General features: G+C 44.8%; 1 protein-coding gene, 5 non-coding genes and 1 pseudogene across 6 annotated transcripts; 6 read left to right on the top strand and 1 right to left on the bottom strand.

Moving 5' to 3' along the window:
* Window positions 1–22703: 22703 nt before the first annotated feature.
* Window positions 22704–30262, top strand: LOC126166169 (cuticle protein 67-like). Its single transcript, XM_049920381.1, has 2 exons — window positions 22704–22726; window positions 29735–30262. The coding sequence occupies exons 1-2, from the start codon at window positions 22718–22720 to the stop codon at window positions 30215–30217; spliced, it is 492 nt and encodes a 163-aa protein (XP_049776338.1). The 5' UTR covers window positions 22704–22717; the 3' UTR covers window positions 30218–30262.
* Window positions 30263–33484: 3222 nt separating this feature from the next.
* Window positions 33485–33559, bottom strand: Trnat-ugu (transfer RNA threonine (anticodon UGU)). Its single transcript has one exon. It is a non-coding gene; the product is annotated as a tRNA-Thr (tRNA).
* Window positions 33560–33733: 174 nt separating this feature from the next.
* Trnat-ugu (transfer RNA threonine (anticodon UGU)) lies at window positions 33734–33808 on the top strand. The gene has a single exon. It is a non-coding gene; the product is annotated as a tRNA-Thr (tRNA).
* A 364-nt stretch (window positions 33809–34172) lies between these two features.
* Trnat-ugu (transfer RNA threonine (anticodon UGU)) lies at window positions 34173–34247 on the top strand. Its single transcript has one exon. It is a non-coding gene; the product is annotated as a tRNA-Thr (tRNA).
* A 364-nt stretch (window positions 34248–34611) lies between these two features.
* Trnat-ugu (transfer RNA threonine (anticodon UGU)) lies at window positions 34612–34686 on the top strand. The gene has a single exon. It is a non-coding gene; the product is annotated as a tRNA-Thr (tRNA).
* A 364-nt stretch (window positions 34687–35050) lies between these two features.
* Trnat-ugu (transfer RNA threonine (anticodon UGU)) lies at window positions 35051–35125 on the top strand. Its single transcript has one exon. It is a non-coding gene; the product is annotated as a tRNA-Thr (tRNA).
* A 5116-nt stretch (window positions 35126–40241) lies between these two features.
* On the top strand, window positions 40242–40359 carry LOC126105663 (5S ribosomal RNA; annotated as a pseudogene).
* The last annotated feature ends 31730 nt before the right edge of the window (window positions 40360–72089 follow it).

Consider the following 72089-nt stretch of genomic DNA (forward strand, 5'->3'; position numbering starts at 1 on the left):
CGGCTGTGGGTCCTCCAGGCAAGGTCCTTCATCTCCTGTTCCACAAAGGGAGCTAGCTCGCCGTTAAGCGCGGCAGTCTGCTCCAGCCTCGGGCACGCCGTTCATTATCTCATCGATTGCTGGTTGTGACACAACGCACTAGTCGTTGCGGACTGGAATGTCGACCGTTACTTAATAATATCACCCTTACCGAGAAAAGCGCTGCGAAGTGTGTTAAGCAACCAAAGGTCGCCCGTCGGCGCAGATTATTAGGCATTTTTAATTACGTTTTAACGTCGTCGTCGATCATTGGCCGTGTTGGGCGGGGTCTTAGTCTGAGAATATACGAATAGGGCTCTCGCAAATCATTCCTTTCTTCGTGTGGATATTTGAGTTCTGCATGCCGGAAACTGTTCACCGGGATCCTGAAAACATGGGGACGCTATTAGGATGTGGTACAACGTGTAAAAAAATCTCATTTATGAGCTCATCATCGGTGGAGTTCACCAAGTTTATTTTTAGTATTGTATCTTAATTATACTGTACTTTGAAACTTCCTGGCAGATTAAAACTGTGTGCCCGACCGAGACTCGAACTCGGGACCTTTGCCTTTCGCGGGCAAGTGCTCTACCAACTGAGCTACCGAAGCACGACGCACGCCCGGTACTCACAGCTTTACTTCTGCCAGTACCTCGTCTCCTACCTTCCAAACTTAACAGAAGCTCTCCTGCGAACCTTGCAGAACTAGCACTCCTGAAAGAAAGGATATTGCGGAGACATGGCTTAGCCACAGCCTGGGGGATGTTTCCAGACGAGGTACTGGCAGAAGTAAAGCTGTGAGTACCGGCCGTGAGTCGTGCTTCGGTAGCTCAGTTGGTAGAGCACTTGCCCGCGAAAGGCAAAGGTCCCGAGTTCGAGTCTCGGTCGGGCACACAGTTTTAATCCGCCAGGAAGTTTCATATCAGCGCACACTCCGCTGCAGAGTGAAAATCTCATTCTGTATACTGTACTTTCTCAACATCGTCCTTTTTTAAAACTGTGATACACCAACTTGTGCATTTTAAAAATCTATCCTTTTGTTGCTTATTTTTTAGTCATCAGTCTTCTAACCGGTTTGATGCTGCCCGCCACCTATTCCTCTCCTGTGGCAACGTCTTCATCTCAGAGAAGCTCTTGCAACCTAAGTCCCCAATTATTTGATAGATGTATTCCAATCTCTGTCTTCCTCTGCAGCTTTTACCTTCTACATCTCCAATACCATGGAAGTTATTCCCCGATATCTTAACAAATATCCTAATATCTTGTCCCTTCTTATTTTCAGTGTTCTCCATATATTCCTTTCCTCTCCGATTCCCTGCACAGAACCTCCTCATTCTTTGCCTTACCAGTCCATCTAATTTTCAACGTTCGTCTGTAGCACTACATCGTTATCCCACAGTCGATATTTCACTAGTATACGGTGCAGTGCTCCAAACGCAAATTCTCAGAAATTTCTTCCTTTTGCCCTCTAACGCTCCCTCTAGTACCAAGGAAGTCATTCCCTGATGTCTTAACATATGTCCTATCATCCCGTCCCTTCTCCTTATGTTTTCCACATACTCCTTTCCGATTCTGCGCAGAACCTCCTATTCCTTACCTTATCAGTCCACCTAATTTTCAACATTCGACTGTAACACCACATATGAAATTCTTCGACTCTCTACTGTTCCAGTTTACCCACATCCATGTATCGTTTGATGATGTGTTATTAAGTGCCTTTCTTCACGACCGCTGATCTCTACAACGACATTCTGTCTTCCGTTACCAATAACAGTCTTTTCACAGTTACAGCCATTACGTTAGTTTAAGCTTCAGCGATTTTCTTGTCTCACGATGACATAGTGTTTATTTAAGTGTACCGAGAAATTATTACACTAAATCAGTTTCATAGTTATTAAACAAAAAAAAAACTGAAACTCGCTGCAGACCAGTAAATATGCTAGCAGCTTTGTGGTGAGTGTCTATCACAATGCCGTAACGGTGAAAGTAGTGCGCATGTACCAATCTGCTGGACAGAATCGGGAGGGGGGGGGGGGGGACAAAACTGATAGACACGGAGAGATGACAGAGTGGAAACGCCTCTCGCGTTTGAATATGAACATGACCACACCATAAACGAAGTTGGCCGACTTCAGCAGTTGCCCTGTATTGGCCAGTTTTCACGATCATGGCAGTCTTCCTCATTCTTTGCACTACTGATAGTTCCATGTCCACTATCTCCGTAGTTGCTTCATTTCTTCTCCGCTCTGTTTTGGATATCCCGGCCGCCCTCCTCATCTGCACTGCCTTTATTCTGTTTCTCTGGCACTCCCTCAGGTGCGTCTTCGTGCACCGTATGTCGTAGTACACTTGCCACTACTGTTCGCAGTATCCTCTTCTTTGTTTCTTTTAATATTGCCAGGCTCTACAGAACTCCATTTAAAACTGTAAATACTTCTCTTGCCTGCTGGATCCTACGTTCTCCATCTGCTTTACAGCTTCCCTAGGAATGGACAATCGAATCTAAGTATTTAGATTGCTTTACACCTTTAATACTTCCCTGCGGCAGTGCTAATCATTTCCATCTCCTCCCACTACTAGATATTCTGTTTTGATCGTATCCTTTCTAAACCCACCTCGTTCAAATGCTTCCATTAACTTCTTTATCATAAATTTGATGTCCTCTCTACTTTGTGCTATCAGTAATTAATCATTCGCAAATGATAATGAGTGAATGAAGCCATGCTGGAAAGAAATTCCCATACCTCCACGTGACTGATTCCGCCGTTCCAATATATACTGCAAATATTTTTAATAGTGTCGGCGACGTACTGCAGCCATGTCTATGTCCTTTCGATGTTTGGAATGTCTCACTGAAGTTTATTCCTACTTTAGCTGCAGAGTACGACTGGTGATATATTCTCAGAATTAGGGATATTTGTTGTGCTTCTACATCTCTGTACTCTATCGCTTCCCATAGCGCGTTGATGCATACAGAATCATACGATCTTGTAAATCCAGAAATATTAGCTGTTCTTTCTAACGATTAGGATAAGCCTTCTCACTTATTTGTCTAAGGCTAAAAAGATGATCCCTCATTCAACCGTAATACCCGCCTATTCCTCTCGCATATTTCCCGAAGTACAGTGGTGGTAAAAAGATCCTCATCGACAGGGACTGGAGACGGGTTTCATGCCTTGTCGACGACACTTTCAGACTAGACAGTAATTGCTGTTATCAGTGAATGCAGGTTCAGTTCAAGCTTTTTTTGGTCATAACATTGGAAAAGAAACTCCAGCGGCACATATAGCTGTACATCTTCATTAGGCCAATAAACACAGAAACTATACGGTAACTGACTGGACTAGATCCGACGACTGACGGTTTTGCATCGTTTCAAATGACGAGAAGCTTGGAGTACCAGTCCGACGAAGGGGCATTGAAATCGCAGTGTATGGAGGGTGTAGTTCTGGCCAAAGGTGGCTCTGTCACGTCCCGCTGATATTTACTGTGCCATGATTTGGACGCTCTCATTCAGGTTACCGTGATCGTTGACCAAAATGTTGATTTCATTGCATCCAGAGACCAGATTGTGTCCTTTCATCTGTATGTTCATGATGAGCGTGCTGTGGACACACTCATTTTCCAAGATGACAACAGCCTTTTCACCAGGATGTATGCGTGCATTCATGGCTCGTCTCGATTAGTTCGCTAACTCACCCGATCTTAATCCCATAGAAACCGGCTGGGATTGTTTGGAACAGTCGGAGAAACGCAGCCAGAAACGTCCCCATAGTTTGTCAGCCCTGCGGGATCTGTAACTGAAGGTTACTAGAAAACTAGAGGAACCTTCAAGACAGGCTCGCTCTGCTACATTTTTACGCAGCCATCGGGCAAGAACTATTGGCTGTCAAAACTAAACCTAAACTGGTACAGTAAATAAACAAAAGTTTATATCAGTGTTGACTGGTAACCTTTACAGTCAAATTTAATGAGTTCACCGACGCTATGCACTAACAATCCGCGCGGGATAACCGCACGGTCTAGGGCGTCTTGTAACGGCCCGGGCGGCTCCCCCCGTCGGAGGTTCGAGTCCTACCTCGGGCATGGGTGTGTGTGTGTTGCCCTTAGATTTAGATTAAATTGTGCGTAAGCTTAGGGACCGATGACCTCAGCAGTTTGGTCTCATAAGACCTTACCACAAATTTCCAAATTTTCCACTAACAACATGGGAGGTATGAACCAATCTAACTGGACTAATCATCAACGAATGTCATTAGCTGGGTATAGCCTACCTGAAGAAACTTGAAAGTCTCTTCCTCCGCGAATTACATACATTATGAAGGGCGGAGGCGGTGTTATACGGTATTAGCGTGAAGTCGTCTGGGCATTGCTAATTTTTTTGTCTGGAGTGCTTGTACGAGGTGTCTTCAAAAAGGCACGCAACTTTTCTTATAACACTTATTGTATTTACTTTCACTTTAGCAGACGTTTCCACTAATCAGCAGCTGCCTGTTCTCAAAAGCCATGAACTTCTATACTGCCAATCTTCTTGCAATAGGACTCCCCTTTCGACGGCTTTGGCTGTAGTTCCCCTCCACGTAGCCCTCGGCCTCCTTCGGCTCCTTCTGCACGGGAGAGATCAGCAGAGCGGACGCTGCGGCCAGCGTTGTCCTTCCATCCGTAGGCCGAGTCCGTACCATCTGTGTTCCGGCATCACTCTTGTTTGTGCCTGGCACCACAGCATTCATCTCCATCCTTACATATTCATTCCTCTGTCGAACGAAACGGGTCGCTCTACCGTAACCCGTCCATTACGACAGCCGCAGTTTCCCCCCTTTGTGCCTCGTTCAATGTCCAACACTCTAACGTGTGTGTGTGTGTGTGTGTGTGTGTGTGTGTGTGTGTGTGTGTGTCTGTGTGTGTGTTGTCCGTAGCGTACGTTAAGTTGTGTAAGCTTAGGGACCGATGACCTCAGTAGTTTGGTCCCGTAAGATCTTACCACAAATTTCCAAATTCCAATGATCTAACAGCCACCCTGTGCTTATCCTGTGGGATATGTCCCCATAACACTGTCCAGTATTATCGATTAGTGAATCCTCGTGCTTGATAACTTCCACATTTCTTACCTGGCCAAACTCAGAATCTAAATCCTCACCTTGCTCACTTCCAACAACAAGATATTCTGTTTTATCAAAATTCACTGTTAGTCCCCATTGTTTATAAGTATCCTTTAAGTTTCTCATATGACACATGGCATCATCGTTATCCAGAGCCATAAGTCCTTGATCAGTTTCCTTTAACTTACATCTATTGTCACCAACTTTTAGTTAACAGATTACCGGTTTCGGTCTCTAATGACCATCATCAGATCTGTTGCATAAAAACAAAGTACTAATGTACTGCAGCCATAGTGGCATTGTCAAATGCTAAATGCGGAATCAGCACCAGCATCGTCAAATACATATAAATAACATCACATGCACGAGTCATGTTGTCAGTAACTACTGACTGTGACAACATGACTCGTGCATGTGATGTTATTTATATGTATTTGACGATGCTGGTGCTGATTCCGCATTTAACATTTGACGATGCCACTATACCTGCAGTACACTAGGACTTTGTTTTTATGCAACAGATCTGATGATGGTCATTAGAGACCGAAACCGGTAATCTGTTAACTAAAAGTTGGTGACCATAGACGTAAGTTAAAGGAAACTTATTACATATACGGGTCACTGTTTCTTCGCGATGATGTCGCAGCTTGTGAAAGTCCTTGATCGTCCGGAAACAGTAATGAATGTAAACTTTGATGTTGTACTGTCACACACAAACTTCTACACTGTCTATACTTCTACACACCAGTAACCAAGAATAATTTCTAAATACAACGTAAATATCCAGAATGAGATTTTCACTCTGCAGCGGAGTGTGCGCTGATATGAAACTTCCTGGCAGATTAAAACTGTGTGCCCGACCGAGACTCGAACTCGGGACCTTTGCCTTTCGCGGGCAAGTGCTCTACCAACTGAGCTACCGAAGCACGACTCACGTCCGGTACTCACAGCTTTACTTCTGCCAGTATTTACAACGTAAATATCATTGGTGATACAGAGCATCCTTGGCTTAATCCTTTACTTGTTTCAAGATTTTCCGGTATTTTACAACCAACCTCCACAACTGCATCGCATTGATGATACATCCTTTTCACCAACTCTGTTAATGCAACATCCACTCCCACCTTTTCCAATGCTGTACTAAGGAGGCTACTATTGCACATTGTACAGCATTTTAAGCACTGTCTCCCAAAAAAAAAAAATCTCCTCTACTGGCAATAAGCCGTTTCTTCCACTTTTCGAAATCCTCCTGGAACGCTCTTTCTGGGACTGCGCTTGGATCTCTTGTTGCATCGTTCAGCGTGGATATAAGTTTGGGAAACAGGAGAAAGTCTGCTGGGACAGGTTCGCAGAATACGATGAATGGGACACAACTGGAATTTGATGTTTTGCTAGATAGCTGCGGACAAGGAGTGAGGCGTGAATCGATGCATTGTCGTGATGCAACATCCAAGTCTCGTTTACCCACAATTCACGCCTAAGCTGATGCTCACTTGCGTCAGCAACTTCTCTAACAGTTGAACGACGATTTGCGCGAATCACATCCCGAACTCTCTCGATATGGTGATCACCTTTTGAAACGGAAGGTCGTCCGTCTTAGGATCTTCGCCGATCGACATCCTGCCGTGGTGGAAACGATGCGACTGATACAGCCCTCCCCGTATACTTGGCTAAGCAGTTGCAACGAATCTGTGACGTCTTTCCAAGTTAGTAGCAAAATTTCACATACGCAACGTTCTTTTTTAAGGTGTTTCATTGCCACTTCCAACGAGCGGCTTGTAGACTTCAGCGGCCATAGCTCGCTTATTTAAGGTCAGAGCGAAACGCGGCAAACGGTAGTTCGTTGTGCAGACCTCCAGCTGCGCGCGCTCAATAACACACTGCGCTGCTTGGAGCGCTATTTCAGAAGTTCGATTTCTTTCTGAACACACCTCTCGTTTCGCTCATAATATCTCGCACATCATGACTTTACGTTATATACAGGGTGATTCAAAAAGAATACCACAACTTTAGGAATTTAAAACTCTGCAACGACAAAAGGCAGAGCTAAGCACTATCTGTCGGCGAATTAAGGGAGCTATAAAGTTTCATTTAGTTGTACATTTGTTCGCTTGAGACGCATCCAGCAAGCATTTGTTCGCAGCCCAGGAAAATCGACTCGCAGAGCTAGCAGAGAGCTGCAAATTCCACAATCAACTGTATGGAGAGTCCTACGAAAAAGGTTAGTTATGAAACCTTATCGTCTGAAATTGGTTCAAGCACTGTCTGCAGCTGATAAGATTAAAAGAATCGATTTCTGTGTTTTTATCCTTGCTCAAATGGAAACAGATGAATCTTTCGTTTCAAAGATTGTGTTTAGTGATGAAGCAACTTTCCACACTAACGGGAAAGTCAACCGTCACAATGTCTGTATATGGGGCACTGAGAATCCGCGGGAAACAACTGAGTATGAACGTGACTCGCCTAAGGTGAACGTTTTCTGTGCCATTTCAGCCAATAAAGTTTTTGGTCCCTTTTTCTTCGAAGGTGCTACTGTAACTGGACTACAGTATCTGGAGATGTTAGAGAATTGGCTGTTCCCTCAGCTCGAACAAGAAGCACAACAATTCATATTTCAGCAGGATGGAGCGCCACCACATTGGCACTTATCTGTCCGTAACTACCCGAACGTCAACTACCCGAGGCGATGGATCGGTCGCCAGGCAGCCCGTGACAGAGCACTTCATCACTGGCCTCCAAGAACCCCTGATCTTAACCCCTGCGATTTTTTCTTATGGGGGTATGTTAAGGATATGGTGTTTCGGCCACCTCTCCCAGCCACCATTGATGATTTGAAACGAGAAATAACAGCAGCTATCCAAACTGTTACGCCTGATATGCTACAGAGAGTGTGGAACGAGTTGGAGTATCGGGTTGATATTGCTCGAGTGTCTGGAGGGGGCCACATTGAACATCTCTGAACTTGTTTTTGAGTGAAAAAAACCTTTTCAAGTACTCTTTGTAATGATGTATAACACAAGGTTATATTATGTTTCTTTCATTAAATACACATTTTTAAAGTTGTGGTATTCTTTTTGAATCACCCTGTAGAGTGTATCAGGAACATCTTTTGACTGGGACGGGAAGAGAACAGTTAAAAAGTCTACATAACGCTACAGTGAGTTTGTTTTAAGACGAAGCCTGCTAGCACAGGGTGCGCCAGTTAAGCGTCCACTGCGGTTTCCACCGAGCCTTCTCAGCTACCGCCAGGTATAGCGGCGCAGTAGTCAGGTGGTTGTCTGACCTGCAGCAAATATTGTATTGGACAGCGAATTAATCTGATAGGAGAATAAATAAAAAACAAAGTCTCTATACTAACAAGGTCTCTATACTAACAAGGTCGATAAAGTAGTCCCCGTTCGTAGCTACAAGGACTAAAATATTTGTATTAGTCACGTCCATCTAGAAAGTATTTACTGAGGTTAACGAAGGCGATGTTGGCCTGATGTACTTGACGATGCCCTTTAGCTTTACTGTCTAAAGGATCGTCCTTAGAAATACCAAATTAAGATCAGCCTGAAATGCCTAAATAAGGTGAAACGTGTAGTCGCTAAATAAAAAAACTGAAATTGAAGCAAGACTGTTTTCAACTAATACTGCTAAACACTCGTTTGCTGATTCATGTCACAGATGGATTAGAAGAATTTACTAAAATATTTCTAAAGCGTGTGAGCTGTCGAACAAGGTGTTTCGGCAAATGTGATCAGAACTACTTCACGAGACTGTCTGCCCATACCACCTGCACGGAATCCTTAGACGTCCCAGTCTATCTATATTCGCTAGGTTAAAATAACCTCAAGCTAATATTCCATGACCCGAGTAATTCCGCGCAACTGAGGCTAGACTTTATTTGGATGATTCTGCAACTATTACCACAAAATCGGGTGGCTGGTGAAAACATTCGATGATTAATTTCAGTTTACATAGACCAGTCACTCGGGCCCAGATAACTTCACAGTCAGACTAAATTCCGACCTCGATAGACGTGATATTTTTGTCGATTGCAAATAAACACTTACCCTCCTATGACGTCCGAACTATCTTTTCTACATAACTTCCATTCATTGTTAACTACACGTGAAACCAAAAAGAAAGAAAAAAGTACCCACCAATGAGGAATTATCCGAATGGCATGAAAATCGGTAGATCTGATGTGCACGTACAGACAAACAAATGGTCAGAATTTTATAAAAATTGGCTGAATTATTCAAGCTTCACAAACTGAGCAACTCAGTAACGCGTTGGTCCCCCTCCGGCCCCTATGCAAGCAATTGTTCGGCTTCACATGATTGACAGAGTTGTCCTCCCGAGGGGTCTAGTGCTAAATTCTGTTCATGTGGCATGTTATACCGTCAAAATCCAAGGCTGGTTGGAGGACCCTGCCCATAATGCTCCAACCCTTCTCTATTGGGGAGAGATCCGAAGATGTTGTTGGCCAAGATAGGGTTTGGCAAGTACGAAACAAGCAGTAGAAACTCTCATCGTGTGTGCGCGGCATTATCTTTCTGAACTGTAAGCCCAGGACGGTTTTCCACGAAGGGAAACAAAACGAGGCATAGAATATCGTTGACGTACCACTGCGCTGTAAGGATACCGTAGATGACAACCAAGGGGTCTTCGCTGATCATAGGGGCTCATTTCGAAGTGGGTCTCATCTCTGAAGGGAGTTCTACTCTAGGCAACGACATTTTAAACCCAATACGTGTGTCGAGACATCCTGGACAGCGGTAGGACACCACTCTGAATCCAGAATGAGATTTTCACTCTGCAGCGGAGTGTGCGCTGATATGAAACTTCCTGACAGATTAAAACTGTGTGCCCGACCGAGACTCGAACTCGGGACCTTTGCCTTTCGCGGGCAAGTGCTCTACCATCTGAGCTGCCGAAGCACGACTCACACCCGGTCCTCACAGCTTTACTTCTGCAAGTATCTCGTCTCCTACCTTCGAAACATTACAGAAGCTCTTCTGCGAACCTTGCAGAACTAGCACTCCTGAAAGAAAGGATACTGCGGAGACATGGCTTAGCCACAGCCTGGGGGATGTTTCCAGAATGAGATTTTCACTCTGCAGCGGAGTGTGCGCTGATATGAAACTTCCTGGCAGATTAAAACTGTGTGCCCGACCGAGACTCGAAAGGCAAGGCAAAGGTCCCGAGTTCGAGTCTCGGTCGGGCACACAGTTTTAATCTGCCAGGAAGTTTCACCACTCTGAATGTCGCCCGCCATACGGTCTGACAGCCAGGAGAGATGGTCTGGGGTGTTACTTCTTTTCATAGCATGATCCCTTTCGTTGTCATCTGCGGTATCCTTGTGGCACAGCAGTACGTTGACGATATTTTACGTGGTGTTGTCCTTAATTGGAAAGCTACCCTGGGCTTACGTTTCAGCATCATATTACCCTCATCCCCCTTCAGACAACACAAGACGTCCTTCTGCTTGTCTTCGTGCTTCTCAAACCAGATACTGACCAGCAGGGTCGTCGGATCTCTCCTCAACTGAGAACGTTTGGAGCTTTACGGACAATGCCCTCCATCCACCTCGAGATTTTGATAATCTAATGCGCAAACTGGACAGATTTTGGCACCATATCCGTCAGGAGGAGCCCGACAACTCTATCAATCAATGCCAAGTCGAGTAGTTGCTTGGATAAGGGCCGAAGGTGTTCCAACGAGTTTCTGAGTCGCTCGTTTGTGAAGCTCTTTCTCCTGAATGAATCATACAATATTTCTGATACCGTAATCATTTGCTTGCCGGTAGATGTTGAAACACGTATGTATGCAGGGTATACAGTACAGCGATGGCGAGCCATGAGAGAATCTCTGACCAGAGAGTTACTTATCGTTGCTGGTCTGCGCTTGACTGCGCGAGAGTTCAGTTGCGAGTTGGTTGTTGTGTGTGAGGAGTCGGCGGGCGTCGACATGGGACTCTGGTCAAAGATTCTCTCATGGCTCGCCATCGCTGTACTGTATACCCTGCATACATACGTGTTTCAATGTACATAATATCTAGCGATTTACGTCCCATTCGGATAACTTATACTTCAAAATGGTTCAAATGGCTCTGAGTACTATGGGACTTAACTTCGGAGGTCATCAGTCCCCTACAACTTAGACCTACTTAAACTTAAATAACCTAAGGATATCACACACATCCATGCCCGAGGCAGGATTCGAACTTGCGACCGTGGCGGTCGCGTGGTTCCAGACTGTAGCGCCTAGAACCGCTCGGCCACTTAGGCCGGCTAACTTCTACTTCGCGATTCATCCAGCTATCTGTGTATAATGACACCATTAGGTGAAGTACGAAGAGAAATGTAGACGTAAAAGTGACTAATGCAGCAAAGCATTACAATTAATTTCCTCAGCCATAATTAATAGCAGACAGTGTCAGGAAAATTTGTTCAAACGGTGTGGTATATGTATTAAACCACAAGGAGAACTTGTTCTGTAATTTATGAGGTGGGATTCAAAAACAATAGTATCTAACTCCGACGGCATCAACAGAACCTCGCCGAGCGGTTCTAGGGGCTTCAGTCCGGAACCGCGCTGCTGCAGGTTCGAATCCTGCCTCGGGCACGGATGTGCGTGATGTCCTTAGATTAGTTAGGTTTAAGTGGTTCTAAGTTCTAGGGGACTCATGACCTCAGATGTTAAGTCCCATAGTGCTCGGAGCCATTTTAACCATCAACGGAACCCTTTTACAGGCGGTGACGCTGTGATGCGCGGCGCGTTTTCCCTCGGGCACAGGCTTGTAACAGGTCTAGAGGAAGAGAGATGGCAAAAAGCTGCAGATTCCGCGGTCGGCACTAGCAGCTTCCAGTTTTCCTCGTAAGTTGAATGAAGAGTCAGCCAGAAAATCCACCATTCACAGCTTATCAATTTTAGTTTACTTTCACTGCGTTTCGAGGTAGAATGCCACAGCTGACGTTTATGTCCAACAATTTTGATTTATTTAGTTCGATAATCGAGTAACAATGTTTCTCCAGTGCGCTGATTGCATCCTCGACGTCGATGTCTATCTGTGCAGACACGTTTGAAATTGTCATTTGGGCAAGTTCGTGGCTGGCTCTGAGCACTATCGGACTTAACATCTGTGGTCATCAGTCCCCTAGAACTTAGAACTACTTAAACCTAACTAACCTAAGGACATCACAAACATCCATGCCCGAGGCAGGATTCGAACCTGCGACCGTAGCAGTCGCGCGGTTCCGGACTGCGCGCCTAGAACCGCCAGACCACCGCGGCCGGCGCAAGTTTGTGATTAGTCCGTTTGTCACGTTTGTACTGGTAGTACTGCATATACATCTGCTTCTACATGGATGCTCTGCAAATCACACTTAAGTACCTGGCGGAGGGTTCATGAGATCACCTTCACAATAATTCCCTATTATTCCACTCTCCAACAGCGCGCTGAAAAAACGAACGCCTATATCTTTCCGTGCGAGCTCTGTTTTCCCTAATTTTATTACAATAATCGTTTCTTCCTGTTTAGGACGGCGCCAACAAAATATTTCCCCATGTGGAGGGGAAAGTTGGTGATTCAAATTTCGTGGGAAGATTCCGCCTCAACGAGAAACGCCTTTGTCTTAATGATGACCACCCCAAATCCTGTATCATCCTTCGTGACACTCTCTCCCCTGTTTCTCGACAATACAAAACGTTCTGCTGTTCTTTGTTCTTTCTCGATGTACGCCGTTAATCCTATCTGGTAAGGATCCCACGCCGTGCAGCAGTACTCCAAAATAGAACGGACAAGCGTAGCGTAGGCGGTCTCTTTAGATGATATATCGCATCTTCTAAACGTTCTGCCAATGAAACGCAGTCTTACGTTCGCTTCCCCGACGACATTTTGTATCATTTTGTATGTGGTCTTTCCGATTTAAGTCGTTCGTAATTGTATTTCCTGGGTATGTAGATGAATTTACGGCCTTTAGATTTGACTGATTTGTCATGTAACCGAAGTTTAACGGATTCCTTTTAGTACTCACGTGGACGACCTCAATTTCCTATTTTCGCACCGTACAGGTATCTTTTCTAAATCGTTCTGCAATTTGTTATGATCTTTTGATGACTTTACTAGATGATAAACGACAGCATCATCTGCAAACAACCCAAGGCAGCTGCTCAGATTGTCTCCTAAATCACTCATATACACTCCTGGAAATGGAAAAAAGAACACATTGACACCGGTGTGTCAGACCCACAATACTTGCTCCGGACACTGCGAGAGGGCTATACAAGCAATGATCACAGGCACGGCACAGCAGACACACCAGGAACCGGGGTGTTGGCCGTCGAATGGCGCTAGCTGCGCAGCATTTGTGCACCGCCGCCGTCAGTGTCAGCCAGTTTGCCGTGGCATACGGAGCTCCATCGCAGTCTTTAACACTGGTAGCATGCCGCGACAGCGTGGACGTGAACCGTATGTGCAGTTGACGGACTTTGAGCGAGAGCGTACAGTGGGCATGCGGGAGGCCGGGTGGACGTACCGCCGAATTGCTCAACACGTGGGGCGTGAGGTCTCCACAGTACATCGATGTTGTCACCAGTGGTCGGCGGAAGGTGCACGTGCCCGTCGACCTGGGACCGGACCGCAGCGACGCACGGATGCACGCCAAGACCGTAGGATCCTACGCAGTGCCGTAGGGGACCGCACCGCCACTTCCCAGCAAATTAGGGACACTGTTGCTCCTGGGGTATCGGCGAGGACCATTCGCAACCGTCTCCATGAAGCTGGGCTACGGTCCCGCACACCGTTAGGCCGTCTTCCGCTCACGCCCCAACATCGTGCAGCCCGCCTCCAGTGGTGTCGCGACAGGCGTGAATGGAGGGACGAATGGAGACGTGTCGTCTTCAGCGATGAGGTCGCTTCTGCCTTGGTGCCAATGATGGTCGTATGCGTGTTTGGCGCCGTGCAGGTGAGCGCCACAATCAGGACTGCATACGACCGAGGCACACAGGGCCAACACCCGGCATCATGGTGTGGGGAGCGATCTCCTACACTGGCCGTACACCACTGGTGATCGTCGAGGGGACACTGAATAGTGCACGGTACATCCAAACCGTCATCGAACCCATCGTTCTACCATTCCTAGACCGGCAATGCACGTCCGCATGTATCCCGTGCCACCCAACATGCTCTAGAAGGTGTAAGTCAACTACCCTGGCCAGCAAGATCTCCGGATCTGTCCCCCATTGAGCATGTTTGGGACTGGATGAAGCGTCGTCTCACGCGGTCTGCACGTCCAGCACGAACGCTGGTCCAACTGAGGCGCCAGGTGGAAATGGCATGGCAAGCCGTTCCACAGGACTACATCCAGCACCTCTACGATCGTCTCCATGAGAGAATAGCAGCCTGCATTGCTGCGAAAGGTGGATATACACTGTACTAGTGCCGACATTGTGCATGCTCTGTTGCCTGTGTCTATGTGCCTGTGGTTCTGTCAGTGTGATCATGTGATGTATCTGACCCCAGGAATGTGTCAATAAAGTTTCCCCTTCCTGGGACAATGATTTCACGGTGTTCTTATTTCAATTTCCAGGAGTGTAGATAACGAACAGCAGAGGGCCAGTAACCACTTCTGTTTTACTCGATGGCTTTCCGTCAGTTACTACGGACTGTGAACTGACAGAAAGTCACAAATGCAGTGGCATAACTGAAACAATATTCCACAAGCACACAATTTGATTACGAGCCTCTTGTGAGGTCCAGTGACAAAAGTCTTCTGGAAATCTAGAAATACGGAATCAATTTGAAATCCCTTCGTGTAAGTAAAGTACTAGTTGTGTGTCACAAGAACGATGTTCTCTAAATCTTTATTCACTGTATGTCAATAGATCGTTGTCTTCGGGGTAGTTCATAATGTTCAAACATAATGCATGTTCCAAAATCGAGCTGCATATCGGCGTTAATGGTACTAGCCTGTGATTTAGTGGATTAGTACTACTGCCTTTCTCGATTATTGGTGTCACCTGTGCGAGTATCGGAGTCTTTGGGTATGGATCTTTCGTCGAGCGAGTGGTTGTATATGATTGTTAAGTGTGGAGCTATTGCATCAGCATACTCTGAAAGGAACTTAAGTTGCTTCACCACACCGAGGATATCTACTTCTACGTTACTGATGTTGGCAGCTGTTCTTGATTAGAATTCTGGAATCGTAGCATCTGGTGAAGAAATTTCGAAAGGCGGTGTTTAGTAACTCTGCTTTAGTAGCGCTTTCATCTTTAGTGTTTCCATATCATCGCGCAGTGAAGGCATTGTGTGTCTCACCGCTAGCATACCTTACATACGGCCATCTCTTTGGATTTTCTGACAGATTTCGAGACAAAGTTTCGTTGTGGAAACTATTACAAGCATCTTGCATTTCGAGCTTCTCTCCGCCTTACCAACCCAGAACTCGTAGACGGCCGAGCGACTGGCAATGAAAGTGCGGCTGTATCAATACTCGTTTCCATTCATAAGACGGCAAGGTCACCCACCCTTTGCTGCCACTTATCGTCATGTTGCTGATGTAACGTCAATAGTAACACAGACGGTGGACCGAGGAAGATGAAGACCAGTAAAAATGCATTTTCCTACTTGTTAAAGGGAATACGGGTTATCCGACAGAAGATGTGTGACATTTCGTAGCACGGCGCGCAGACAACATCACGAGCAGTTCACAGTAGTTTTAGTAGTAGTTGTAATACCACTACTATTACTACTGCTACTACTAGTAATAGTAGCAGTAGTGGATTGGACATGTCATGGCATTTCAACTTAACAACAACGAAAACAACGTAATTCGTATATACAGGAATTTACTCAGCTACAGGTCTAGTTTGTCAAAGAAGGGACAGGTAGAAGGCCGTGACCTTGTAGCAGAAACCCTCATGGCATTTGGCTGAAGTATTTTAGAAAAGACGCGGAAAACATAAATCAGGATGGCTGGATGAAAGTTGGGGCCTCCGTCTTGCCGAATACAAGGCCAGCCTATTTAAAATAGTGTTACGCCAGCCGATTTATCCCCAGTGTACTGTTCTGTTTTGTAATGATGTGCACCATGCTCTAGTGGTGGCATCTTCAGCTGGTTAATTCCGCACATTGTCAGTGTCGGATGATGACTCCTCACTTTTTACCGTACAATGCTCTCGTTTTGCTTATCGTATGTATTTTGCCTTCTTTCTTTTTACTAGACGACGATAATTTTTTGCGTTTTTGTGGTGATTCTGTTATGTAAGGCACATTTTCCATATACCATCTGTTATTGCATGTTTTCTCCTTATTCACATTTCATATCGTTATCTTCCTTGATGTTTTACGAAAACGACTTAGCAGACCACTAGTATTGCTTTCAGGCTACTTTAATACATTTCTCCACCTCTTTTATTTCTGTGTATAGATTCACCTAATTTTCACAAGCAGTGATTCTTTCATACAAATTTGTTTCACCTTTTTATACTTTCTCGTTCTAGGTCTTTTTATGCTGTTCTCTCTTTACTTGCATTCTTCCAGTAACTAGTGAGTTTGGTTGTCATTATTCGTCATAATAGTTATTAGGTCCATTCCTCATTTATACCATCTTTTAAGAATTTTCGGTTGTGTAGAACAGTCAGTGTGGTGTAGAGTGTGATTGTCATAATAGTTAGTGGATCCATTCATCTTTTAAGAGTATTCGTTAGTGTAGAGTACCGTTACCTGTAAGGACACTCCTCCCTTTTTATAATGTGCTGGTTCTGCTTTGTTTATGATGCTTCGTTTATGATGTCTTCATTCCATACACAACATGACGGCCTACTGTATTACAGTTTTTCTGCCTCCAAGCCGATCCAGCTGCTTAATACACATTGCCAAATCTTTCCTATATATCGTTATTTCGTATTTTCGTCCACACTGATTGACCTTCTTGGTTCATTGGCGCTCATCCGGTAACTAGTGAATATGGATATCTTGTTGATGCTTTCCGAGCCTGTAACTATTACTTTTAGATTAGTGCATCGCATTGTCTTTACGACTTTTCTTATCTGTAGGTTCACCTAGTGGTCACGGGATATCTACATGTTCAGTACCCTACCTGCCTCTCTTTCATCTGTAGTTGGGTCACAATTTCTTATACGTATTTGCACTGACGATATTCTGATGGTTCATATCGTTTAGTTCTGACACCTTCGCCTCACGACGTTCGCCTGGTAATTATCATAGTTTTTCCAATACGAATATTTATCATTTTACTTTTTTTGTATACTTTTATCATTTCTTAGAATTTTACTTTAGTTATGTGTTGCTATTCTTTGTTTTATTCCATTAAACAAAAGAAAAAGAAGAATAGGATCCTTGTCGCTTATAACCTTACATATTTTTGGACAATGAACGTATAGAATTAATGTTTTTTGCAGTAACAATAGTGTTCTTGTTTTTTAGGAATTATTTCTGATAGGTGACTGACCCACAGGTTAGTCGAGAGCGCTAATGCGCTGCTTCCTGGACTCAGGTAGGTACGCTGGCCCCCGATCGAATCCCCCCGGCGGATTAACGACGAGGGCTGGTGTGCCAGCCAGCCTGGATGTTGATTTTAGGCGGTTTTCCACATTCCACTAGTTGAATACCAGGCTGGTCCCTACGTTCCACCTCAGTTACACGACTCGCAGACATCTGAAAACGTTCAAACTATTATATGCCGTCAGCTAGGGTACACTAATTCCGTCCTGGGGGATATGGGGTGGCGGCAGAAAGGGCATCTGACCATCCCTTAACATTAACTTCGCCAAATGCGATTCTAGCCATGCCGACCCTGCGCAACTGTGGGATAAAGGCCTAAATGAGAGAAAGAAAGAAAGAATTTCTGATAGGTGACTGTGCGAACTATGTTATGTATTTATAATATATACTTGATTGTACCCTGAATGTATCTCCAGAGGTTGTTTTATTTTCAAAACTACTTATGTCACGTGTGGAAGGTTAAATCAGACTTAATCGGTTTTTGCACTATCTCACATTTCGAAACAGAAGTTTTTCTACAGTCGAAAAAGTGGTATCTGAAATAAATTGACTTTCTTTAACGCCTTAACAATTTTATCTGTAACGAAAATAGAAACTTGTGTTAGTTTTCAATAACTTGTATTTCAAAAGGTATTAATATTTAACTTGTAAATGGTTTTTGATAATACTTCTACTTAATTTGAGTCACTTACTAGCCACTGTCGTGTAGTAGAGTAATAATGTAACAGATGCGCCTTTATACAGGGTGTTACAAAAAGGTACGGCCAAACTTTCAGGAAACATTCCTCAAACACAAAGACAGAAAATATGTTATGAGGACATGTGTCCGGAAACGCTTACTTTCCATGTTAGAGCTCATTTTATTACTTCTCTTCAAGTCACATTAATCATGGAATGGAAACACACAGCAACAGAACGTACCAGCGTGACTTGTAACGCTTTGTTACAGGAAATGTTCATAATGTCCTCCGTTAGCGAGGATACATGCATCCACCCTCCGTCGCATGGAATCCCTGATGCGCTGATACAACCCTGGAGAATGGCGTATTGTATCACAGCCGTCCACAATACGAGCACGAAGATTCTCTACATTTGGTACCGGGGTTGCGTAGACAAGAGCTTTCAAATGCCCCCATAAATGAAAGTCAAGAGGGTTGAGGTCAGGAGAGCGTGGAGTCCATGGAATTGGTCCTCCTCTACCAATCCACCGGTCACCGAATCTGTTGTTGAGAAGCGTACGAACACTTCGACTGAAATGTGCAGGCGCTCCATCGTGCATGAACCACATGTTGTGTCATACTTGTGAAGGCACATGTTCTAGCAGCACAGGTAGAGTATCCCGTATGAAATCATGATAACGTGCTCCATTGAGCGTAGGTGGACGACGAAACTAAAATGAGCTCTAACATGGAAATTAAGCGTTTCCGGACACATGTCCTCATAACATCTTTTCTTTATTTGTGTGTGAGGAACGTTTCCTGAAAGTTTGGCCGTACCTTTTTGTAACACCCTGTATATGTTGTATCTGCCCACTCATCTAATATAGAGTGGCTAGGAAGCATTTTTCTGGGGTTGCTAGACAACCATTCAAGCAAATCGTATTAATGGAGTTTATTACAGTAAAGTGAATTGACAACACTTCACATTGCGTATTCACAAAGGTCTGCCGCAAGCAAATGGCGACATGGAAATAATCAATGTCCTTCAGTTTATACAAATTCATTACAAGCAAAACAATGCAGATCATATGTCACTGCCGAAGTGTTTGTATGACGTCTTGTCTTCCGCTGCCGCCGTGGCTACGCGTGCGGCGCTTATATTGTCTTCGAGTAGAGGCCTCTCCCTTCTTGGTGCCGCCCCAATCGGCGTACTATTGGCCGACGTCGTCTCACAGCGCTCTCTGTTCCGTTCTGCATCGCCGTGCCGGGGATTGTTGTCCCGCCGTAACAAAATATAGTACTGAATCTTCCTGGCAGGTTAAAACTGTGTGCCCGCCTGAGACTCGAGACTGGGACCTTGGTCTATTGAGGTCAAATGTTCCGTCAACTGAGCTACCCAACCACAACTCACAACCCGTCCTCACGGCATTATTTTCGCCAGTACCTAATATCCTAGCGTCCAAAACTAACAGAAGCTCTCCTGCGAAACTTGCAAGGCAGGCAGTCCTGAAAAAAAAGCAAAGGTCTCGATTTCGAGTCTCGGCCAGGGAGTGTAATATCAGCGCACATTCAGCTACAGAGCGAAAATTTCATTCCGAAACACAATACTGACAAGATTTTCTCAATTGTAAGATTCATGAAGTTCAATAGAATACCTGTTGCTAGATGGTTCACCATGTAGTACCTTGGGACATATTTTATATTTGGAAAACCCTATTTTTTGGACAAATTTCCGTAATTACAGAAAAAGGGTGCAACACACAAAAAATAAATGCCATCATTTAGACGAGAATAGGAAAAGCATTCCGAGTTGAACAGATAGTAAATGGGAACAGCAAGTACTATGGTGATCTCAGAATATGCGAAAATACCGAGACGATGGCTTAGTGTAAGTTGGATAGGTGTGATTAGAAAGTACACTACTGGCCATTAAAACTGCTACACCACGAACATGACGTGCTACAGACGCGAAATTTAACCGACAGGAAGAAGATGATGTGATATGCAAATAATTAGCTTTTCAGAGCATTCACATTAGGCTGGCGCCGGTGGCGACACCTACAACGTGCTGACATTAGAAAGTTTCCAACCGATTTCTCATACACAAACACCAGTTGACCGCCATTGCCTGGTGAAACGTTGTTGTGATGCCTCGTGTAAGGAGGAGAAATGCGTACCGTCACGTTTCCGACTTTAAGGTCGGATTGTAGCCTATCGCGATTGCGGTTTATCGTATCGCCACATTGCTGCTCGCGTTGGTCGACATCCAATGACTGTTACCAGAATATGGAATCGGTGGGTTCAGGAGGGTAATACGGAACGCCGTGCTGGATCCCAACGGCCTCGTATCACTAGCAGTCGGGATGACAGGCATCTTATCCGCATGGCTGTAACGGATCGTGCAACCACGTCTCGATCCCTGAGTCAACAGACGGGGACGTTTGCGAGACAACAACTATCTGCACGAACAGTTCGACGACGACGACGTCGTTTGCAGTAGGATGGACTTTGAGCTCGAAGACCATGGCTGCGGTTACCCTTGACGCTGCATCAAAGACAGGAGCGCCTGCGATGGTGTACCCAAAGACGAACCTGGTCGCATCCGTGTTTGCCGACATCGCGGTGAACGCACATTGGAAGCGTGCATTCGTCATCGCCATACTGGCGTATCACCCGGCGTGATGGTATGGGGTGTCATTGGTCACCTCTTGTTCGCATTGACGCACTTTGAACAGTGGACGTTACATTTCAGATTGTTACGACACATGGCTCTACATTCGATCTCTGCAAAGCCCTTCATTTCAGCAGGATAATGAACGACCGCATGTTGCAGGTCCTGTACGGGCCTTTCTGGATACAGAAAATGTTCGACAGTCGCCCTGGCCAGCACATTCTCCAGATCTCTCACCAATTGAAAACGTCCGGTGAATGGTGGCCGAGCAACTGGCTCGTCACAATACGCCAGTCACTGCTCTTGATGAACTGTGGTATCGTGTTGAAGCTGCCTGGGCTGCTGTACCTGTACACGCCATCCAAGCTCTGTTTGAATCAATGCCCAGGCGTATCAAGGCCGTTATTACGGCCAGAGGTGGTTGTTCTGGGTAGTCGTTTCTCAGGATCCATGCACCCAAATTGCGTGAAAATGTAATCAGATGTCAGATCTAGTGTAATATATTTGTCCAATGAATACCCGTTTATCATCTGCATTTCTTCTTGGTGTAGCATTTTTAATGGCCAGTAGTGTATGGTATATAGGAGGATTAAGAATTCGTTTCGGTGCAGATTGTAAAGTTGGAACAGTCTTGCGATAGCGGATTTCTGTCGACTAAAGATGCTGATTCTTGTAAATGATGACCTTGACGATTATGGCGATGATCGTGATGGCAGTGATCGTGACTATGATAACGATCATGATGGCGATGACCATGACGACAATATGACGACTAAACTGACGTTGATGGTGATTATGATGATGATGAAGATGACATTAGTGGTTTTTATTTACCATTTATTGTGAAATGTGAAACGTCCCCTTAGGAAAAATTACACAGGACTGTGCTTAAACTAACACAATTTTTTTTTTTTTTAGCGCAACGCAATCTGACTTTTAGAAATCCCTACAAAGGAATGGCCCTGACTAACATTAACCTATACCTTTCACAAATCACTTACCTCACAAAAACCTTCGTTACTCGAACTACTGCAATACGGCGAGTGCCACTACTGCCAGCTAAATAAAAGATTCAAACTACGGAAGGCACTAACTACTAGTAGGCATAGGTAGCAAATGAAAGATTTTAGTAGAGAACAAACAATGTATTTACCTTAATAGTCATCAAAAGTCATAATATATACAGCAGCTCATGACATCCATTTTTACAAACTTTCAAACCTCCGCCATCTCTCTCCCCACATCCACCACTGCTGGCGGCTCACCTCCAACTGCGCAACGCTACGCGCTGTTCACATCCAGCTGCCGCTGCCCAACGCTACAATGGCAGACAACAATGCAAACTAACCACAGACTGCACACAGCACAGCCAGTGATTTTCATACAGAGCATTAAGAAAACCTAAACAGCCTACTTACAAATGCTATATGACAAATGCACTATTATAGTTCCCACTGGAAGGCCACATGAAATAAGAGAATAGAGGAAGTCGAAATAAGGACAATACTAGAGGTTCGACCGTAGTTTGGGAGGCAGTATCGTGTTATGGTATGGAAGGTCTAGTTTAGGGGCAGCAAGTGCTCGGGGCGGTGTTGGGAGGTGGGGCGCGGCGGAGGCGCCTGCGTGCCCACGAGGTGAGCCACGGCCGGACCTTGCGCACGGCAGGTGACGAAACAGCCAGGCGCGGCCAGACGTATATAAACGCATGGCGGGCGCGCTCCTCTCCAGATTGGCTCTGACCACCACTCACACCATGTACAAGGTAAGAGCGCCGGACCTGCCGCTACCGTAGCACCACCACTGGGTCTCGCTGCACCATACTAGGCCCTGCTGCCTACTTTGGATGCAAACCTGGGCTACCTCTATGTCTCGCAGATCGTGCAGCTAGCAGTTGTGCTTTGTGCTTCTTTCGTCACGTCTCAATGTTTCTGGACCAGCGTATCTACAGCAACAGCTTGTCACCCACTGAAGACAAGCCGTCGCTTGAGTGAAAAACCCAGCTTCTGTGTCAAGTATTTGAGTGAAGTCCGATAACCAGCCGAATGTTGTTCCACTTGTCATTTTGGAGTGGTACAATACCTAGAGGAACAGAAGGTTCCAAATGATTGGAAAAGAGCACAGGTAGTCCCAGTCTTGAAGAAGGGTCGTCGAGCAGATGCGCAAAACTATAGACCTATATCTCTGACGTCGATCTGTTGTAGAATTTTAGAACATGTTTTTTGCTGCCGGCCGGAGTGGCCGTGCGGTTCTAGCGCTACAGTCTGGAACCGAGCGACCGCTACGGTCGCAGGGTCGAATCCTGCCTCTGGCATGGATGTGTGTGATGTCCTTAGGTTAGTTAGGTTTAATTAGTTCTAAGTTCTAGGCGACTGATGACCTCAGAAGTTAAGTCGCATAGTGCTCAGAGCCATTTGAACCATTTTTGTTGCTGGCGCATCATGTCGTTTTTGGAAACCCAGAATCTACTCTGTAGGAATCAATATGGATTCCGGAAACAGCGATCGTGTGAGACCCAACTCGCTTTATTTGTTCATGAGACCCAGAAAATATTAGATCCAGGCTCCCAGGTAGATGCTATTTTCCTTGACTTCCGGAAGGCATTCGATACAGTTCCGCACTGTCGCCTGATAAGCAAAGTAAGAGCATACGGAATATCAGACCAGCTGTGTGGTTGGATTGAAGAGTTTTTAGCAAACAGAACACAGCATGTTGTTATCAACGGAGAGACGTCTACAGACGTTAAAGTAACCTCTGGCGTGCCACAAGGGAGTGTTATGGGACCATTGCTTTTCACAATATATATAAATGACGCAGTAGATAGTGTCGGAAGCTCCATGCGACTTTCCGTGGATGATGCTGTAGTATACAGAGAAGTTGCAGCATTAGAAAATTGTAGCGAAATGCAGGAATATCTGCAGCGGATAGGCACTTGGTGCAGGGAGTAGCAACTGACCCTTAACATAGACAAATGTAATGTATTGCGAATACATAGAAAGAAGGATCCTTTATTGTATGATTATATGATAGCGGAACAAATACTGGTAGCAGTTACTTCTGTAAAATATCTGGGAGTATGCGTGCGGAACGATTTGAAGTGGAATGATCATATAAAATCAATTGTTGGTAAGGCGGGTACCACGTTGAGATTCATTGGGAGAGTCCTTAGAAAATGTAGTCCATCAACAAAGGAGGTGGCTTACAAAGCACTCGTTCGACCTATACTTGAGTATTGCTCATCAGTGTGGGATCCGTACCAGGTCGGGTTGACAGAGGAGATAGAGAAGATCCAAAGAAGAGCGGCGCGTTTCGTCACAGGGTTATTTGGTAAGCGTGTTAGCATTACGGAGATGTTTAACAAACTCAAGTGGCAGACTCTGCAAGAGAGGCGCTCTGCATCGCGGTGTAGCTTGCTGTCCAGGTTTCGAGAGGGTGCGTTTCTGGATGAGGTATCGAATATATTGCTTCCCCTACTTATACCTCCCGAGGAGATCACGAATGTAAAATTAGAGAGATTCGAGCGCGCACGGAGGCTTTCAGACAGTCGTTCTTCCCGCGAACCATACGCGACTGGAACAGAAAAGGGAGGTAATGACAGTGGCACGTAAAGTGCCCTCCGCCACACTCCGTTGGGTGGTTTGCGGAGTATAAATGTAGATGTAGATGTAGATGTATGACGTTTCAAGCTCTCAGGGAATCTCCTTAGGATATTACCCGTAACAGATATCGAACAAAGACTCACACATGTGAAATCACTCGCTTCCATTCATATCGCTATCCTGACTTCCCCAAAATCAAATCAGACAAATCCCGAGACGGTTCCTTAGATGCAGTTACAACCAATTCGTTTTCCGTTCTTCCAGTTTAGATAGAACCCGAATAATTTTCCTGAAGACTAGACTTTCAAATCTTTACCTCATTAAAACCTGGTGATGCAAGCCGCGACTGAGTGCGTTTCGATAGTTTCATTTTCGTCCGATTCTACTTTTTAAAAAAATTCTATATGCTTCGTCCCGTAAATATCGACAGAAATGAGGTATACCACATTACTTTCCCCCTAGACATGGCTCAGAATACAGAAAGGATGGACCTGTACGACAATTTACTGGGGATGTGCGCGGAGGAATGCAGTGACACCATTGTCTTCTTTTGTGAAGACAGTGGTAGTCTTATGCTTCCAACGTTCCCTGAAAAGTATTCAATTTTATATTCTGAATTTATTACTAGGATCATCAGGGTCGCCATGCGCTGTTGCCATTTTTCGGGGCGCACTCAGCCTCGTGATGCCAATTGAGGAGCTACTCGACCGTATAGTAGCGGCCCCACTCACAGAAAACCATCATAACGACCGGGAGAGCGGTGTACTGACCTCACGCCCTTCCTATCCGCGTCTTCAACTGAGGATGACACGGCGGTCGGACGGTCCCGATGAGCCACTTGTGGCCTGAAGACGGAGTGCTAATTGAGTTTATTACTAGAGAATACTCATATCTGGAGCATAACTCCTGTCTCTTCTCTTTATATGTCAGTGGTGTGCACCAATCTTCACGTATGTCGTTGACGCACTAGACGCACGGTAGTACAACACCTGTCAATCGAGAGTTAGCTTTTTGGAACCTGTTGGCGAGAAGCGTTTGCGCAATCAGTATTTGACCGTCAAGAGGAGATGTGACTGTGAATCGTTCCTGGTTGCCAGACTATGAGCCATTCACTAAAGTCACACAGCATTTTATAGATCGAGGCCAGGCGACTGTCTTGATTGTGATCCGCCTGTTGAATATCTCTCCACCTTTATTTTCCGAGATCTCGAATTGCTTAAATGAATATACGGGCTCTCACCGTTCATCTTCCTCGTTTACATAATACCATGAAGACAGTCAACATCCAAGAAGACCGTGTAATTTATTATTCGTGTACAAAATTACAAAATATATAGCAACTGGAAAAAAGAGAAGTACATAATTTAATATGCAAAGTAGGTATATTTGTATAAAAGATACTAATCAAATAAAGAAATGCAAAATCAAAAATACGAAAATTATCAGGGTTATCTCAAGCAGAATTGGGTGTAAGCTGCAGCTGTCTTGGTATAATTGAGGAGGTCCTCTTGAATAAGTTCTCTGGGTGCATCTACTAACGGACACATTCTATAATGATCCGTTGTTCGTGTTTCAGCAAACTCACTCTCCTCAGTGTCTACGTGTCCCCACCGCTACATATGTTGTTTCGATTGCACCTCGTCCTTAAGAAGTCGGTCCAAAGTTTTCCAGTGTCGCCAGTCTAGTTGGGAGCCCTCGGGCAGAGCTTACTCTATGAAAACGGCCTGTGGATGTTCTTCTTATTATAATGATTTTATGGAAGGTCCAGTTGGTTGTGCTGATTGTGAGTATATGAAACCTCGTCTAACTTTAAGCCTTTTTGGCATGGGTTGAAGGGGTTAAGGCTGGTGATTCATATGTTTGTTCCTTTCTTTCAAGCTCAAGAATGGTCTGACATTTGGTGGGACAATAATCGATAAAGGTCCACTCTAGTACGTCTCAAGGAGCCAGTTATCTTCCTGTAGGTATCGTTTAGGACCGCATCAACTTTTCTAGTTTGACGAGATGTTTTCAAAACTCAGCAACCAAAAAGCAGGTGCTGAATGCTGTCGAACGGAGTACGTTAGCGTTGGGATCATAACAGAAGTGCTCCGGATTGCTAACCCAGTCGAGTGAGATACCTGTCTGGTGTCATTCCACGAACTGTGCCACCCAACCGGCTGCATCTGACCAATATGCCGAAAAAATGAATTAGCCAAGCAAAGAGTCGCCTCTTTTTAGAGCTCACTCTGACAATTGTTTCACTCAACATCGAAGAATATCCATTATAACTTCTCTCAGTGTCGAAGTTCACACTAATAATCAACACCGTGCAGGGAAAAGGGACGGTTTTTGCCTCTGTCAAGCATAACTCTACAGAAGAGATTCTACTACACTTTCTATTCAAATTTTCCAAAATTGGTTCCAAACTCAGTGCTATAGTTTGATTTTTTTAAAGTTATCCGGCTTTATCACTTTGTAGGTGGAGTGTGATGTACAAGCGTCGCGTTAGTTGGTTGACTAGCAGCCGCCGGCCGTGGTGGCCAAGCGGTTAAAGGCGCTACAGTCTGGAACCGCGCGGCCGCTACGGTCGCAGGTTCGAATCCTGCCTCGGGCTTGGATGTGTGTGATGTCCTTAGGTTAGTTAGGTTTAAGTAGTTCTAAGTTCTAGGGGACTGATGACCTTAGAAGTTAAGTCCCATAGTGCTCACAGCCATTTGAACCATTTTTTTGACTAGCAGCCGTGAAACGCACTAATCTACAGACCACCTTTCAGTGTACTGAAGCTGTCAGTATTCACAGAGCGGTTCCAGTATCTCGCTCTTCAATTTACGAGACTTCTGCCCAATGAGTTCTATGAAGCCTTACATAAACTTTCCACGTTCCATGAGTTTAGGAACCTAGCTAGATTTTGGACTGTCACTGTCTTGTGTGGCCACGTAGCCTCTAATACCTAGTTGTTCATCGTAGATATTACCATTTCTCAAGCCTACTTATCTTTTAATTCTGACATTCATCGAGAGTTCACGTGAAATGTTTTTATTTCCTGATGACTGCAAGCTGTTTTGCAGCAACTGCCACATACACACACATGCCCATTAGCAGGTTAATTCTCTTGTTTCTCCAGACGCTATTCACTCCTAATCCCTTAATCATTCCCCATAATCCAAGTAATTTGGTCATTGTTAAGTTTTGACTTTCTCTCTCTTCTATTAGGGCTTCAGTACACCGACAATATATATCAACAGTCACTACATTACATTATTTAACTGAGGCGCAATAATTTCTTTCTTATCTATTGGCTTATATAAATTATTTACTGGTATTAAAGTTTGGTATGAAAGATTCAGATAGTGTCGCACAACGGCATTGTACACTACATAATATATTTCATTGGTTTTGTTCGAAGCCTCTTACAAAATTCTTTGGAACAATGCATTATGTTTTCGTGGTTGCCGGTGGAGGTGTACTTTTTGACAAGCGTTTTTCATTCCTTTCCTGTTTTCGGCGTTAATTACTAGTACAGTTTTATTAAAAACGGTCAGAAGTGGTTTTATACCGTTGCTTCCTCCAGTTACGTTTGTTTCAGTTCATGGTAGACGACATATCGGCTTACATGTAAGTTACTTTGGTACACTGTTTTTTGCATTTGGTACTAGCTCATTGTCTGTTGTATAAAGACGGGATGCAGCAATTGTCGTGATCTTTCAGGTTTTCCGTTACTATAATGAAGTCTATTTTTTACATACTTTTTCAGGCGTGTCGGTCTTATGACCATATTGATGCGGCCGGCCACGTTTTATGCCAGGCTATTCATCTCGTAAGCAAATGACCTCGATCATTTCTTAAATCTACTTTTACCCTCTACAGCTCCCTCTGGTACCTTGGAAATTATTCACTGATGTTGTAACACACGACCTATCACACTATGAGTTCCTCTAGTCATTATTTCCTCACATATTCGTATTTTAATGGTGATTAGTAGATTGGTCTAACAAGACCGCCTTCAGTTGTAGCTCATCTTATGTTACGAGCTCAATTTTCAGCACTGTTCTGTAACACCACAATTCAAAGAATTCCGAATCACTTCTTTTCCTGTTGAAAAAGTAACGGAAAACACAACTGACATTCATTTATTGTGATGACAGTCAAATTCATTACGGAACATGAATATTTTAATGCAATAAATATTTTTCGCCTTCCAACCTGCAGGCATCCCTTGTAGATATTGCACGAAGTGGCATTTCAAGAAGAATAGCAGAGATAGTGTGCCATTTTGAATGACACGTATCAGTGCTTAGACTGACTCTTAACGTTTCAGTGCATATTACGCATCGTGCCGTAGTTGCAGCGCGCATCAATAGGAGGCTGGCGAGCCGGAATATGTAAGAAATCACCCGGCCGACACTGTCGCTTGCGTTTTGTAGGCGCTCGACAACGAGGCCATCACGCCGTACTGTCGTATGACGCCTGCAGATTTCCACTGAAATGTGTCTGTTTTCTGTATATATTGTAGTTTTCGTGCAGAAGTTTCTGAATCCTTGGAGACATGAATAATCCTGTACTGATGGGACTGCTACTTCACCTCGACTCTGAAAGATAAGCAGGGTGGTAACAAGTTGTGGCTCGATTTGGTCTGTCCCCTCTCTCTCTCTCTCTCTCTCTCTCTCTCTCTCTCTCTTTGGGGTTAATGACGCCTCGCCACCGATGCTGTGAAATGTGCACTTATTTAGTCAAAAGAATGAAGTAATCAAGGTCTCACATCATGTATTGAATGAATTTAAAATTCACAGGTGTAATTCATTGCGAAATTAATGGTTCCATTTCTTCTGGTTTCTCCTATTTTGAAGGCCAAGGAGCATCCCCGCCTGTTATCCTAGTAGTCTGAAATTTTACGCAATTCTTTTTACATGGATTGGAGCCAAAATTGAGAGTAGACCAAGGAAAAAAAAATCTTAAAAAATTTAAAATGCCACACTAGTGCTCAGTATTATTTTCATGATTCCTTCCCAAGAAATAGTACGCAGGCAGCAATATTGTTGATGAGTGTTTTAAATTTACGTAAAACAATCCGTTGTTCTTCGTCAGAAATTGGTCTGATTAATCCCATGCAAAGTGGGATGGTCACAGTACGCAGCATGAGTAATTGTAAACACCAAGTACGGCGCCACCACTGACTGTCCCGTCCCTTACAGCTCGCCGTCTTCGCCGCCGTGCTGGCCGTGGCCCGCGCTGGCTACCTGGCCGCCCCCGCCGCCGTCTCCTACGCCGCCCCCGCCTACGCCGCCCCCGCTTACGCCGCCTACGGCGCCCACGCCGTGGCCCCCGCGGCCATCACCTCCCAGCACTCCAACATCCTGAGGAGCTACGGCAACCTGGGACAGGTGTCCACCTACTCCAAGACCATCGACACTCCCTACTCCAGCGTCAGCAAGTCTGACGTGCGCGTCAGCAACGACGCCGTCGCCCACGTAGCCGCCCCCGTGGCCTACGCCGCCCCCGCCGTCGTCAAGGCCGCAGCTCCCGTCGCCTACGCCGCACCCGCCGCCTACGCCGCACCCGCCGTCGTCAAGGCCGCCGCCCCCGCCGTCGGTCTGCTGGGAGTCGCCTACTCCGCCGCCCCCGCCGTCGCCCACATGACCTACAGCAACGGTCTGGGTCTCGCCTACGCCTGGTAATCTGGCCTCACTTCCTGGCATTCTGATGTGTCATGATGTGATGATTCAGAGCACTATATTTATTTGTAATTTATTGTGAAATAAATTATAGCATTTTTAATCTGTCCCTTTCTTTGTGAACTGCCTTGTTCCATTGTTCCATTCGTTATACACAGACCCTCACACCCAACACTATTCGGCTGTGACTTGTCAAGCTCTTATTTGTGAAGTGGCTTCAGTCTTCAGCCAGTCACAGGAGTTTTTCATATTACTTAGCACTTTTTTCGCCTCGTGGAATGTTTTTTATCGTGAAAAATGCTAAGTCTATATTAAACTATATGTTACTTCAGGCTGGCTAAGTTAGTTCAACGTTAGAGAAAGGCGAGGGAATTTAGCATCAAGTAGGACCATCCCTAGTGAGGCATTAAGTCATTGTTTTGTTGATACCATTGTTCACGTTGATGGCAGTTTTACTACAAGTCTGATACCTGCTGGGCTTTGTGCGATGATACTGCTGATTGTCTTTGGTAGGAGGATTAACACGATTGGACTCGGCATTACGAGAAAAATGCAGGAGACGCATGGAATTGCGACTTTTCGACACTGACACTAAAGGCTACGAAAATGGTGCTAAACGACTGTGGTTCCATACAACCTTCAAACGGAGTATGACACCTTAATGCCAGGCTCTTGTGACAAGTGAGTGAAAAGCTGAAGGTAAAATTCTGTCAGATATTTACGTTGCATTCATATCAATAACAAATCATCTGCTGGGAGCTAAACCTATCACAGAATACCCTAAACACTGTCACGATCATATTCATAAGACTTTCTGGAGGAAGGATACAGAAAAAATACACGTCCGTTGACGTTGAATCATTAGGGACAGGTCATTAGCTCAATGAGGCAGAAGTGCAAGTGGTAACCGTACATCATCTTATATAATTAATCATCCGACTGCTTTCATTAAATCGGAGAAACCATGAAAGCCTGCTGACAGGAAGGCCATTTTCTGCTCATGGAAGTCTAGTGTTAGCTAAGGAAGCCATCCACGTCACTGTGTATCAGCTGCAGAGGTAACGGAAGGAACCGCCATTTTGCCAAGTACCAGAGCAGTCCACATCTAAATCTGCATCCATACTCCTCATGCCAAATTAAGGTATGTGGCGAAGGATACTTTGTGTACTACCATCACTTCCCTTTTTTCCTGTTGCAGTAGTGAATGGCTAATGGGAAGAACCATTAAGCTCGAATCCCCCCAAGTTTAACTTTTGGTTTTCTCGTGAGGTACACGGAAGAGGAAGCAATATATTAGTTGACTCCTCTAGGAACGTACAGTCGTGACTCAGGACGCCTCTCTTACTGCGTCTGCCACAGGATTTGCCTGCGCATCTCCATGAGGCTTTAGCGCTTATTAAATGAACCTGTAACGAAACTCGCTGCTCTTCCTTGGTTTTTCCATATGTACTCCGTCAATGAACCAAGACTGACGTGCAATATTCAGGTATTGGTGGAGTGAGGTTTTTGTAATGTGAGAATTTAAGAATCGGCTATGTACACTCATGCTCATAAATTAAGGATAATTGCAGAATGTGGTGGCACACAACGTGGCACTACACAAAACCGGCGCTAATGGCATAGGCACATAGGGAACACACACGACACAGATCTGTAGGTCCACGGTATTGGTGATAACTTGAGAAAACCGTCCCGAAACACATCTGCTACCAAACGCCACTATTTCCTGCACATGTACCCCGACATCAGTATGGGATATGATCACCATGCACAGTTACACGTACCGCACAAAGGGTTGGCATACTTTGGATCAGGTGGTCGAGCAGCTGCTGGGGTATAGCCTCCCATTCTTGCACCAGTGCCTGTCGGAGCTCCTGAAGTGTCCTAGGGGTTTGAAGACGTGTAGCGATACATCGACCGAGACCATCCCAGAGGTGCTCGATGGGATTTAGGTCTGGAGAACAGGCGGGCCACTCCATTCACCTGATATCTTCTGTTTCAAGGTACTCCTCCACGATAACAGCTCGGTGGGGCCGTGCGTCATCATCCATCAGGAGGAAAGTGGGACCCACTGTACCCCTGAAAAGGCGGACATACTGGTGCAAAATGACGTCCCGATACACCTGATCTATTACTGTTGCTCTGTCAATAACATGCAGGGGTGTACGTGCACCAATCATAATCCTACCCCACACCACGACCTCCATACAGGTCCCTTTGAAGGACATTAAGGGGTTGGTATCTGGTTCCTGGTTCACGTCAGATGAAAACCCGGCGAGAATCACTGTTGAGACTATACCTGGACTCATCCGTGAACATAACCTGGGACCACTGTTCCAATGACCACGTACTGTGTTTTTGACACCAGGGTTTACGGGATCTCCTGTGACCAGTGGTCAGTGGAATACACCTTTCAGGTCTAGGGGCGAATAAACCATGTCTTTTCAGTAGTCTGTAGATTGTGTGACTGGAGACAACTGTTCCAATGGCTGCGGTAAGGTCCCGAGCAAGGCTACCTGCAGTACTCCGTGGCCGTCTGGGGACACTGATGGTGAGATATCGGTCTTGTTGTGGTGTTGTGCACTGTGGACGTCCCGTACTGTAGCGCCTGGACAAGTTTCCTATCTGCTGGAATCGTTGCCATAATCTTGAGATCACACTTCGTGGCACACGCAGGATCCGTGCTACGACCTGCTGTGTTTGACCAACCCCCAGTCGCCCTAGTAATCTACCCCTCATAACGTCATCAATATATGTTCTTTGAGCCATTTTCAACATACAGTCACCATTAGCACGTCTCAAAACGTCTGCACACTTACTCGGTGCACCGTACTCTGACATGCACCAACACACCTCTGCGTATGTGGACTGCTGCCAGCGCCACCATGCGACGACTGCAGGTCTGACGCACCGCATGGCCATACCCCGAGGTGATCTAAGCCCGCAAACCGCCCACCAGAGCGTTGTTTCACCATGTTTCAGCATTATCCTTAATATTTGAGAATGAGTGTATATTACTCCATATCGAGCGTGCTGGCACAGAGGTGAGACAGTCTACTCGTATTCGGAAGGACAGCGGATCAAATCCGCGTCAGATCGCGTTTTCAGTAATTTTCATATATATATATATATGACGGTAGTATCTGTTCCCGAAAGATCAGTTACCGTGGATGACCATGCAGCTTTGCTAGAAATGAAATGATAATTAAATGGACACCCTAGCTGCAAACAGGCGTTGATGTACTTCATTGGGGACATGTTGAAAATGTGTGCCCCGACCGGGACTCGAACCCGGGATCTCCTGCTTACATGGCAGACGCTCTATCCATCTGAGCCACCGCGGGCACACAGGATAGTGCGTCTGCAGGGACTTAACCCTTGCACGCTCCCCGTGACATCCCCATTCCCAACATGTCCACACCACTACATTCGTAGTGCGCCTAATAGATGTTTGCCCATCATACTCATTACTCGTGGCAAACTAATCTACCAAGTCCCTGCAGACGCACTATCCTCTGTGCCCGCGGTGGCTCAGATGGATAGAGCGTCTGCCATGTAAGCAGGAGATCCCGGGTTCGAGTCCCGGTCGGGGCACACATTTTCAACATGTCCCCAATGAAGTACATCAACGCCTGTTAGCAGCTAGTGTGTCCATTTAATTATCATTCATTTGTAGCAAAGCTGCATGGTCATCCACGGTAACTGATCTTTCTGGAACAGATACTACCGTCATATATAGTTAAAATATGGCTTCCCGGCCATGGACCTTCTTGTGCGAACACACACGCTATGCCCGAACTCGTACGGGACTTGGTAGATTAGTCTGCCACGAGTAATGAGTATGATGGTCAAACATCTATTAGGCGCACTACGAATGTAGTGGTGTGGACATGTTGGGAATGTGGGTCTCACGGGGAGCGTGCAAGGGTTAAGTCCCTGCAGACGCACTATCCTCTGTGCCCGCGGTGGCTCAGATGGATAGAGCGTCTGCCATGTAAGCAGGAGATCCCGGGTTCGAGTCCCGGTCGGGGCACACATTTTCAACATGTCCCCAATGAAGTACATCAACGCCTGTTAGCAGCTAGTGTGTCCATTTAATTATCATTCATTTGTAGCAAAGCTGCATGGTCATCCACGGTAACTGATCTTTCTGGAACAGATACTACCGTCATATATAGTTAAAATATGGCTTCCCGGCCATGGACCTTCTTGTGCGAACACACACGCTATGCCCGAACTCGTACGGGACTTGGTAGATTAGTCTGCCACGAGTAATGAGTATGATGGTCAAACATCTATTAGGCGCACTACGAATGTAGTGGTGTGGACATGTTGGGAATGTGGGTCTCACGGGGAGCGTGCAAGGGTTAAGTCCCTGCAGACGCACTATCCTCTGTGCCCGCGGTGGCTCAGATGGATAGAGCGTCTGCCATGTAAGCAGGAGATCCCGGGTTCGAGTCCCGGTCGGGGCACACATTTTCAACATGTCCCCAATGAAGTACATCAACGCCTGTTAGCAGCTAGTGTGTCCATTTAATTATCATTCATTTGTAGCAAAGCTGCATGGTCATCCACGGTAACTGATCTTTCTGGAACAGATACTACCGTCATATATAGTTAAAATATGGCTTCCCGGCCATGGACCTTCTTGTGCGAACACACACGCTATGCCCGAACTCGTACGGGACTTGGTAGATTAGTCTGCCACGAGTAATGAGTATGATGGTCAAACATCTATTAGGCGCACTACGAATGTAGTGGTGTGGACATGTTGGGAATGTGGGTCTCACGGGGAGCGTGCAAGGGTTAAGTCCCTGCAGACGCACTATCCTCTGTGCCCGCGGTGGCTCAGATGGATAGAGCGTCTGCCATGTAAGCAGGAGATCCCGGGTTCGAGTCCCGGTCGGGGCACACATTTTCAACATGTCCCCAATGAAGTACATCAACGCCTGTTTGCAGCTAGGGTGTCCATTTAATTATCTTTTCATTTTCATATACTTCTCCAATCGAATCTGTGCTCTCTACCTAAAAAATCGCCATCTACGGGACCTTACATTCTAATCTTTTTTCATTCGTATTTTACCCCACGCCATTCGCTCCATGCTGTCATGATTGCTACTGAGGAACCAGATCATGTTATGATGAAAGGCAGGGAATCGCAATGTGGGTGACAACGACCAGCAATGGCTTACACCAACTACGCGGCCATGTCGCTCCAGTTTTATTAACGGAGGCAAACAATTTTATACTCTGCCATATAGGTCATGAATATGTGGTATATAGTTTCTTCTCTAGTGAATGGATACAGGAGAGCATGGTGACAGTGTTGTACAAATTTCAGTATAAAATATATTAATTCGGTACGTTTTATCTTGTGACAAATCGCCTCGGCTACCAAGACATAAGGAGTGTATTCAGTACAGCTTCATACTGTGGACTAGTGAAGAAAATACTAACTTTCGGAATATCTAGTAAGTTACTTCCATAGCTGACAAGCTAGCGTTGTATGATGCAGCCTGATAACAGGCTTGTTTCTCTCCCAGGAGAGACGTATGAAAATGCTGAAAAAGCTGATCCGACGGATGCCTGAAGACAGTCGCCAAGTCTCGCGAAAGTCTCCTTTCAAAGTTCCAAGAACCAGCAGCAAGAAAGGAATATACTAGAATCCCTAGAAATGGCTCATGTGGAAACTTGAGGGCAGTGTTTGTCTCATTACAATGCTACAGAGCGTTAAAGCACACATTCTTGCAACACTCTGCGCGACAGTGGATGGGAAGAGACCCTATCCTGTGGTACAATGGAATACAAGTTCTGCAGTGCATTACACACTGGTTAGCAGAGTACAGATGTAGGAACGGAAAACACAAGGAAGAGACAGGAATAGTAAAAAAATATTCGGAACAAATATGATAAAGATAATGGAAGAACTAAAAGATGACTATTTAAATTTGCAGATTAACAAATTCCAGGACAGTTCACTTTCTGCTAAAGAAAAAAGCATATTATCAGCTGGCATGAGGAATCTAATTTAGCTTCTGCCAATATTAAATGGTGATCGAGGAAAATAAAATTTACATAAATTTAAACAAGAAGTTGTATGATAAAATTTATGATAGCATGTCACTGTGGCGGTCCAGCTATATTGTTCGTCCATAAGGCTTTTTTAGTTCCTCTACTAAGTTATAAGACTAGGACGATGTTGCTGAACGACAGAATTAAGCTATATGTAGCAGATAAATTTTGTACTAAATGTATAGATTAATTTTGAGAATGAAGTCATGATATGATCCATGTAGACTGTATTCTTTTTTTTTATCTACCCTATTGGCCAATTTCAGCCTTTGGACATTTTGAAGCACTTACCTTGAGCTTCCCGAAACATTTTATATCACTGGTACGTGTGGACAGGAATACATCCTATTTCTGTGCAAGTGTGGCACAAAAAGAATACACTATTGTACATGGTCTCTACCACTATCTTATTCATAAACCACATCGCAGACCGTATGTCCAGAACGTTGCACCTCTAGTTCGTTTAGCTCGTAATCTGGGCTGCAGTCATTACGTTTCACACGTGTCCTACTACGTACATGATCTCCGCAACATTACCTTTCAACAAGATAACGCAATACTACACGTTGCCCGTGCTGTTTTAGGCTACCTCGATACAGAGGCTTCTTTTCCTGTGCCAACCTTTTCATCTCCTACCTTCCAAACTATTTGCTGGATGTATTCCAATCTCTCCCTTTCTCTACAGTTTTTACCCTCTATAGCTCCCTCTAGTACCATGGAACTTATTCCCTAACGCTTTACAGATGTCCTATTATCCTGTCCCTTCTTCTTGTCTGTTTTTTTTTTTCATACATTATTTTCCCCGCCTGTTCTGCGGAGAACCTCTTCTTTCCTTACCTTATCCGTCCACCTAATTTTCAACATAATACTTTTGCACCACATGTCAAAATCTTCGATTCTCTTTTGTTCTGGTTTTCCCACATTCCATATTTCACTACCATACAATGCTGTGCTCCAGACTTACATTATCAGGAAATTTTTCCTCACGTTAAGACCTATGTTGATATAGCAAATTTCTCTTGGCCAGAAAAGCCTTTTTCGTCAGTGCTAGTCTGGTTTTTATGTCCTCCTTACTCTGTACGTCGTAGATTATTCTGCTACATATGTATCAGAATTTCTTAACTTCGTCTACTTCGTGATCCCCAATTTTGATGCTATCCTTTCACCTTGGATTTTAATTCCATTCTTGAACCTTTCTTTCATTTCTCTTATTACTTCTTCGATACATATAAATTAAACAGCAGCGGCGAAAGACGATATCCCTGCCTGATAAGCTTTGTAATCCGAGCCCTTCGTTCTTGGTTGTCCACGCTTTATTACTCCCTCTTGGCTCTTGTACGTATTGTATATTACCCGTCTCTCCTTATAGCTGAACCCTGCTTTTCTCAGAATTTCGAACATATTGCACCGTTTTACACTGTCGAACGCTTTCACCAGGTCGACAAATCCTATGAACGTGTCTTTATTTTTCTTCAATCTTGGTTCCATTATCAATCGCAACGCCAGAATTGCTTGTCTGGCGCCTTTACCTTTCCTAAAGTCAAACTGATCGTCATCTAACACAACCTCAATTTTGTTTTCCATTCTTCTGTATATTTTTCTTCTTAGCAATTTGGATGCATGAGCTGTTAATCCGATTGGGCTATAATTCTCACTTTGCCGGCTCTTGCTGTCTTCGGAATTATGTGGGCGATGTTTGTCCTAAAGTCTGATGGTATATCGCAAGTTTCATACATTCTGCACAGCAGAGTGAATAGTCGCTTTGTTGTCACTTCCCCCAACGATTTTAGAGATTCTGATGTAATGTTCTTTATGTGTTCTGCCTTATTTGATCTTAAGTTTTCCGAAGCTCTCTTAAGTTCTGATTCTAATACTGGTTCCATTATCTCTTCCTTGTCGACTCCTGTTTCTTCCTCTATCACGCCATCAGACAAGTCTTTCCCCTCGTAGAGTCCTTCAATGCACTTTTTCTACCTATTCCCTATGTACTCTGCACTCAACAGTGGAATTCCCATTGCATTCTTAATGTTGCTCCCTATGTATGTCTTACTATTTTTGTTTCACGATATTTACTTTTGCTTGTCCTTATGTTTTGTTGTGTGCAGCCGTTGTCATTTATCCTTCCTCACAATTAATTACGAACAATGCAAACTAAATATTATTCACTGTGTCGTCACTATATAAGTACGAATTATTTGTGTGTCCACTTAAAAATTAGTCTTTTGTCACTATGTAATCTAATATGGGACTCATTTTTGAAAGGTAGATCACTTTGTTATGATCGCTGTCTCCTGTGAGAAGCGTAGCCTGTTATACACGTGAATGTTCGCCGTGCATACGAACCATCTTCGTCAAGGCTTCTCCAACGCAGTCGTTGCTATCAAGCCGCCTGAAGGCGCTGCGAGGAGAGATCACAGTTGCATAACTACCTTCTAATTTCGTGTATGCTTCTCCCCCTCTGTGAATGGCTGTCTATTGTTTCTTTTCTGGTAAATAAGGCCTCGACGCTGTTCGACCTGTGTGACTATCCTAAACTGTCACGGCTTACTCTCAAACGTGTTTTGTGTTAGAACAGGTGACTTCAATGACTAAAGTGCGCGTCATTTATGTTGGCGGCCGAGTTTAGGTTTGTTCTGCGCATCTGACGTCACAAAACACAGTCAGCCAATGAACAGGGAACGACGTTGCCAGATCTCGACTGCAGAGCAGAGCACAGCATGGACGAGTGTCTTCAGTTTTAGAAACATTCAGTCATAAATAAAGTAGTAGAACAAAAGCAATGTCTTGATAGCAGACTTTGTTTTATAGAAAGTTTGGAAAAAGCATTCTTTATACCAATTGCTTCATATTCTATTAATTAATTAAACCAAAGAAGCAATAAGGCTCCTAATTCAGGCGATAGCAAGGAAAAGTGTTTGTGTCAATTTCACGAACCGCTTTTTCGCAATAAAGAACAGCGGTAATTGTTTATTTCCTATTGTACTTCGACTAAGTGTGAGTAATTCATAGTCATACCAAGTGTTTGTCAGAATTTTGCGTGACTAGTTAGAACCCTTATGTAGTTACAAAACAGGTCGAGATGGGTTAGCGTAACGGTAAAGGCGTTGGGTTAGTAAGTGAAAGGTGAACAGTTCAAACTTTGTGCAGTGCTAAATATTTTCTTTGTTTAAAAACAATATCGAAGTGTCTTACATCACGGATTTTATTCGTTTGAATGCAATTTTTTGAAATTTCTAGTGCTTTGTCTCTTTATTAACCCCTTCGCTGCTGCAGACACGTGAGCCCCGCATTCCGCGATTTTGTCACTGCACTGCTCGCCTGTGCTGACACATGGTGTTCCGACTGCTTTGACACTCTTATCATTCGATTCCACAAAAACTATTTGGCCCAAAAATTAGATTTTTACACATCTTCTTGACTGATACCTTCCCCCCATAAATGACTTAATTTTGTTTCGATGTTCAACGCAGTTATTATGCAGCATTAAATATAGTAAACCATTGCACGAAATTTTGAAGAGTTTGCAGAGGTAAAAGTGTGTCAGCACAGGCGAGCAGTGCAGTGACAAAATCGCGCACAGCGCGGAATGCCAGGAGCACGTCTCTGTAGCAGCGAAAGGGTTAATGCGGCCGTGGTAAAGTGGCTTTACTTCATGAACTGCGCGCTCCCCCCTAAACGTAAGCTTGCGAACTATGCTGTACTATGGCGCTGCTTCTCTTGGCGCGTGCGTCGTGTGCAACTGGCAACGCAGCAATCTCCCGCGTCTGGGCGGGCATGCGCGAGCCGCCAGGATAAAAGAATTGAACTATAGTTGCGTAGCTGAGCAATTTGGAGCAAAACCACCGTGGTACGCACTGTATTGTAGGTGGCCCAAGAGTGAAAAACAACAGAACTGTTATCGACAGCGGGACTAACGAAATGTTCGAAGTATTAACAGAAGAGCTTTGTGTCAAATGGCAACGGCCTTGCCGCAGTGGGTACACCGGTTCCCGTCAGATCACCGAAGTTAAACGTTGTCGGGCGTGGCCGGCACTTGGATGGGTGACTATCTGGGCCGCCATGCGCTGTTGCCATTTTTCGGGGTGCACTCAGCCTTGTGATGCCAACTGAGGAGCTGCTCGACCGAACAGTAGCGGCTCTGGTCATAGAAAACCATCATAACGACCGGGAGTGGGGTGTGCTGACCACACGCCCCTCCTATTCGCATCCTTCCCTGAGGATGACACGGCGGTCGGATGGTCCCGATGGGCCACTTGTGGCCTGAAGACGGAGTGCTTCGTGTCAAATAAAACGCCTTTTGACGAGATTCAGTACCCATACCTCGGTAGCTCCATAGATCGCCAGAGCGTATTGCTGCAGTCTACCGAAGCAGTGACGAGTTGTCGGTGTTCTGTTATTGAAATTTAGATCACAATATGAACTGATAAACATAGACCCCAAACTAAATTAATTACACTGAGGTGGCAAAAGTCACGGGATACCTCGTAATACCGTGTCGAGCCTCCTCTTGCCCGGCGTGGTGCAACAACTCGATGTGACATGGACTCAACAAGTAGCTGGGAGTCTCCTGCAGAAATATTGAGCCCTGCTGCCTCTACAGCTCCGTAATTAGGAAAGTTTTGCAGGTGCAGTATTTTTTGCACGAACCGACCTCTCGATTATGTCCCATAACTATTCGATGAGATTCGTGTCGGGCGATCTGGTTGGTCAATTCAGTCGCTCTATTTGTCCAGAATGTTCTTCAAACTAATCACGACCAGTAGTTTCCCGGTGACGTGGTGCATTGTCGTTCATAAAAAAATCTATCGTTGTTGGGCAACACGAAGTCCATGAATCACTGCAGATGGTCTAGAAGCAGCCGAACATAGCCATTTCCAGTCAATGATCGGTTCAATTGGATCCAGTCCATTCCATGTAAACGCAGCCCACACAGGTATGAAGCCACCACCAGCTATCACAGTGCCTCGTTTTCAACTTGGGTCCATGGGCTCATGGGGTCTGCGACACTCGAATCCTATCATCAGCTCTTAGCGAGTGAAATCAGGACTCATCTGACCAGGCCACAGTGGTCTATGGTCTAACTGGTACGGTCACGAGCCCAGGAGAGGCGCTGCAGGCGATGTCGTGCTGTTAGCAAAGGCAGTCACCTCGGTTGTCTGCTGCTATGCGTTTGTCGTACGTCGCACTTTGATTTCTGCGGTTATTTCATGCAGTGTTGCTTGTCTGTTAGCACTGAAACTTCTGCGCAAACGCTGCTGTTCTCGGTCATTATGTGAAGGCCGTCGGCCGCTGCGGTGCCTGTGGTGAGAGGTAATGCCTGAAACCTGTATTCTCGGCACACTCTTGACGTTATGGATCGTGGAATGTTGGATTCCCTAACGATTTCAAAAATGGAATGTGTCATGCTTGTAGCTCCAACTAACATTCCACATTCAAAATCTGATAACTGCCGTCGTGCCGGCATAATCACGTCGGACACCTTTTCACATGAAACAGCTGAGTACAAATGATAACTCCGCCAAAGCACTGCCTTTTTATCGCCAGTGTACTCGATACTACTGCCATCTGTATGCGTGCATATCGTTACCCCACAGTGTACATTACCTCAACTACCGTTACAATATAATGTGGCTTATTTAAAAAAGCAAATACTAGTGAATTTTGCATAATTCCAGTTGATAACTAACTATGGAGCGGTTTATGGGGAAACTTGGCTTATAAAAACAAAATTTTGAGAACGCAGTATATCATCTTATTCCTAGAAAGAACTGCAGGGACATCATTCCATCGTACTTGGTACTGTATCATCATATTCGCAATATTTGCACTCGTTAGTGTTCTTTGCCGTTACCAAAATGTTCTTTGCATCAAAAATAGTACAGAGTGTGAGTATGACACACTAATTAACAAAATAGTAAAGCAGCCCAGACATGTGATCGGATCTGAATGGAACTTCGTCCCAGTTCCCAGGATATGTAAATGACTAGAGCTACAGTTCTCTGTAGCTGGCACAACTACCACTAGAGTGCATTAGCGTTGTTCGTGTTTAGTGCCATTAGCAGGAGTGGTAGGGTATACAAGGGGCGAAAACAGCGACACATGTTGGTGATCACTGAAGGAATACTGTGTACTCGTGTGAGACAGCGTTATCAGCACAAGACTGAGTTTGAAAGAGACCTCACTGTGTGTATCCAACTGACGAGCCGGTCGAATCGCGCAACGTCAACACCTGTGAGGCACTCACACGTTGCCGTACGTGGGATCGTGAGGCACCATACTATTCTTCAAGGTTCCAGTCAAGCACATCTGACCACCGCAAGCGAGGATCCCCGTATTGTGCACCTAGCTCAACGAAACCTCTTCCAACGAGTATACGAGGTCTGTCCAAAAAATTCCAGAACATTCGTAATTTAGCGCCAATGGTGTGTTGGAGCGAAATGCGGTTGGTGTGTTGTCACCGCCAGACACCACACTTGCTAGGTGGTAGCCTTTAAATCGGCCGCGGTCCGTTAGTATACGTCGGACCCGCGTGTCGCCACTATCAGTGATTGCAGACCGAGCGCCGCCACACGGCAGGTCTAGAGACACTTCCTAGCACTCGCCCCAGTGGTACAATCGACTTTGCTAGCGATGGTTCACTGACAAAATACGCTCTCATTTGCCGAGACGATAGTTAGCATAGCCTTCAGCTACGTCATTTGCTACCACCTAGCAAGGCGCCATTACCAGTTACTATTTAGATTATGAATAATGTACCATCAAGAGCGATGTTCACCATTTATGGATGAAAGTTAAGTATTCCACCAACTACGTCAGTTTTTTCTACAGTCTAATTTCCTTGTTCTGTTCCAGACCTCACGCCAGCCTGCGTGAGATAAAACGCGTGCCTTTCGCCTTCCTCTAGTATACCGGGTTGGCTCTCTTGCCAACCCACAACAGTTGGCATCCCTGCACACGCATGTGCTCAATGTGTAACTGCCGAAAGTTTCGTTGTTATCTGTTAGGCATTATCCAGTGCTGTATTGAGTAGAACGTTATGACGCGCAGTTTGCGAATTTCGAGATAGCAGAGTTAGAGGAGCAACGTCTGCATTAAATTTGGCATGAAACTCAAGAAAACCTTTACAGAGACGCACCAAATGATGCAAGAAGACTACGATGATGAGGGTTTAAGCCGTATTTGGTGTTAGGAATGGTTCACACAGTTTAAAAATGAGCGGACGGAAGTTAACGATGACCTTCGGTCAGGACGCCCTTCGACGTCTACGGCGGACGCTCATGTCAGGGACGTCAACGAAACTGTGCGTGCCAATCGTAGAATGACTGTACGAAATTCCAGAAGAATGTAACATTTAGTTGGTTCAAGTCATCCTCACACATCTTGGAATGCATCGTGCTGCCACTAAGATTGTCCCACGGCTCATGAGTCAAGACCAGCAAGACCTTCGCCTAGTAATCTGTGAAGAGCTTTTGGATCGCGGAAATGAGAACGAGATGCCGCTTAAGAGAACCATAACCGGTGATGAGACTTGGGTCTACAGTTATGATGTTGATACAAAGGTTCAATCTTCACAACGAGTCGGGAAAGACTGTTAATCTATGGTAATATCGGGTCTTGTTGCGACACCTACGAGAAAATATGAGTAGGAAACAGCCTTTGACGTGGCGAGACAATTCACGGCTTTTGCATCACGATAACGCACCCGCACACATTCATCCCTGTTGGTGCGTGGCTACTACACAAAAAACCGAATCACTGTGCTGCCTAATTCTCCGTACTCTCCAGACCTGACCTTCGGGATTTTATTTTTATTTCCAGAGTTGAAAACCCCGTTGAAAGGACGAAGACTTGCAACGATAGACGAGATAAAAGAAAATTCGCAGATGGCGTCCAGCAAGAGGTGTACCAAGACTGCTTTCGGCAGTGGAAACGGCGTTTGGAGCGGTGTATCTGTTGTGGCGTAGCAAGACAGCCACACCACTCGGAGGTAGCCGAAAGGCACGCTAACTAATGCAGACGGGCGTGAAGTCTGAAACAGGATAACTATTGAATGGTAGCAAGAAAAGTACGTAGTTGCTTTATACTTAACTTTTATTCTCTGATGAATACAGCGTTCTTCTTGAGACATTTATACTATAACTCTCAAAGTAGGTAAGGCTAATGGCGCCTTGCTAGGGCGTAGTCATGTGCTTAGCTGAAGGCTATTCTAACTGTCTCTCGGCAAATGAGAGGAAGGCCTCGTACGTCTAGTCGCTAGCAATGTCGTCCGTACAACTGGGCGAGTGCTAGTCCGTCTTTCTAGACCTGCCATGTGGTGGCGCTAGGTCTGCAAGTACTGATGGCGGCGACACGCGGGTCCGACATGTACTAATGGACCGCGGCCGATTTAAGCTACCACCTAGCAAGTGTGGTGTCTGGCGGTGACACCACAGTATCAGTTGGCGAGGAGTGTATTCCGAAGGAGACCATGCATATTAAGTAAAGGGTAAGCGCAGACGAAGATCCGGAATTGCTTCAACAGACGTCAAATATGCGTCTACCGCGCGACAACAAGTAATGGACTCCGTGCAACGTTCCGTGTCATCCGCAGGTTAGCAGCAGCTCGACTGGGAAATTTCCGTCCCATCCGTAGGATGCTGTTAACAGCACAACACACCACGTTTGGAGTATTGCAGTGGCCGGGAAGCATGTAAAGCTGATGAATGGCGTGGCATTTTATTGAGCGACAAGTCAAGGGTTTGCGCTACCCCGAGATGACCGTCGTCGGGAAGTATGGACGCGACCTAAGGAGGGGTTCTATGTTTCCAATTTTTTGAGAGGCCAAGCAGTGCTACTCCTTTCATTATAAAGCTTGGAACCATGGGTTATGACTTCAGGTCACAGCTGGTAGTGAATGAGGGAGCTCTCACGGTGCAGCAGCACGCCAAGGACATCCTGCGTCCTCTTTTGTTACCTCCCATGCGACAGTATCGTGGTGCCATTTTTCGACAGGACAATGCTCGCCCACACATGGCGCGTTTCTGTATGAACCGTTTGGGTGATAAAACTTCCTGGCAGATTAAAACTGTGTGCCCGACCGAGACTCGAACTTTGCCTTTCGCGGGCAAGTGCTCTACCAACTGAGCTACCGAAGCACGACTCACGCCCGGTACTCACAGCTTTACTTCTGCCAGTACAGGCTGTGGCTAAGCCATGTCTCCGCAATATCCTTTCTTTCAGGAGTGCTAGTTCTGCAAGGTTCGCAGGAGAGCTTCTGTAAAGTTGGGAAGGTAGGAGACGAGGTACTGGCAGAAGTAAAGCTGTGAGTACCGGGCGTGAGTCGTGCTTCGGTAGCTCAGTTGGTAGAGCACTTGCCCGCGAAAGGCAAAGTTCGAGTCTCGGTCGGGCACACAGTTTTAATCTGCCAGGAAGTTTCATATCAGCGCACACTCCGCTACAGAGTAAAAATCTCATTCTGGAGGCGTTTGGGTGATGTTGAAGTACTCCCGTGGGCAGCCAGACGCCAAATCTGTTCCCGATAAAATATGTGTGGGACAGCAACTCTGTCCCTTGGCAGTATCAACTATATCGAGGACAAGTTAGAATAGCTATGGGTCGGCTTGTTTCAGAAGAGCTAATAACGTCTTCACGGCACCATCCCCAACCGAATCAGCACATTCATGCCGGGCAGAGGAGGTAACGGGGTAGGGGACGGGGGGGGGGGGAGGACTACAACGTCTTATCTTGAAAGGGGATTTTCTATCTGACATCTCGATATTCAAGAAATAACCAGTCCTGTCGCAGTTGTAATGTTCTTTTATTTAGAACATGACCGGTTTCAAGCTCTTATACGCCCATCTTCAGGGGTTATAACTTCGTGCTTTGACCCCCAGCGCCGTTGTGGACGAATACAGGATGCGGTATATTACCAGCGAGCGCAGAGCACGGGGTGATAACACTTGAAGATAGGTATATAAGAGCCTGAAACCAGTCGTGTTCTAAATAAAAGAACCATCCAGCTGTAGCAGTATTTTCAACCTCTGCGATTTTCAAGAAGTTTTGGCCATAAATATTAATGAAGTTGCAAGTTTTACAAATGTACTCAGCCTCTGTAGTATCGATGTAACCATACTCATTTTGAGTCTTTCCTGAGACCACAGATGTTGGTCAGAGAGGTTAGTTCTTTTGTAGGGAATTGCAAGTGTGTTAGTGAGCATGAGTGTAGATTTGCGTGGCGGAAGATATCCTGTACCATCACGAATCATTTCCTTTCCTGTTCCACTCACAAACAGAGCGAGGGAAAAACGACTGTCTATTTGCTTTCATATGAGCCCTAAATTCTAGTATCTTATCTTCGCGGTCCTTACTCGCAATATACACTCCTGGAAATGGAAAAAAGAACACATTGACACCGGTGTGTCAGACCCACCATACTTGCTCCGGACACTGCGAGAGGGCTGTACAAGCAATGATCACACGCACGGCACAGCGGACACACCAGGAACCGCGGTGTTGGCCGTCGAATGGCGCTAGCTGCACAGCATTTGTGCACCGCCGCCGTCAGTGTCAGCCAGTTTGCCGTGGCATACGGAGCTCCATCGCAGTCTTTAACACTGGTAGCATGCCGCGACAGTGTGGACGTGAACCGTATGTGCAGTTGACGGACTTTGAGCGAGGGCGTATAGTGGGCATGCGGGAGGCCGGGTGGACGTACCGCCGAATTGCTCAACACGTGGGGCGTGAGGTCTACACAGTACATCGATGTTGTCGCCAGTGGTCGGCGGAAGGTGCACGTGCCCGTCGACCTGGGACCGGACCGCAGCGACGCACGGATGCACGCCAAGACCGTAGGATCCTACGCAGTGCCGTAGGGGACCGCACCGCCACTTCCCAGCAAATTAGGGACACTGTTGCTCCTGGGGTATCGGCGAGGACCATTCGCAACCGTCTCCATGAAGCTGGGCTACGGTCCCGCACACCGTTAGGCCGTCTTCCGCTCACGCCCCAACATCGTGCAGCCCGCCTCCAGTGGTGTCGCGACAGGCGTGAATGGAGGGACGAATGGAGACGTGTCGTCTTCAGCGATGAGAGTCGCTTCTGCCTTGGTGCCAATGATGGTCGTATGCGTGTTTGGCGCCGTGCAGGTGAGCGCCACAATCAGGACTGCATACGACCGAGGCACACAGGGCCAACACCCGGCATCATGGTGTGGGGAGCGATCTCCTACACTGGCCGTACACCACTGGTGATCGTCGAGGGGACACTGAATAGTGCACGGTACATCCAAACCGTCATCGAACCCATCGTTCTACCATTCCTAGACCGGCAAGGGAACTTGCTGTTCCAACAGGACAATGCACGTCCGCATGTATCTCGTGCCACCCAACGTGCTCTAGAAGGTGTAAGTCAACTACCCTGGCCAGCAAGATCTCCGGATCTGTCTCCCATTGAGCATGTTTGGGACTGGATGAAGCGTCGTCTCACGCGGTCTGCACGTCCAGCACGAACGCTGGTCCAACTGAGGCGCCAGGTGGAAATGGCATGGCAAGCCGTTCCACAGGACTACATCCAGCATCTCTACGATCGTCTCCATGGGAGAATAGCAGCCTGCATTGCTGCGAAAGGTGGATATACACTGTACTAGTGCCGACATTGTGCATGCTCTGTTGCCTGTGTCTATGTGCCTGTGGTTCAATCAGTGTGATCATGTGATGTATCTGACCCCAGGAATGTGTCAATAAAGTTTCCCCTTCCTGGGACAATGAATTCACGGTGTTCTTATTTCAATTTCCAGGAGTGTATGTTGGCGGCAGTAGAATCGTTCGGCAGTCAGCTTTAAACGCCGATTCTCTAAACTTTCTCAATATTGTTTCTCGACAGCAACTTCACCTCCGCTCCAGGGAGTTCCCGAACCATCTACATTGTACGCGTTCACCAGTGACACATGTAGCAGCCCTCCTCTGAATTGTTTCAGTGTCTCCCTTCAGTCCGACCAGGTGCGGATCCCAAACACTAGAGAATAGATCAGTCCAGAGTCTCGTATGCGGTCTCTTCTATACAGGTGAACCACTCTTTCCTAAAATTCACCTAATGAACCGAAGTCGACCATTCGCCTTCCCTACCGCAGTTCCCATACGCTCGTTCCAGTTCATATCGCTTTGCAGCGCTAAGCCCAGATAAACGACTTGACTCTGTCAAGCAGGACACAAGTTCTTCTTACTCATCCGCATTAACTTACACTTTTCAGATTTAGAGATGGGTGCTATTCATCACGCCAACTAGAGATTTCGTCTAAATCTTCTTGTATCTACGTAGAGTCACTCAACTTCGACACCTTATCGCACACCACACCACAGCACATCCGCACAACTGCAGATTGCTGCCCTCCGTGTCCGCCAAATCATTTACTTATACAGAGCACAACAGCGGTCCTATCGCACTTCCCTGTGGCACTCCTGATGAACACTCGCCGTCGAGGACAACCGACTGGGTTCTATTACTTAAGAAGTCTTCGAGCCACTCACATATCTGTGAACTTATATGCTCGTACCTTCGTTAAGGGGCTCCGGAACGCCCTATACTTGCAATGTTAAAATAACGCTTATAAATTACATCTTTCCTCACAAAGTATTTGAGGTAGGAAGTTGAACTTTTTACAGATTGTTAATTGGAATATGGGCTACAACTTAACACAGGGATTTTACAAAATTTTAGTTCAGTTATTAAATATGATTTTTTTTTCAATTGTAATGAAAATTCACAACATTTTTTGCAATTTTATATTTATATATTCAAAAATATACAGTTTTTTTGGAAAAAGGCTGTGTTAAATTATGCAGAAGGTACTGTGTAACATTTACTGAAAGTTTGAAACAAATATGTTTGGAAGATCCTTAGAAAACATGTAATTAGTATGAGAAAATAAAAGTTTTGGGAATCGAGCGACAAAGATTCGATTAACTTTTTAGTGCATTCCAGGTCCATAGGATGGATTATCTTCATCCTCTGCAAACTACTCCTCCAGCTTCCTCTTGTTCCTCCTCCTGTTTACTCTTGCTTGTATTTCTAGACTCTTTACAGCCCTGTCTGCAGCCCGAAGGCGTTCCTTGTCTAAAGCAAGCATCGCTCGTACCATGTTAGAATGTTATTATTTACAGTAATAACACATACCTTTGGCTTTCCAACATTTCTCCTTTTCTTAAAAGCCTTCAGAGGATTTCTAATAACTTTACTTTTACTCATTATTATACTTCAACAAAACGAGACTCAAGAAACAGAATTAATTACGAATATTTCCGAGATAACGACAGAGTAAATAAACATGAAACAATCGACAATCACACCAGCGAGATATATTGAACCATCACAGGTTAGCCACAACACATATTTTATCTCACATCACTAAAATGTACCTGATGAACACGGACGTCAATAATAACACCATTTGACAGCAGTTTAACAGCGCCACAGTGGGTCACGCCCATGTAGAACACATTTCAAAAAAGATTTTAAAAAGTTGTAGTCTTCGGAATTGAATAAATTATGTATCTATTAAAAGGTAATAGTCTGCAGATTCAGAAAACGCAAAAAAGTAAAAATTGAACTTTTCATGATTTTGAGCCTTTCCGGAGCCCCTTAACAGCCTGCACTGGGGCACAGTGTCAAACACCTTCCGAAAATCTAGAAGCGTGCCCTCTACCTGCTGCCCTTCATCCTTAGTTCGCAGTATATCATGTGAGAAACGGACAAGCTGGGTTTCACGCGAGCGATGCTTCATAAAACGAACCGCACGACCACTACGGTCGCAGGCCCGAATCCTGCCCCGGGCATGGACGTGTGTGGTGTCCTTAGGTTAGTTAGGTTTAAGTAGTTCTAAGTTCTAGGGGACTGATGACCTCAGATGCTAAGTCCCATAGTGCTCAGAGCCATTTCGTTGCGGGTCTGTTCTGACGACCGCAAGGTAGCTTCACCGTACTGCTCGCCCCGCATGTCGTAACCGCTTCGCACCTGCGCCGGACGACTGAGTACGATTACGTTGTACGTCATCTCGCACCACTCGCTGAGGTCTAGCAGCAGCCGGACCAAGGAATTACTGTGCCACGCGTAGACTGCCGTTAACATAGCAACACAAACGGCTGTGGTCGGAGTGGTGCCACCACTGTACGCATAGTCTGCTGGAATATTGCTCGCACTGTGTTCAGCGGTGAAATGTTGTTCTGCACAGCTCGCGAATGACCATCTTTGGCATTTATAGCGGCGATATGCGGAGAGACCATCATCATCATCATCATCATTTAAGACTGATTATGCCTTTCAGCGTTCAGTCTGGAGCATAGCCCCCCTTATACAGTTCCTCCATGATCCCCTATTCAGTGCTAACATTGATGCCTCTTCTGATGTTAAACCTATTACTTCAAAATCATTCTTAACCGAATCCAGGTACCTTCTCCTCGGTCTGCCCCGACTCCTCCTACCCTCTACTGCTGAATCCATGAGTCTCTTGGGTAACCTTGCTTCTCCCATGCGTGTAAAATGACCCCACCATCTAAGCCTGTTCGCCCTAACTGCTACATCTGTAGTGTTCATTCCCAGTTTTTCTTTGATTTCCTCATTGTGGACACCCTCCTGCCATTGTTCCCATCTACTAGTACCTGCAATCATCCTAGCTACTTTCATATCCGTAACCTCAACCTTGTTGATAAGGTAACCTGAATCCACCCAGCTTTCGCTCCCATACAACAAAGTTGGTAGAAAGATTGAACGGTGCACAGATAACTTAGTCTTGGTACTGACTTCCTTCTTGCAGAAGAGAGTAGATCGTAGCTGAGCGCTCACTACATTAGCTTTGCTACACCTCGCTTCCAGTTCTTTCACTATGTCGCCATCCTGTGAGAATATGCATCCTAAGTACTTGAAACCGTCCACCTGTACTAACTTTGTTCCTCCTATTTGGCACTCAATCCGTTTATATTTCTTTCCCACTGACATTACTTTCGTTTTGGAGATGCTAATCTTCATACCATAGTCCTTACATTTATGATCTGGTTCTGAAATATTACTTTGCAAACTTTCAATCGAATCTGCCATCACAGCTAAGTCATCCGCATATGCAAGACTGCTTATTTTGTGTTCACATATTTTAATCTCACCCAGCCAGTCTATTGTTTTCAACATATGATCCATGAATAATATGGACAACAGTGGAGACAGGTTGCAGCCTTGTCTTACCCCTGAAACTACTCTGAACCATGAACTCAATTTACCGTCAACTCTAACTGCTGCCTGACTATCCATGTAAAGACCTTTAATTACTTGCAAAAGTTTGCCTCGTATTCCATAATCTTGTAGAACAGACAATAACTTCCTCCTAGGAACCCGGTCATATGCCTTTTCTAGATCTATAAAGCATAGATACAATACCCTGTTCCACTCATAACACTTCTCCATTATTTGCCGTAAGCTAAAGATCTGGTCCTGACAACCTCTAAGAGGCCTAAACCCACACTGATTTTCATCCAATTGGTCCTCAACTAATACTCGCACTTTCCTTTCAACAATACCTGAGAAGATTTTACCCACCACGTTCTTCAAATGTTGTAGAGAGGCACAGCGGTGTTAGTCTTACCATAATGGTTCTCGAAGCCATCGGCCGTGACCTCAGGTTACATGTGATAGTGATTGAGGGCACTCTCACCACACAATGGTGTGCCACGTACGTCGTGTGTCCTCGTGTACAGCCTCTCTTGTATAACCTCTCATGCGACACTATAGTGGTGTTTGTTTTCAGCAGGACAGTGTTCGTCCAGACATGGACAGACGTCTCGCTATGAATCGTCTGTGTGATGCTGAGGTACTCCCGTGGCAGGCAATCTTGTCTATCTGTCCCCGATAGTATGTGCGTGAGGCCAGCTAGGTCGTCAACCCCGTCCCAGTGCCAATAATCAGAATATCAACGACCGGAACAGATGTGGGCCAGCTTGATCCAGGGTACGATACAACGGCTTTAGGACATCCTTTTCAACGGTAACAGTGAATCCGACGAGGTCAAAGCGGGCGCAACTTCAAATTGAAAAGTGGGCTGAGGCTTCCAAGTTGCTTGTAAATTTGACTCGATTTTCTAATCACTGAAATAACCTCACATGCCCTTCTAGGGGTTTCATCCTTTTTCATGGACCAATACACAGGACGAAGAAGCACCTAGAACTTGCATTGCAATTATTGTGTAAATGAAAAGTGATACTGATGGGCGGTTATCACGAAATGGATTCATAGCCAGGGGCTCGTAGTGTTAAAACAATCAGCAGATCGTAATAATACTTAGAGAGTCTCTGTTTGTGCAAACATACGCTTTTTAAATCGAACGTTGCCTGTTGACATTAACCGAGGGTAAACTAGAGTGTCGGTGGTGTTTGTTGCAGGATTCTAGTGCGAGTCGCTTACGAGATACACACTATGTGATCAAAAGCATCCAGACACCCCCAAAAACATACGCTATTCATATCTGGTGCATTGTGCTGCCACCTACAGCAGGTACTTCACATCAGCGATCTCAGTAGTCATTAGAAATCGTGAGAGGGCAGAATGGGGCGTTCCGCGGAACTCACGGACTCCGAACGTGGTCAGGTGACTGGGTGTCACTTGTGTCATACGTCTGTACGCGAGATTTCAACACATCTAAACATCTCTAGCTCCACTGTTTCCGATGTGATAGGGAAGTGAAAACGTCAATGGACACGTACAGCACAAAAGCGTAAGGTCGACCTCGTCTATTGACTGACAGAGACGCCCGACAGTTGAAGAGGGTCATAATGTGTAATAGGCAGACATCTATCCAGACCATCACACAGGAATTACAAGCTGCACCAGGATCCACTGCAAGTACTATGAGGTGGAAAAACTTGGATTTCGTGGTCGAGCGGCTGCTCGTAAGCCACACACCACGCCGGTAAATCCCAAACGACGCCTCTCTTGGTGTAACGAGCGTAAACATTGGACGACTGAACAGTGGAAAAACGTTGTGTGGATTGACGAATCGCCGCGCGGGATTAGCCGAGCGGTCTAAGGCGCTGCAGTCATGGACTGTGCGGATGGTCGCGGCGGAGGTTCGAGTCCTCCCTTGGGCATGGGTGTGTGTGTTTGTCCTTAGGATAATGTAGGTTAAGTAGTGTGTAAGCTTGGGTACTGATGACCTTAGCAGTTAAGTCCCATAAGATTTCACACACATTTTAACTTTTTTTTTATTGACGAATCACCGTATACAACGTGGCGATCCGATGGCAGGGTGTGGGTATGGCGAATGCCCGCTGAACGTCATCTGCCAGCGTGTGTAGTGCCAACAGTAAAATTCGGAGTCGGTGGTGTTATGGTGTGGTCGTATTTTTCCATCGAGGGGGCTTGCACCCCTAGTTGTTTTGCGTGGTACTATCACAGCACAGGCCTACATTGATGTTCTGAGCACCTTCTTGCTTCCCACTCTCGAAGAGCATTTCGGGGATTGCGATTGCATCTTTCAACACGATCGAGCACCTGTTCATAATGTACGGCCTGTAACGGAGTGGTTACACGACAATAACGCCCATGTAATGGACTGGTCTGCCCAGAGTCCTGACCTGAATCCTATAGAGCACCTTTGGGATGTTTTGGAACGCCGACTTCGTGCCAGGTCTCAACGACCGACATCGATACCTCTCCTCAGCGCAGCACTCCGTGAAGAATGGACTTCCATTCCCGAAGAAACCTTCCAGCACCTGACTGAACGTATGCCAGCGACAGTGGAAGCTGTCATTAAGGCTGAGGGTGGGCCAACACCATATTGAATTCCAGAATTACCGTTGGAGGGCGCCACGAACTTATAAGTCATTTTCAGCCAGGTGTCCAAATACTTATCATCACATAGTGTAGTATTTTGAAAAGTTCCCACACCGACACTTATCGACACCCGTGTTAGCACACACTAAAGAACAACACAAGTAGACACAATAATTATGTGTATTCTGGCCAGTAAAGAGACAACTGAATTCAAAGGTTGTGTTCAAAATGGCCACTGGCAGCCCAAACACACTCTTTCAGTGTCGTGTGGAACTGCTGCTGCACATGTACTAGGATTTCAGTGGAGATGTCCGAGCAAGCTGCAGGAATACGTCGTTGTATATCATCAGGGGTAATTAGTGTGTCCTTGTAAACAACGTCTTTCAGTTTTCTCCGCAGAAAAAGGTCTAGAGGCGTCGGATCCAGTGAACGGGCACGACAAGGTATAGGTCTTCCGCGTCCAGTGCAACGATTTGGTAACAATTCGTGAAGACATGCTGTAGTACTTAGAGCACCATGGGTTGTACAGTCACCACACAGGTAGACTAGATTAGTGGTAGTCTGCAGAGGAACGTTTTCTAGCATCGCTGGAGATGTAAGAGGCTGCGATACTTCTGCGCGTTCAGTGTTCCGTCTATGAAAAACAAGCCTATTACCTGATGGTTCACTGTCCCACCACACACGTTCAGTTGACGCTGATATCACACCTGACGAAGTCAACGGAGATTGTCAACAGACCAACAGTGCATGTTCAGCGGTTTACCTGGCCATGATTAGTAAATGTGGCTTCATCACTAAACAAGTTACATGATACATCTGGCGTATCCTATCTAATCCCCATGTACAGAAGTTATCACGATTCTCAAAATAGTTTCCATGAAGCTTGTGATGGAGAGAGATGTGACAGGAACGTACGGATAATGTGTAGGATACTTGCCTGATTCATACCACTCCCTCGTGCGATTGCGCGGGAGCTAATGAGAGGATCGATTGCAACAACAGCAAGAACATTGATTTCTTCCTCTTCAGTCTTCAGTTGTTCCCTTTTGTTACATTTGTAGTTGTTATACAACAACTTTCATTAACTGTATGAAGAGGTTGATAGATAACTGCGGAGGTGGTTGACGTCTATTAGGACATCTTGCTGAATATACTATACGAGATCAAATTTCATTCTTTCTCCACTTTCCATACGCCTTGAGCATGTAGGCTTCTTCTTTATTGGTAAATATCATCGTCCACTCATGAACTACTGCTCGGACTATCACGCAATAACTGACTAACAAGTTTTTTAACATGACTGTCAATCAGCGACTGTTGTATAATACAAAATTTTGAAAAACACAGCCCTCAGTCTTGAACACAATTAATTTGTAACCTAGGTTTCGGTGTCACAAGCGAAACGTTCTTCGGACAGAATTAAAACTAAATGTTACAGCATAACGTACCACAAAATACGAAAGCTGCGGTCATACCTGACAGCGACAGATAGCCAGAATTCAAATAAAATGCAACAGAGGTGCAAGCCACTAGGGGCTGCCATGTGTCCTCTGCTACAGTCAACACAAAACTGAGTCAGTTTTGTGTTGACTGTAGCAGAGGACACATGGCAGCCCCTAGTGGTTTGCACCTCTGTTGCATTTTATTTTAATTCTATCTGATGCTGTCAGGTATGACCGCAGCTTTCGTATTTTTTGGTACGTTATGCTGTAACATTTAGTTTTAATTCTGTCCGAAGAAGGTTTCGCTTGTGACACCGAAACCTAGGTTACAAATTAATTGTATTCGCCACTGAGGGCTGTGTTTTTCAAAATTTTGACTAACAAGTCGCAATATGCTCAAAGAACACACAAGCACACTATAAGGAAACATTGTACGAAGCAACTACACAGGCTGAATGGTACAAAGAAAGGTCGGTGTACAAACTTTTCAAAATGCGACACCTCGTGAACGACTCGATTAGAATCCTCCAATAAACACCACTGATATTCAAATTTACACTACTTTTAGTTTGTTACTGCCAGTAGGCATTGTTCCATTTAAACTGTGTATATTTGGATAAAAATACATATCGTAAGTATTATTACAATCTCTTTAGTGGCTAACAATACAAGCCTTTGACAATCAATCCATTCTATGAAAACAGCACATCAACAGCATGTAAGGTGTCAGGCAAATCCAACACCTTCCATGAAAACCCTGACATGATAAGCAAATCCAGTAGTATGTCACATAGCTCCGAATAAATCGTGACATTAAATTAACCAAAGTAATACGAGTAACGAGTGAGCAAATGGAATACCACAGACTAACACAAGAATGCCGAAATGCATGTCATACCTTCCCACCGTGAAACAGACGCAGTTCCGAGGGGAGAAACGAGAACAGAAGCCGAGAGCAGAACCGTGTTAAGTTAGAAGGCCCTACGGTAAGGGACGGACACCCACGTCGCCAGCTAACCACCAGGACCACCACCCAGCCCATGTTAAAAGCTAGAGCCCTCCAGAAGAACAGCATAGATCTTACGATAACACTAAAAGGGCCACACCAGCTGCAAGTTTTAGCGTGAGACTTTTTCGCGTCTCTGTTACGTTGCAAACTTTAAAAACATTGCCCCACCACGAAAAGTATAACGTTTCTCATTGGATAGACAGAATTTTTGTAGGTGGAGCTTAAGGTTAACATTGAGACCCTGATTGGTCAGATGAAAACGCAGCCAGATAGTTTTTTTTAAACCAACTTCGGTAAATTGTAGTAAGGAGAAGTTAGGAGAGAGTTGCTTCCGAGACAGCGAGGTGTATGGAGCTGCGCCGGCCTCCGCCCCCTGACGAACACCGACAAGGTAATGAACGGACGCGATGCCGCATTTTTGAGCGCATAAGGCTTCACTCAGAACTGCAGAAGTCTCACCTGTTACACACCCGTTTTGCGTAATACTAGTGTCGATCGTCAATTAAAGCTCATGGTATTCACATTTGCTACGTAAGTTAAAATCTGAAACGCGATGATTTTTCTGTTATATAATTATTGAGAAGCCACATCAGCCACTGTAATTTACGACAAGTTAGATTAGTAATTAAAGGTAATTGAGGGTCACTGTAGACCATTTTGATAGTTTTCTCTTTTGTGAAACTTAATTTAAACCTAGATTATAGATGTGATATGACATAGGTCATCCTTCGATCCTTTGTAGAACTTGGAAACCCATTCAGGGAATATTCATTCACATTTTTGTTGAACACAGTTGGTTTTTATCATCCTGTATTAAAACATTTCCTTTTATTAACAGTGCAATTTATAAACAATGTTTTGTGAGTAGAATAAAATTTCCAATGGTAAACGTAACTGCTTTTTCGACGTTATTTTACCAGCTAACTAAAAATAGGAAAGCCTTGAACCCCTTCCACTAAATTTAGTTAGTATTAAGATTCTTTTACAGGGAGTGCAGTGGAGCTGACGCTGAAATCATTAAGTATTTGGTTATATCATCGCTAGTCTCACTGAACTCTTCCGAATTCTACATGTCATGTGTGGTCTGGCGTCTCCTTACCAGCAACAGGTCCCAGGTTCAAACTAGTCAATTCCCTAAAAAACACGCCCAGAGCGTCGTTGCGCGAAAGTGCTAGGGTGACACGACATACAACAACAGACACCACGCAGAATGTTAGAAGCACTTTCCATTTTCGCAATATTTGCGGTGCAAGTTTTAGGTGGTTTACTCCGTATTTTCCGACCTCAAAACTTCCGCCAGTAGTTTGGGGCAGTGAGAGACGCTGTGAAGAATGACGAGTAAAAAGGACAAGTCTGCCCGGTTAGCTGAGTGGTCTAACGCACGGCTTCCCGGGCGGGAAGGAGCGCCTGGTCCCCGGCACGAATCCGCCCGGCAGATTTGCGTCGAGCTCCGACGAGCCGGCCAGTCTGTGGATGGCTTTTAGGCGGTTTTCCATCTGCCTCAGCAAATGCGGGCTGGTTCCCCTTATTCCGCCTCAGCTACACTATGTCGGCGAGTGCTGCGCAAACAAGGTCTCCACGCACGCGAACACCACCATTACTCTACCACGCAAAGATAGGGGTTACACTCGTCTGGTGTGAGACGTTCCATGGGGCGTCAACCGGGGGCCCAACAGCACAATAACCCTGGGTTCGGTGTGGGGCGGCGGAGGGGTGAAGTGGACTCCGGTAGTCGTCGCAGGGTTGCGGACCACTGCGGCTGCGGCGGGGACGGAGCCGCTCCGTCGTTTCTAGGTCCCCGGTGTAACGGAACATATTAAAGGCTTTACTGTACCGAAGTATGCGATACCCTCCAAATTCAACCAGTTTAATGAATATTTATGATTATAGCAAAGGTATTGTGTATGTTAACAATGATTGCATAAAATGTCTCCATAAACAGTCAACCTATTAAATTATTCTGAATAACTGACCCACACAAAAGTTAATATCACTTGATCACTGATACAGCAAATGTCATCATGTAAAAACACTGAGTTCATCTTAAATAATTAATATGAAGTACGAAAAATAGTGGACAACTTAGGTATTTTGGATCTCCTTAAATAAAAATCACCCAGTGAAACCTATTTGTTCACTAGGAGCGTTTTCACTCAGTATTCACGTAAGCAATCCTATTTTAGACGAAAACCAATGTAATTCTTAATAATTCATGTTATTTACTTATTTATGCAAATTAGAGAAGTCAATTGACAAACTTCTAAAAAACAGCCTTTTTGGTAACAAAGAATTATTCTGTCAAGTCAACAAATCTGTCTGTCATTTTAATAACATGTTAAATTATGTCGCTCGATGCAATTTAATAACTTTTCTGCACAAATTATGATAACAGGTGACTTGTAAACTATATCTCTTTTTAGTAGTTCTTTGACAATGTTATAAATACAAGCAGCAAGAACGGTCGGGAGGCAGTCAGAATGTCACTTTGGTAAAGTGTGTTTGTGTGTTATTGTTTGAGGTGGATAAACAATGCAAAGAACATGTAACGGAAGTACTACTTTGTGTTGAGTCATGGTCTTTGGTGGACAGTGGAATTAAGATGGCCACCAGAGTAATAAATATTTGAAGTTTACATATTTGTTGGTTTCGCTCGTTCTTTATCATCAAAAGCACATAAAAAACACGGGACCTCATGTTTTTAACCCTAGACAACCAGATTTAGAGCCAGCATCAGCATCGAGACACAGCAGCGATCCAGCAAGTAGCAGCGATTACCACAATACAATGCATTTTAATGGCGCCAACCTAACATCAAGTGCTAACAAGCACCGTAAATGGGAGTGAAATAGTGCGATTATAGCAATTAGCTATATCTACGACTAGGCGACCATTACACCGGTTAACATAAAATAAAATAAATAAAGTAAGGGACAACAACGTTATTTATACTTTAATTGTGAGGCATCGTGCTTGTAAAAACGGGAATGTCCTGCGCTACTGTGGTCCCGACCAGTGACGACCGTCAGCTACGCCTGCCCTTGATTTTGTAACGAGCGAGTGATTAATAGCGCGCGCCCCACAAGTAGGCCATTTTCACCGCGATTGGGTTCCGTCGGCGACGGTTGCGACACGCTCTCAGATTACCGCGCAGAGAGACAGCACAAAGCCGGCACGTCGCCCCGAGCCAGTCAGCAGCTCGTAAAGTAGCAGGGCAGCCGCCGCGCCGTACAACGCCCTGGGCGCTGCCTGGGCCGCGAGTACACTTCTGGCCATTAAAACTGCGACACCAGGAAGACGGCAGGAAACAAACGTCAAATTCACACGCTTGGATACGTGAATGGTTAGAATTTCAGAACAACCGCAGATAACCGGTTGCACAAACAAGATACAATGAGATGACAAAAGCACAGGTAGTCCCAGTCTTCAAGAAGGGTCATCGAGCAGATGCGCAAAACTATAGACCTATATCTCTGACGTCCATCTGTTGTAGAATTTTAGAACATCTGTTTTGCTCGAGTATCATGTCGTTTTTGGAAACTCAGAATCTACTATGTAGGAATCAACATGGATTCCGGAAACAGCGATCGTGTGAGATCCAACTCGCTTTATTTGTTCATGAGACCCAGAAAGTATTAGATACAGGCTCCCAGGTAGATGCTATTTTTCTTGACTTCCGGAAGGCGTTCGATACAGTTCCGCACTGTCGCCTGATAAACAAAGTAAGAGCTTACGGAATATCAGACCAGCTGTGTGGCTGGATTGAAGAGTTTTTAGCAAACAGAACACAGCATGTTGTTATCAACGGAGAGACGTCTACAGACGTTAAAGTAACCTCTGGCGTGCCACAGGGGAGTGTTATGGGACCATTGCTTTTCACAATATATATAAATGACCTAGTAGATAGTGTCGGAAGTTCCATGCGGCTTTTCGCGGATGATGCTGTAGTATACAGAGAAGTTGCAGCATTAGAAAATTGTAGCGAAATGCAGGAAGATCTGCAGCGGATAGGTACTTGGTGCAGGGAGTGGCAACTGACCCTTAATATAGACAAATGTAATGTATTGCGAATACATAGAAAGAAGGATCCTTTATTGTATGATTATATGATAGCGGAACAAACACTGGTAGCAGTTACTTCTGTAAAATATCTGGGAGTATGCGTGCGGAACGATTTGAAGTGGAATGATCATATAAAATTAATTGTTGGTAAGGCGGGTACCAGGTTGAGATTCATTGGGAGAGTCCTTAGAAAATGTAGTCCATCAACAAAGGAGGTGGCTTACAAAACACTCGTTCGACCTATACTTGAGTATTGCTCATCAGTGTGGGATCCGTACCAGATCGGGTTGACGGAGGACATAGAGAAGATCCAAAGAAGAGCGGCTCGTTTCGTCACAGGGTTATTTGGTAACCGTGATAGCGTTACGGAGATGTTTAACAAACTCAAGTGGCAGACTCTGCAAGAGAGGCGCTCTGCATCGCGGTGTAGCTTGCTCGCCAGGTTTCGAGAGGGTGCGTTTCTGGAATATATTGCTTCCCCCTACTTATACCTCCCGAGGAGATCACGAATGTAAAATTAGAGAGATTAGAGCGCGCACAGAGGCTTTCAGACAGTCGTTCTTGCCGCGAACCATACGCGACTGGAACAGGAAAGGGAGGTAATGACAGTGGCACGTAAAGTGCCCTCCGCCAAACACCGTTGGGTGGCTTGCGGAGTATAAATGTAGATGTAGATGTAGATATCTCCTAATATTGTGTCCGATCTCCTTCTGCCCGACATGCTGCAGCAACTCCACGTGGCATGGACTCAACAAGTAGTCTGAAAGTCCCTGTAGAAACAGACAGTGAGCGATGCTGCCTCTAACTGTCCATAACTGCGAAAGTGTTGCGAAGTGTAGGATTTTGTGCACAAACTGATCTGTGGACTGTTTCCCAGAAATGTTCCATGAGATACAAGTCGAATTTTCTGGATAGACATACCACTCGCTCGAACTCTCCAGCATGTATCTTCGACGCAGTCGCCAACAACTGTGGCGCGCTGGGATGGTGCGTTGTCACTCATTTGGGAACTCCCTTCTTGCAGCGGTGTACCGTAGGTCTCTAGAAGAGCGTAGCGTTCCAGAGGATTGGAAAAGGGCACAGGTCATCCCCGTTTTCAAGAAGGCACGTCGAAAAGATGTGCAGAACTATAGACCTAGATCTCTAACGTCGATCGGTTGTAGAATTTTGGAACACCTATTATGTTCGAATATAATGACTTTTCTGGAGACTAGAAATCTACTCTGTAGGAATCAGCATGGGATTAGAAAAAGACGATTGTGTGAAACCCAGCTCGCGCTATTCGTCCACGAGACTCGGAGGGCAATAGACACAGGTTCCCAGGTAGATGCCGTGTTTCTTGACTTCCGCAAGACGTTCGATACAGTTCCCCACGTTCGTTTAACGAACAAAGTAAGAGTATATGGACTATCAGACTATTGTCTAAAGCAAGCATCGCTGGTACCATGTTAGAATGTTATTATTTACAGTAATAACACATACCTTTGGCTTTCCAACATTTCTCCTTTTCTTAAAAGCCTTCAGAGGATTTCTAATAACTTTACTTTTACTCATTATTATACTTCAACAAAACAGAGACTCAAGAAACAGAATTAATTACGAATATTTTCGAGATAACGACAGAGTAAATAAACATGAAACAATCGACAATCACACCAGCGATATATATTGAACCATCACAGGTTAGCCACAACACATACTTTATCTCACATCACTAAAATGTACCTGATGAACACGGACGTTAATAATAACACCATTTGACAGCAGTTTAACAGCGCCACAGTGGGTCACGCCCATGTGGAACACATTTAAAAAAAAAATTTAAAAATAGTTGTAGTCTTCGGAATTGAATAAATTATATATCTATTAAAAGGTAATAGTCTGCAGATTCAGAAAACGCAAAAAAGTAAAAATTGAACTTTTCATGATTTTGAGCCTTTCCGGAGCCCCTTAACACTGAAAACTCTACACAAACGCCATTCCTCTCAAACGTCAAATGAAGGCCGCCGGCCACTGCATCGTCCGTGGTCGGACGTAATGCCAGAAACGTGTTAATCTCGACGCACTCTTGACAGTGCGGATCTCGGAATATCGAATTCCCCAGAAAATTTCGAAATGGGTTGTCCCATGCGTCTGTCCTGCAGCAAGACAAATTACACAATGACCGTCCGACGACGTCGGGAACATCACACACTGTCACCATGGCGACCGTTGTTGCGGCTTTCCTTGATGCAGCAACAGAGAAACACGACCGACGGCGGTGCGCCCAACGACTGGACTGGAGACGGCAAAGCGTCGTTTCAGACGAGGCACTTTCCTGCCTGAGTGGTACCTAGGTAAATGGAAATGAGCGTAAGGCATCGCTGGCCGGGAGGCAACTATTCGGGGAAGTTCGGCCGTCAGGTGCAAGTCTTATTTCATTCGACGCCACATTGGGCGACTTGCGCTCCGGTGATGAGGATGAGATGATGATGAGGAGAACACAACATCCAGTCCACGATCGGAGAAAATCGCCAACCCGCCCGGGAATCGAACCCGGGCTCCCCTGCATGGGAGGCGAGCACGGTACCACCCAACTAAGCAGGCGGACCGTACCTAGGTAGTGGTATGCAGATGGTCGTCATTGTCCGGTGCTTAATATCCGTTGTGGATTTCGACGTCTTATATTCCCGGAAAGAAACTATGAATCGGCAAGGACATTACTTTGAAAGGGCAACGTTTCAGGATCTGCTTACGCGTCTGGCACAAAATTCTTATCTGCCAGGAATTTTCGAATACGGCTTCAAGATCTGTTAACTATAATTGATTTCATTTTTACTTAATTATTAGGCTGGTGCATGAGTTAGTAGCGTTTTTCTTTCGCATGTTGGTATTCCGGTTGCTAAAGATTTATCTATCGTTGTCATATTTTTATTTCTATTTCACTGTTGCTGTTTGAGTTTACATATTGTCATTTGCAGATAATGAGTAGAGCTGCAGGTGTTAGAAAATGAAGTGCCAAGTGAAGAAATCGGAACATATTCTTATGTTTGCGTTCAGTTGTAAGTAGGCTGTTTATATTTTCTTATTGGCAACGTTACGTAGCGCTCTGTATATATTTTCTTATTCGCAACGTTACGTAGCGCTCTGTATGAAAACCACAGACTGCACACCAATACCATACTCTCTACCAGAACTACAGTTGGTCTGCTCTGTGATGACCTACCTACCAATATTCTTCAAAACGTCGAATGACTCTGCTGTGGGTTTGCTCTGTTGTGGCCCATTACCTGTCAGCATGTCGAGAGTCAGCACTGTCTTTCCGTTGGAAGGACAACACTACTTCTTCAAGACTGCATGGAAATCCACTACTTCTGTGTGCAATTTCTTTTAGTAATGAGACTTTGTAAAAAAAAACTGTAATTACTACTATGATGAATGATCAGGATTGTCTTTATGGACTGTGAGAAAATGTTAGCTTTTGACCAACATTGTATCAATAAGTGTGTGCATTTGATATCTTTGTTATTGTAATTATGAAAAAATTTTTCAAATCATTATTGGCCACTGTCCAAAACAATTTGTAAAATTTGTTGTGGGGAGCATGGGGGCTATGTAAGTAGGCTGTTTATATTTTCTTATTGGCAACGTTACGTAGCGCTCTGTATATATTTTCTTATTGGCAACGTTACGTAGCGCTCTGTATGAAAATCACTGGCTGTGCTGTGTGCAGTCTGTGGCTAGTTTGCATTGTTGTCTGCCATTGTAGTGTTGGGCAGCGGCAGCTGGATGTGGACAGCGCGTAGCGTTGCGCAGTTGGAGGTGAGCCGCCAGCAGTGGTGGATGTGGGGAGAGAGATGACGGAGTCTTGAAATTTATAATACTGGATATTATGAACTGCTATGTATATTATGATTTTTCGACACTATTAAGGTAAATACATTGTTTGTTCTATATTAAAATCGTTTATTTGCTAACTATGCCTACTAGTAGTTAGTGCCTTCCGTAGTTTGAATCTGTTATTTAGCTGGCAGTAGTGGCGCTCGCTGTATTGCAGTAGCTTGAGTAACGAAGATTTTTGTGAGGTAAGTGATTTGTGAAAGGTATAGTTTAATGTTTGTCTGGGCCATTCTTTTGTAGGGATTTTTGATAGTCAGATTGCGTTGCGCTAAAATTATTGTGTGTCAGTTTAAGCACAGTCGTGTATAAATTGTTCTAAGGGGACGTTTCACAGTAACCGGTTGACAGCAGCGGAGGCAGCAGAAGCATTTGCGCCGTGTATGAGGATAATGCAACTGCACAGAGCACGGCAAGAAAATGGTTTTCTCGTTTCAAGGAGGATCGTATTTCACATCAGTGACTCTCCACGTTCAGGAAGACATTCAGGGTTGATGGAGATCGTTCAAACGCACTAACCTACAACGTTCCGCGCCAGTGTACGTGAGAACTGGCAAATGTGATGAACTGTGATCATTCCATCGTCGTGCTACATTTACATGCAATGGCGAAGGATCAAAAATCGGGTGTATAGGTACCGCATGCTTCAAGTCGGAAGCACAAACATCAGCGGGTGTGCATCTCTGCTTGCTCTTCGTCAACTGGCTCATGAACAGTACTGACCATTTCTATCCTGTATCTTTGCTGGTGCCTTTATACTAACGTAAAACAAAGCAGCAACTCCCCATACAAAGACCTGCGGCGACGCATCCACAAAATCGTATGTAACGCATGTGGTGAAAGAGCAACGGTGTGGTGTACTACGAATTGCTTCTCCGAGATGTATCTGTTACTCCTAAACCTTCAGTTGAAACTTCCGGGATGAGAGGCCGCGGTCGATGTATAAGATTTCCATCTAGCTCTATGGGACTTAACTACAGAGGTCATCAGTCCCCTAGAACTTAGAACTACTTAAACCTAACTAACCTAAGGACATCACACACATCCATGCCCGAGGCAGGATGCTGGACCTTTAATGTCAGGCAAGTCAGCACTCAGCAACCTCTGTGTGCACCCATAGCAGCACATAACTCCGCTGGACAGCAGGGAGAGGGTGCACACAGACTGCCGCCTGTCTTCGTGTTCCCACCCTTGTTATTCACCATGCACTATATACTGTACATACTGATAGCGGCGGTACTACCAAGAAATGTACATTACACGGTGAACGACTGGACGATTGGCTAGACAAAAGTTGTAAATTAAAGTGGCTAACGCATATTCATAGAATATTCAACTGCTATTTTACCGGTTGTTCAATAGTTCTGTCATCAGATTCACGACCAAACTGCTAAACCGAATTTGCTAAAATTTGGTATGGAGATAGCTTGAACGCTGAGGAAGAATATAGGCTACTTCAGAAAGTGCGTAGTAAAAAATATTTATTGATTTGAATACTATAGTGCGAAATGTGGAGGTTTCTTTTTTATTTTTATTTTTGGTATCGTTTCGGGCTTCTATGGACCACAAAGATTCTTATTTCTTCCCTGATTTTGTTTTCCTGTTTTGCCATTAGATTTTCATTTTGACTGGCTGTGCTTCTTTTCTCTGTTTTGACCATTTGCAGGCAGGACGTGGAACTGTCGTAGTAAGCGAAATAAGGTTTTTAGTAATTTTGTCTTTTTCTCTGAAAACTTCTCGATCGTGAATGTCATGAAATCAAATTTCAGCTTCTTGTAATTCCTTTTCAACTTGGCTTGCTCATTTTGAATACGATTTTCTTTTTGAAACTGATGAATGTATGCGATGAGTAAGTCTTTGAGGGTTCATTCTTTCCATATGACCAGAAAACATCATTCTCCGCTTGCTCATGCTGGTAACAATGTCTTCTGTATGTTCGTATAATTCACAGTTGTATCTTCAGCGGAATTCTCCGTTTCCTTTGATAAGGCCATGCATTTTCCTCAGAATTTTCCGGTTTTTTATTTCAAGTTTTCGTAGTGGTCCTTTCTTCGTCATGTTCAAATATTCTGATGCATACAAAGCTGACGGTCTAATTACGGTGTTATAATGTCAAAGTTTTCGGTTTAAAGACAGGCTTTTGCTTTTGTATAAGTCTTTGCCCAGATGAAAATGTGGAGTAATAATTACTCTTTGAAAAAGCTACTTACTCTTTGGCTTTTCAACTTTCGCATATTTGTGAAAGTCCTTTTATTGATTGATAAGTTATAAGGAATATGATTTAACGTAATCAGTATAATGCTTACTTAATACTTCCTTTATAATACCAGATTTATTAATTGCGAAAGTAACTCACTCTGTTACGTTTTCACGTCTCTATCGCTGAATCGATTCCGATGGTATTTGGTATGGACATAACTTGAACCCTGAGGAAGTCCACAGGCTACTTTAGATCTATCTTTTTGAATATTATTAACATATTAAAATATGGTATACGTGAGTGGCACGCAGAGGACGCTGGTGCAACGGTCGACGACTCTTATAGTGACAGTGCAAATCCAGTGTTACTGTTCGCATGGTTTATGATATTGAGTTGCTACACCACCTGACATAGCTGCCGTCTTTTGGTGGAAATACAACATTAAAATCTGACGGTAAGCTCGAGAACCATATTTAAAACGATTACTATAAGCCCCGCAAACGTAATTTTGATTCAGCACATAGTTCTAAGAGAGATCAAGCTGCGAAAGCAACTCGAATCCAAAAAAACCTCAGAGCCATCTCATGTCTGTTGGAACTTTGATGTAGGACGTCAGGCGGCCTTAAGAGCTACAGAGACATTAGAACAGTCACAAACACGTCCTAAACTACCTGATTTATGGGAAATAAGCTCTAGAAATTCATTGTCTGAAAGCAGTCAACTCGATTTTCATTTGAGAATTAAGTATTAACGTCGGTTAGAAAGAAGAACGATCTCAATTCATTGCTTTGAGGTCAAAGTGACGTTTCACAAAGCTCGACAACATTATTAATTAATCGGCTGCTAAGCAATAACAGAGTTACAGTGTAGGACTTAGAGTGAGAGATAGAAGATATAAATTTTATGAACACTGTTGTTTTTCTGTCTTCCTCTGCTTATGGAAAAGGTTTGACAATCGAAATGTTGCTGCCTAAAACTGATTTTAAATAACGGTAACAAGGAGACGATGAATTTTTCTGTTGCACGGATCTGATATTCAGCTGTCTCTACACTGAAGAACCCCTGACAACTTACGGGATACAGAGAGAAATTTTGTTGTCATTTCCAGGTTTTATCAGAACATTATAGCAGGACAACAATATCATCTTTCCTTGTGGCTGTCCTAGCGTTCAATTATCAGCGTGATTTTATGGCCCTGTATTTGTGCTGACGCTGGACCTGGTTAATTAAAAAGTTGGAATAACAATGCATTCTCTCCAAGGTACTCGTTTCATTAACTGCAGCTTCATCTGAGAGGAAATGATGCGCATTATTTTCTCTAACAGAAGAATAAGACAGACGCCATGATATTACACAGTGATAAAAGCTTGTCTTCGAAAGCCGGCTATTTGGGACAGATGTACATTATCCGACATAATATGTCTATCTGACGTTCGTGTTGGTGTTTTTAAGATATTTGTTGACAAAGGTGGATCTATAATAGCGACTGTATAAGCAATCTTGTCTTTTCCTGCTCTCAGTTGTGTAAGCAACTTCTTTTCCTTGCAGGGTCTTCCAAAACGTACGATAAGTATACACTTAAGTGAACTTCTTGATGTCTAATTTCATTGGGATGTATGTTGGATCGGCAGCTACGAAGCTCACAAGATAGTTTCTTCTATAATTTGAAAACTGCTGTATGGAGTAAAAGTGAAGATATCTATTGGAATTAATCATCACAGTACATGTTGCACCTTATAGAAAATGTTGTGATTATGATATGGGCCTACAAGATTCGAATAGTCTGCACTGAAGATGGTCACACTGTGACCAAAATCGATCTGTTAAATAAAGGATTTCAATCTTTATGACCGATGCTGCCATTTATAGAAAATATATTGACTTTAGTGAACGTCTCTGGTGCGAAGCCTGAACTCCCCAGACCGTTTTCTTTCAGTTGCAATGGCTCTTACTAGCTGAGGGGCGCAGGCATGACTCACACAAGTTCGCTTCTGCCAGTACACCTCACCTACTTTCCAAACTTCGTAGAATCTTTGCTGTGTACCTCATTGGATTCCACGAAGGACATATTACGAGAGCCACAGCCTAGAGGTTGTTTCCACAAAGAAACTTTCACCCTGAGAGAAGTGTGCTCCGTTTTCAAAGTTCTTGGCAAAGTAAAACTGCAATGCACCTTGGGATGCGAACCCGCAACCGTTCATTCCACCATTAATGATCTTAAAGACCGAGATATCTCGGTACGGCTCATTTCCCCTCCTACCCCTCCCCCACTCAGTCCTCTTTTCCTCGCAGAGTTGCACTGCAGCCAATACACCTCTCCTACTTACCAAACGTTTGTGTTGTAGCACGCGAACGGCGACCTTACGAAAATTACTTTCCTCAGTCCCCAATCCCCCAAAACCTTTAATAGTAGGACTGGCAATAAAAATACCCCGTACGATAAGCGCATCCTATTCTCCTTCATGACCAATCAAATTTTACAAAATCTTTTGCTGCGGAATGTTATGTCCTTCCGTTACATTATCATACAAAAAATGGCTCTGAGCACTATGGGACTTAACATCTGAGGTCATCAGTCGCCTAGAACTTAGAACTACAGGGCTATTACAAATGATTGAAGCGATTTCATAAATTCACTGTAGCTCCATTCATTGACATATGGTCACGACACACTACAGATACGTAGCAAAACTCATAAAGTTTTGTTCGGCTGAAGCCGCACTTCAGGTTTCTGCCGCCAGAGCGCTCGAGAGCGCAGTGAGACAAAATGGCAACAGAAGCCGAGAAAGCGTATGTCGTGCTTGAAATGCACTCACATCAGTCAGTCATAACAGTGCAACGAAACTTCAGGACGAAGTTCAACAAAAATCCACCAACTGCTAACTCCATTCGGCGATGGTATGCGCAGTGTAAAGCTTCTGGATGCCTCTGTAAGGGGAAATCAACGGGTCGGCCTGCAGTGAGCGAAGAAACGGTTGAACGCGTGCGGGCAAGTTTCACGCGTAGCCCGCGGAAGTTGACGAATAAAGCAAGCAGGGAGCTAAACGTACCACAGCCGACGGTTTGGAAAATCTTACGGAAAAGGCTAAAGCAGAAGCCTTACCGTTTACAATTGCTACAAGCCCTGACACCCGATGACAAAGTCAAACGCTTTGAATTTTCGGCGCGGTTGCAACAGCTCATGGAAGAGGATGCGTTCAGTGCGAAACTTGTTTTCAGTGATGAAGCAACATTTTTTCTTAATGGTGAAGTGAACAGACACAATGTGCGAATCTGGGCGGTAGAGAATCCTCACGCATTTGTGCAGCAAATTCGCAATTCACCAAAAGTTAACGTGTTTTGTGCAATCTCACAGTTTAAAGTTTACGACCCCTTTTTCTTCTGCGAAAAAAACGTTACAGGACACGTGTATCTGGACATGCTGGAAAATTGGCTCATGCCACAACTGGAGACCGACAGTGCCGACTTCATCTTTCAACAGGATGGTGCTCCACCACACTTCCATCATGATGTTCGGCATTTCTTAAACAGGAGATTGGAAAACCGATGGATCGGTCGTGGTGGAGATCATGATCAGCAATTCATGTCATGGCCTCCACGCTCTCCCGACTTAACCCCATGCGTTTTCTTTCTGTGGGGTTATGTGAAAGATCAGTGTTTAAACCTCCTCTACCAAGAAACGTGCCAGAACTACGAGCTCGCATCAACGATGCTTTCGAAATCATTGATGGGGAAATGCTGCACCGACTGTGGGAGGAACTTGATTATCGGCTTGATGTCTGCCGAATCACTAAAGGGGCACATATCGAAAATTTGTGAATGCCTAAAAAAACTTTTTGAGTTTTTGTATGTGTGTGCAAAGAATTGTGAAAATATCTCAAATAATAAAGTTATTGTAGAGATGTGAAAGCGCTTCAATCATTTGTAATAACCCGGTACTTAAACCTAACTAACCTAAGGACATCACACACATCCATGCTCCAGGCAGGATTCGAACCTGCGACCATAGCGGCCGCGCGGTTCCAGACTAAAGCGTCTAGAGCCGCTCGGCCACACGGGCCGGCCATTATCATACAAAAGGACTGCGTGAAGTATTGGATTGGTCCATAAGTTAGTAGCATTTTCCCATAAGTTTAATAAACACAACAAATACACAGACTTTAGTCATCTATCATACATTGATCTTCATTATTTATAACAGTCTGCCAACGCTGGGGTAAATTTTATATTCCGATAATGTAGAAATCACGTGGTTTTGAGGCAAAGAAATAGTCGAGCTACGTTCGGAGCGCATTTCCGGCCGGGAAGTAACTTCCTCGACGGTTTCTCGATAGAGAGTGGAAACGGTGAAACGTGAACGCGATATAAGATGAACAAGGTGCTTACGGAATGTCTTCCCAACTCAATTACTGTATAGTGTTTTTGGTCAGCTTCTGTTAAGTTTGGAAGGTAGGAGACGAGGTCCTGGCAGAAGTAAAGCTGTGATGACGGGGCGTGAGTCGTGCTTGGGTAGCTCAGTTGGTAGAGCACTTGCCCGCGAAAGGCAAAGGTCCCGAGTTCTAGTCTCGGTCCGGCACACCGTTTTAATCTGCCAGGAAGTTTCATATCAGCGCACACTCCGCTGCAGAGTGAAAAGGACAGCACACAAATCCATGCCGGAGGCAGGATTCTAACCTGCGACCGTAGCAGCAGCGCAGTTCCGAACTGAAGTGCCTAGAATCGCTCGGCCACAACGGCCGGCGATGTTTCTGAAAATGGGAAGCCGTAGGGGGAAGCTGCAAGAATGCTTTAAGAGCTGGGTTTGAAAAGTAGGCACGAAACATACATGTTCTACAGAACACGAAGAAGACGCAGCCAAGCAAGTGTTATTGTTAGGTAAGACATATTTCCGTGGAGTTGAGAGGATTAGTGTATGCATATGCTGAGGCAAATAATATTCAGCATAAATTTAACAAATCATCCAAGATAGCTAAGCAGGATTGGTCACTTTATTTCTTACTAGAAATACATCAGTCGGCATTCGGAAACCTGGGGTTACAAGACTGAATCAGTTTTTAACGCAACTGAAGTGGAACTTTTTTCCATAACGCCTCCTCTGTGTTTTAAATCCTTAAATTTGTTGCTAGGACAAATTATAGCATCCACAGGAGTTAAACTCGGGCTGGCTGACTGTTTTAAGCGTTGATCAATATAGAAAAGCACCGCACTCCTTTGAGTCTGCTCCACAGAGAAGGAATGTATATGTATTAGGCCATTGTCCTGTCGGGAAATCATGAAAATTGATCACTTTAGTTACTGTAAAAAGGGAGGAGTTGGCGTTACGGACTGCAGACTGGGTGTCCTACACCTTCGTCCACTCTCACTCCCACCATCATAAAAGCGTTACTCAACAGCAAGATAACGGCGTGAATGGGATCCAGTGCACTGCTT

The sequence above is a fragment of the Schistocerca cancellata genome, chromosome 1 (assembly GCF_023864275.1).
Source record: "Schistocerca cancellata isolate TAMUIC-IGC-003103 chromosome 1, iqSchCanc2.1, whole genome shotgun sequence".
Lineage (NCBI taxonomy): Eukaryota > Metazoa > Arthropoda > Insecta > Orthoptera > Acrididae > Schistocerca > Schistocerca cancellata.